The 67,867-nt window shown below is 39.3% G+C and overlaps 1 protein-coding gene and 1 pseudogene across 2 annotated transcripts; one reads left to right on the forward strand and one right to left on the reverse strand.

Moving 5' to 3' along the window:
- Nucleotides 1-31,684: 31,684 nt before the first annotated feature.
- Nucleotides 31,685-34,275, reverse strand: LOC116889720 (transmembrane protein 225). Of its 2 annotated transcripts, XM_032890601.1 has the most exons (4): nucleotides 33,977-34,275; nucleotides 33,148-33,294; nucleotides 32,744-32,878; nucleotides 31,685-32,051 (listed from the first exon to the last, which is right to left on the reverse strand). In XM_032890601.1, the coding sequence occupies exons 1-4, from the start codon at nucleotides 34,155-34,157 to the stop codon at nucleotides 31,819-31,821; spliced, it is 696 nt and encodes a 231-aa protein (XP_032746492.1). In that variant the 5' UTR covers nucleotides 34,158-34,275; the 3' UTR covers nucleotides 31,685-31,818. The 2 variants fall into 2 exon arrangements, with proteins under 2 accessions (XP_032746492.1, XP_032746497.1); XM_032890606.1 differs by lacking the exon at nucleotides 32,744-32,878 and having other exon boundaries at nucleotides 33,977-34,157.
- Nucleotides 34,276-59,151: 24,876 nt separating this feature from the next.
- LOC116890260 lies at nucleotides 59,152-60,083 on the forward strand (annotated as a pseudogene).
- The last annotated feature ends 7,784 nt before the right edge of the window (nucleotides 60,084-67,867 follow it).

Raw genomic sequence — 67,867 nt, forward strand, 5'->3', positions numbered from 1 at the left:
TGCCACTGGGTCGGAGTGGGGCCTAGGAAGGGCTGAGAGAATGGGTTTCTGTGGGTAGGTCCTTTTGTTTTGTTTTTGTACAGACTAGTTTGACAATTGCTTCCTTCTTTGGGTTTTATCTAGGGGCAAAATAATCCTCCGGAAAAATGAAGGGTAGCTTGACCTCTCATTTATCTCTCTGTCCAGAGTCCACTGCCACCAGGCTGATGAAAAGGAAGGAGTCAGCCATCAGCAGAGCCTGCTAATTCAAAGCATGCCGGCTGACTCAATTTGTTTGGGGAGTATAGACTTTCTGCTAAGTGAACAAATTATTTTTGTTCTGTCCAGTTTGGACTGTGGGAGGGTTTGGACCCTAGAAGAATAAATTAGCTTCCAATGCCTGTGGTGAGTGAGAAGTTGGAGAGTCAAAAGCAGTGAGAATATCAGAGTTTTTGCTCAGTGTCACTGTAAACATGAAAGCCAATGCTATGACAGTGCTGAGAAGCAGGGCTGGGTGCATAAGGCTCCATGGAGAATTATCCAAATAAGGGAAAGCCAAGCGAGGTTTGCACAAATCCCACAGCCTAGATCTGCAGGGGCGACATCAATCTTTGATTAAGCATTGGCCAAAACTTTCAATTATCTTTCTGAAGCCCACTTTGCATTTCTCCTTAGGCATTTTATGTGTTAAGAACTTCCATCATTTTTTGGTATTTTTCCTATTAAACACTGAGTCCCTTGGAATTCCAAGATAATTAAATGTGTGTTTTAAAATATGTTCACAGGAACAAGGCAAGATTATTAGCAGCAAATATTCCACTGACCTGACCTGGAGAAGAATTTGGTGCTTTATGTTAGCTTACTTAGCTAGTGTAGGAGTCCTGGGCAGTGGGGTAAGGGCATTCAGTAACAGTTCACTCTAAAATGCTAATAAAGAATCCTAATAATAGAAACAATGGGGGAAATGCAGCCATGTGTTAGACTGTGATGAGGAAGTTCAAACACAGATACAAACTCAATTTAAGACATAAACACATCCACACACATATATACAATTAAATTTCAATTGAATGAAATTTCTTTTATATATAATATAAGTATATACCATGTTTCCATAGCAATTGTCAACACTAGCCATTTCTGAATGGTGAGATTACAGTCAGTTTTTGTTTTTATTTGTTTTTTTTTTTTCATTTTTATAACATATTAAATGTGGCTGGCCCAAATTCATTTGCATACAATGATTTTGGAAACAAATCACCACACAATTCTCAATGTGTTAAGTGGTAAAGAGAGGCATCATTGAATTGCTGTGAGGAATGAGTAAGACTAATTTCATGCTGATTTGAAAATCACCCTCTAGCATTCTAGTAAGACTGCAGAAGGCAGAGTAAGAAAGGAACTAATTTAGAGATGATGAGCCACTGAAGAAAGGGGTTGGGGATATACTTAGAAATGAGTTAACAGAGGAGAAGGTGACAGATGGGTTGGCAGAACCATCTGAGTGGTTCTCAGGATAATGCTACCATAGATCCCTGAGAACCACAGAACCTTTTGGTTCATTATTATGGGTACCTGTGAGCTCAGTGACATGCCCAGGGTCACAGCTGTCAACACCCCTCTAACCAGTGAAGTCTACACATACATTACCTATTTCACATCAAGTTCATTGAAAAGTACAGCACCCAGCCTGTTCTCTGTTGATCCTTCAGACCCTGTATTTCTTATTCTCTGACTACATTTTCACTGTGTCTTCAACTCTGAGCTAGCTGTGCAGACTTTAGTGATCTCAGTCAACTGTAGTCTTAAATAAGGACATACCTGCCCAACTCCCACATGTACTCAAGTCATACACAAACATGGCTTATTTTCGCCCACTAATCTGGAGCATACTTTGTGTAATATTCAATATATTCAATAAACAGTTCATATTTTTCTAATTTGTTAATGTCTAAAATGTCTCTTGCCTCCTAAGTTCCCAATAGTACTTATAATAATGTTGCAACATCTCTTTATACTATTTCTAACAGATATTTGTTGATGCCTTTGCCTTCTCAAGAATATATTTTAAAATTTTTAGTTTTAATATGTGTTTAAGATGATTTTATACCTATGTGTAAAATTTACAAAAAAAATCTTTTTCACAAAGATTGCCACAGTAGATTAGTTAGTTGCCTTGCAATAATCAGGACCTGGGTTCAGATCCCCAGAGTCAATGTAAGCTTGGATGTGCCAGTCTTACACAGAGACAGCTCCATGAGTTCCATATACACAGTGTTCAGTCATGTCGAGAAGACATTGTTTTCCCCTGAGCCTCCCAACATCTGGTTCTTAACATCATTTTGTGATGTGAATTTCAGGACTACCGCAGTGATACTGGAGGTAGAAATAGGAGAGAACATCTGGAAGCTTGTGGACCAGCTAGCTTATGATCACAGCAGTCAACAACAGACACTGTCTCCAACAAGGTAGAAGACGGGACTAGCATCTAAAGTTGTACTATGATTCCGTATGCACGGCATGGAATGTATATATCTGTACTCACACATGTATTCACAGATACACACATATAACACACAGGCATGAAGATTATTTTTTGAGAAATTATCAATATTAACAATACAATTGTTAAAGAAATCTGAACTGTTATAAGCAATCAATATACAAATTACCATTTTTCTTAGCAAGAGGAATGAATTAGTTGGGGTGTTTTATCTTGGAGTTAATGTTCACAAGTCCTCTTAATTCCTCACAATTTATTCTGGCCCCTAAATATTGCTAGTTCTTTGTTATTTTCTGGATGAATTTTTTAATTCTTTGAGAACTTTACACATTCATAGTTATTTTTATAAGATTCCCCTCCTACTCCTCCTAAATTCAACCCCTCTCTCAACTTTATGCTCTCTCTCTCTGTCTCTCTCTGTCTCTCTCTGTCTCTGTCTCTCTCTCTTTCTCTCTGTCTCTGTGTGTGTGTGTGTGTGTGTGTGTTTGTGTCTCAAATAACCAAATAACCTATTAATTCTAATTTAAGCTATTCATACACTTGCACAAATGGGACCATCCAAGAAGAGCATGATAGACCTACCAGAAGTGACATACTGAGAGATACACATTTCTCCCTCCTCCAGCAGCCCCAACTGTCTACAGCTCTGTAGCAAACAGTAGACCCCTGAGACCCACCCTCCACACTGACTGGCTTGAGTTTGTGCCGCTCTTACACAGACCCAGCTCTATGAGTTCCATACATGCAGTGCTCAGTCACATCTAAAAGACATTGTTTTCCCCTGAGCCTCCCAACATCTGGTTCTTAACATCTTTTTGTCCCCTCTTCTGAGGTGGTTCCTGAATCTTGGAGAGAAAGAGTGATACACTAAGATTTTAAAAACTTTATATTAATTACAAATTTAAAATGAACTTTCCAAAGTCTTCGGATGATTTTCAAATATGGATTTTTCACCTTACATTTAAAGAAAAATAAATTCGGTTTATTTTCATATGAAAATAGGGACAAAAACAAATTACAGTAGCAGTTTCTGACTTTTAAACATAGCTCTGTGAGTCCATGTTTCCAAAAGCCAGCTTTCTCTTTAATGACCACTGTGAAAGAACAAAATTTGAACATAAAAATATTGCACTATGTGTATCCCTTGAGCAATTAGTTGAGTCACTGCTCTAAGAAAGAGAACTCCAGAACGCCCATAAAAGTCCACTGTTGACTCACCAAAGGTTTATGACTGGGCTGATATTCTGTGTGCTTTTCTTACAGAAAAGGAACTCTTTATGTGCACATTTATATCATATCTACTGGACTGAAATTAGGCCATTTTATTATCTTCAAATCTCAGGGGGAAGCTTTTTAAAGTCTTGATGATTTTATATTCATTTTGAAATAGAAGGTTTTATTACAAAACAAGGTTTTTAATGTGTTTTTTCCAAAGCATAGTCTTGGGTATTTTGTCTGTTCTTCATATTTCAAATCAACCACTAAATTTTCATAGCAACATTTGTAAAAAACATACCTATCTATTAGATCTCTGGTTTCTACCATGACACTAGCTAATTAAACTCCACAGAGACTGAGGATGCCCATGAAAGGGATGCCAGCAAGGACAAGACTCCTAACAAGTGACAATTTCCTTCAGGAGCTTCTTATTGACTCAGACCTCCATCTGTCTTATTTTTCACAGCTAATTTATATACAAATTTTCAATAGGAAACGAAAGTAGCAGGATTATGTTTAGCGTTCTACATCTAGTCAAGCTAAGGAGACCTTTTCCACACCAGTCTGTTCAACTCTGCTATCAGTGTTAGCAAGACTAAGAAAATCCTGTCACTCAGCTTCAGGGCTGATGGGATCTCTCCTGCCTTTTCATGCAACATAATTATGACCAAGTCGTGTGGTCCCTGAACTTGAGGAAGATGATTGCTAACAGGGAGAGAGGGAGATAATACCATTTTATCTTTGTTTCTGCTTCTGTGGTAGAAGAAACTGACAAAAGCATCTTAGAGGAGATTCAGTGTATTTGAGCTTACAATCCCAAGTTACATTTCATCATTGTAGGGAAGTAAAAGCAAAAGGAGCTTGATGAAGTTGGTCATATCTTGTCCACCACTGGGAGAAGAGGAAGATGAGTGTATACATCCTTAGTACTTTAACAACCTTCCCTTCTCTTATACAGACTAGGCCCCAAATCCAGAATAGCACTACTTAATTTCAATATGGGTCTTCCCACATTATGAAGGCAATCAAGACAGTCCTCACAGACATGAACACAGGGTCAACCTGATTCAGAAAGTTCTTACATGAGAATCTCTCTTCACAGTGTGAGTTGACATTGTGTTAAATTGATAATTAAAACTGACCATCACAAAAAAAAAATATTAAATTAAGCAGACAACCTAACAACTAACTATGTGTAACTTCTGATAAACGTGCAGTGGTCCAGAAGAGAAAACATTCTTTGAGGGTTATAGCTGTATGTCTCTGTTTATGTTCTAACATGATCAAAAGGTTGACTTCACTGGTTGTGATTACTTACTAAAGTGGTATGCCTTATGAAATGAGAAAATACAGTGTTGTATGAGTCAATTTATTTTTTTTAATGCTGGTTAAATCTCTTGTATGTGAAGACAATGGGTATTCAGTAGTAAACAAAGCAGGGCTGTCCTTCATATGTAGAGGAATATGACAAACCTTCACTAATACAGTAACTTGAAGAAGAGGCTAAGACAAGGGCAGAGTTGTTCTGCTTTCTTCAGGAAGAGCTTCCTGGAAATAGGAAAGAACTAGAAGCCGACAAAAACACATGGGACATGTTTCCAGAATGGCAACAAAAAGGATATTAATTTACTAAATGTAGTTAACCACTGAACCATTACACCTCTTCAGCAAAACTGAGCAAAAGTAGAATACCTCAGCCAAAAATAATGGTGGCTACAGACATTGGACCATGCGGGTGGCTAGAGTCCATGGCACAGCACCCTGACAAAGGTCAGTTCACAAAGCAGTGATCCTCTAAACAAGTGCTCATAGGAAGGAGAAATTAGAGAACAGGAAGTCAAACAAGAATGCTAGGAAGAGACCTCAAACCAGGTGCTTTCCTGGGGGAGTTTATTTCTGCAGACTAAGTATCTATATTGTTGAAGAATTTCCTTAGCTTACGCCAAAACTATATTTTGCTAATGTTAACATGGGGCTTGAGCTGGCCAAAATTTTGATTTCTCTCTCTACTTTGAAACAGTGTGAGCCATTCTTTAATAAAAGGAAAGGAAAAGAAAAAAGAAAGGGAAAAAAGAAAGGAAGAAAAGTCCTAGTGTTTGTCTCTTGAGGAAAAATCCCAAGCATTGCTGACAATGATGTATGTGGGATAAATTATTTAACTCTTTCCACAAATCCCTCATTTATTTATTCATGTTGTCAGGTAGTGAGCCTGTCAGCATTTGTTAATTACTGTTGAGAAAGCACAGCATTAAGAGCTGTGTGAATACACCAACGTTGGGGAACCAGTCACTGCCCTCAAACAACGTATGATCACAGTCCATACAAGGTTGACATTTGCTTTTAGGGGAGAACCAACATATCTCTACTCACTTAGGAGGCAGGGTATCATTTTAAAATTCTCAAGGAGACACTCTGTCCAAATGAAAAATACAGGATTGTCATGAAACTCAAAATAAATATTAAGTTACTGCCCCTGGGTAGATGTAAGTTGAGCTGAAATCAACTGAAGATTTGGGGGTGAACTGGGTTTGTAGGGCTTGGCAAAATGTTTAATTTGATGAAAAGGAGGGATAGATCATGAGTATTCGCAGATGATAAAAGTTGGAAATGACTTTTTTCTGCATTTGGCAGCCGGAGCTGTGCAAGGCTATTGTCAGGTCCTGTTCCTACAGGAAGCCTCATGTTTAGGACCATGAGAAGCATTTTATGTTTTGCTAAAAATCAAAATCACTTATGACACAGCTTCAAGTCTCTCTTTCCCATAATTTTCTACAATTATAAAGATGAAAAACTCATGAAATTCTCTTCTTATCCTGTTTGTGTAGCCTGTTAATCCTTTCCTTCTTTCCAGACTGTATTTTTTACTTGCATTGTAGGAAAGGTAAAGGCTGGCTGACAATTTAATAGCAACATACTCAGGTGGTACCACATGCTGGTCAAAATGGCAAATGTTCTAGATCGTTCCAGGCCACTTGACTAAGTATCGTGAAGAAGAGTCCCACCATGTGTCTTGTATTGGTACTCTTAGGAAATGAGTTAAATCAATTATGATATCTCTCTCAAAGTAGTTCTATATGGGAATGCTGTGATTCCATCAAAGTCCTGCAATTCCACCACTCGAAATAAGAGCTATCATCATACTAGTGAAAATAAGTACTTAACACACATTGCATTGATTTGGCATTTTAAAAAAGAAACTAGGCTGAGATCTGAAAGCCAGTCACTAGGCGCGCCAACACATGTGAGAGCAGAGGTAAGACCAATTCTTCTGTTCCAAGCAATCCACCTGGTGGTCTCAAGACACACAAAGGCAGCAGCAGTCTGGGACAGGACATGTCCAGTTTCTGCCTGCACCTGGACCTGAACTGCTCCCACAGTTCTATACATCTAAGTCCTGTAGGGGAGAGAACTGGACTCACAGGAGTACAGACAATCCTGAGAGCTCAGAGGAGACAACTACTTCTGCTCACAATCCTGACCTATGAGGAATCTGCCTAGTGCCTTCTGTGCCCTCTTGGTGCAGGAACCTAGGAGCAGTTAGAGGCAGGACCCTTCCACTTTCTGCCTGATCCCAGAGCAGAAAGCGAATCACAAGGAACACCAACACACCTGAGAGCAGAGGTAAGATCAACTCTTATGTTCCAAGTGACTTGCCTGGAGTCTTCAGGACAGACAAACTGAGGAACAGCTCTCTGTTCCCAGATCCAGTTGAAAAAAAAAAAAACAGATCTACAGGAGTGCCGACACACAGGATTACATGAGAGTTAAGCCACTATCAAAGACAGGAAGACAAACTAATAACAGAGACAACCTGATGGCAAGAGGCAAGTAAAGGAACATAAGCAACAGAAACCAAGACCACTTGGCATCATCAAAGCCCAGTCCTCTCACCAAAGCAAATTCTGGATATCCAAACACACCGGAAAAGCAAGATTTGGATTTAAAATCACATCTCATGATGAAGATAGAGGACTTTAAGCAGGACATAATTAGCTCCTTTAAAGAAATACAAGGACAACACAGGTAAACAAGTAGAAGCCCTTAAAGAAGAAACACAAAAATCCCTTAGAGAATTACAGGAAAATACAACCAAAGAGGTGAAGGAATTGAACAAAGCCATCCTGGAATTAAAAGGGGAAACAGCAACAATAAAGAAATCACAAAGGGAGACAACCCTAGAAATAGAAAACTTAAGAAAGTGATCAGGAGTCACAGACCCAAGCATCAACAACAGAATACAAGAGATAGAAAAGAGAATCTCAGGATCAGAAGATACCATAAAAAATGTTAACACAAGCATCAAAGATAATGTAAAACACAAAAAAATCCTAACCAGGAAATCCAGGACACAATGAGAAGACCAAACCTAATAATAATAGGTATAGAAGAGAGCAAAGACTCCCAACTTAAAGGGTCAGTAAATATCTTCAACAAAACTGTAGAAGAAAACTTCCCTAACCCAAAGAAAGTGATGCCCATAAACATACAAGAAGCCTACAGAACTCCAAATAGATTGGACCAGAAAAGAAATTCCTCCCTTCACATAATAGTCAAAATACCAAACACACAAAACAAAGAAAGAATATTAAAAGCAATAAGGGCAAAATGTCAAGTAACATATAAAGGCAGACCTATCAGAATTATACCAGACTCCTCACCAAAGACTATGAAAGCCAGAAGATCCTGGGCAGATGTCATACAGACCCTAAGAGAACACAAATGCCATCCCAGGCTACTATATCCAGCAAAACTCTCAATTAACATAGAAGGACAAAACAAGATTTTTCATGACAAAACCAAATTTACACAATATCTTTCTATAAATCCAGTCCTACAAAGGATAATAGATGTAAAATTCCAACGCAAGGAGGGAAACTACATTCTAGAAAAAGCAAAAACGTAATATCCTTGCAAACAAACCAAAAGAAGAGAGCCACACAAACATAATTCCACCTCCAACAAAAATAACATGAAACAAAAATCATTATTCTTTAATATCTCTTAAAATCAATGGGCTCAATTCCCCACTAAAAAGACATAGACCATAGACTAACATACTAGATATGTAAAGAGGACCCAGCATTTTGCTGCATACAGGAAACACGCCTCAGTGACAAAGACAGACACTACCTCAGAGTAAACGGCTGGAAAACAATTTTCCAAGCAAATGATCTGAAGAAACAAGCTGGAGTAACTATTCTAATATTGAATAAAATCAACTTTCAACCAAAAGTTATCAAAACAGATAAGGAAGGATACGTCATGTTCATCAAAGGAAAAATCCATCAAGATAACCTCTTTATCCTGAATATCTATGCTCCAAATGCAAGGGTCGCTACATTCATACAATAAACCTCAATAAAGCTCATAGTACACATTTTACCTCATACAATAATAGTGGGATACATCAGCACCCCACTCTCATCAATGGACAGATTATGGAAACAGAAACTAAACAGAGACAGAGAGAGACTAACAGAAGTTATGAAACAAATGGATTTAACAAATATTTATAGAACTTTTCATCCTAAGACAAAAGAATATACCTTCTTCTCAGCACCTCATGGTACCTTCTCCAAAATTGACCATATAATTGCCCACAAAACAGGCCTAAACAGATGCAAGAAGATTATTATCCCATGCATCCTATGAGAGTACCACAGACCAAGGTTATACATGCAAAGTTGAACAACACTCATTTCACTACATATGTAAAGTTTACTTTTGCATTCTCCTTAGCTTCGGTACTTGATAAGCATATCTTACAGGAAATGTCCTTTTTATCTTGATGTATGTGGTTCTAACTTGCTGAGTTCTCTAACTTAAAGGTTCAACTCTGCTCATTTTCTTTACAAACATTTCCAGGCTGAAGCCTCTGTGTATGAGCCTTCGTGACTGATTAAACAGGTATTTGATGCCAAGTACTCTCCCTGATTGCAGTCCCAGAGAAACAGAATTACAGTCATGGTCTTTAGAAGAAATCACTGTTTGGTTCAGTGAACAAAGTGCGGGCACTTTGGATACTCCTCCAAATCCTATGCAGCAGCTTTTAGAAAAACAAAGATGTTGTACCACCATCCTTTTCAGGCGCCCAGGTAAGAAAGAAAAAAGTCAATTTTTATAGCGTACCTAGAATGAATTCAGAATATTCAGAGTTGTTTCAAAATGTTAATAATGAAATAAAGGTAAAATCTGCCAGAACAGCCTAGATCTATGACGATATGAACGCTTGAACACACATGGAACAGTGTTTCTCCTAGCCACGAGTGCTCTGTAACTTCCGCATACCTAGCTCTCCTGTCCCGCTGGGGCAGCATTTTATATAACCACCTCGCTCTTGTGCTTGATTAAAGCTTTGGCAAGTAGATAATGGAGTTATCTGTCTGCTTTCTGTGCCGACAATAAATGAAATTTAGAGCAACTTTAAAATGATTTCCTAAGTTTCAAAAACAGAATCGCTTTCCCCCTGACCTCTATACAGCTTCTGTGTTAATGTGTGTGATCACTTCGGTAGACATAACAATTCATTAGGAAAGTTGCCCATTGACTACTATGAAGAAATTAAACCATTAAATTGTAACCTTGGTCATTTTTTTCCTTGAAATGCCTGTTGTATTTTCATCTGCTGAAAATTTAGACTCAAACAAGCGATCACGACACAACACAAACGGGATAAATTCAAGTGTGTATGGAGATGCAGCAACAAGAGGAGAAATAACAACCCAGGGTTGCAGTAAGCCTAATGTTGACCAGTTCCGTTGTGTAGATAAGGAAACTGGTTTCTGGAGGAGAAGGTGATTTAATCATGGTCAAGCCATGAGGTAATGGGACACCTAGACAAAAATCTGGTTTCTTGGAGTCATCCAGGACTTTCTCTAAAAGGAGTGCTTCCTCTTTACTCAAAGGGATTGTGTGTGTGTGTGTGTGTGTGTGTGTGTGTGTGTTTGTGTGTGTGTGTGTGTGTGTGTGTGTGTGTGTTTGTGCATGTCTGCATGCATGTGTGTACAGATTTGTGTGCATGCATGTACCTGTACGTAAGGCCTAAAGTTAAGCAAGGGTGCTTTTCTCAGTTGCTCTCTATTTTATTACTGAGGGTGGGGGTCTTCTGGATATAGAACTCACTGACTCTGGTATCCTAGCTAGCCAGCCTGCCACGGATATCCCCTGTCTCTTTCTGCCACATGCTGGATGACTGGTAGACCACCATGCCTTTCCAACATAAAGAAAAAGATTTATCTGTTTTTTCTTTGTATATATATGAGTATTTGACTTCATATATGTCTATGTAGCACATACATCTATGGTGTCTATGGAGGCCAGAAGAGGGCTTTGGTTTCCCTGGAATTGAAGTTATACACTTGGCCATGAGGGTACTGGGATCTGAACCTGGATCCTCTGTAAGTGTAGTAAGTGTTCTTAACTACAGAGCCATTTTTCTAGCCCCACAACCCAGCATTTATATGGGGGTTGGAACCTAAACTTTAGTGCTCTTGTTTGAAGAGCAAATGCTTGATCTTTGAAGTCTCCCCAGCCTTTTAACTCCAGTTTTGACTGGATGGTTTAGTTACCCATGGTCAGTAGTGATCTGAGTATATTGAATGGAAAATTATAGCAATAAATAATTCAACAACTTTGAGCATTTATTTTGATTGTCATAATGAAACTTTATGTCACTCTGCCTAGTGTTTTTAGGCTCTGTGCATCCTTTTAGACTTTTTATCCAGATTGGGTTTGGTACCTATCTGCATTTTACTTATCAGATCCACAATTGTGATATCACACTGATTATGTGTAAGGGATTCTAATTTACTTTATAATAGTCCCAAATTAAAAAGGGCCATGATGCTGCAAATTAAAGATACTGAAGAGAATCTTAATAACATTTCCTTCAAATAAAAAAAATACATGAAAAATTTTGATTTAATAAGGAATGTAGAAAGCAATCATATGCCGATGTTGCTAGGATCTATGGTGAGCTATTGTTAATCTTTTTGCTGTGTCTCTTAGGGTTTTATTGCTGTGAAGGGTCAACATGGCCAAGGTAAGTTTTATAAAGGAAAACATTTCATTGGGGCTGGCTTAAAGTTTCAGAGATTAGGCCATTATCATCATGGTGGGAAACATGGCAGCATCCAGGCAGACATGGTATTAGAAGAGCCAAGAGTTCTATATCTTGATCCAAGGGCAGCCAGGAGGAAAATGTCTTCTGCATAAGACAGACAGAAGCCAGCAGGAGGGTTTAGATCACACTGGCTAGACTTGAGCATATATATGAGACCTCAAACCCTGCCTCCACAGTGATACACTTCCTCTAACAACGCTACTCCTCTTCTAATAAGGCCACACCTCCTAACAGTGCCACTTCCCATGGGCCACACATGTTCAAAACACCACACCATGCTTAATTTATTGTCACATTGTTTATGTGAGGGGAGAGTATATGCTTTTGCACTGACTATAGCTTCAGGAATCCATTGGTGGTTTTCAAGCATACTCACAAAGATGTGAGGTCACACCTTCCCAACCCTCATTCCTCTCATTGTGTATTCAGTACATGTTTTTGCACAGAGGGCACAAAGTCGTTGTTGTTGAGCTGGCTCCCCTCAAAGACGGACTGTAATGTCGAAGTGTAAGCCAAACAAATCCTTTCCTCTCTGAAGTTGCTTTCTGTCAGTGTTTTATCAAAGCAACAGAAAAGCAAACTAGGACATTGACCTCTTAACCCCATTCAATTATCAATGCTATATTTTCCAATGCATTTGAAACAAAAAAGAATTATTCATCAAAAAATTAAAATGAGATGTGTTTGGGCAAAAGGGGATAAGTGTTTATAAATACATATTTTCCATTTTGCAGTTATTTTATAAAAACTTTAAGTCAATTTTTCACTTAGAAAAAAGTTGGTAGTGGAAGAAAAGCAAATTTCATTTGAAATGGCTAAACAGTAAAAAAAAGAGGAATCTAGCAAATTCAAGGAAGGATAGGATAGTTGGTTTGAGGAAAATAGTTATGAGTAAAATCAGCAGGAGAGGATGTTTTTAGTGGACTTCTGTTCTGGCAGGAAAGGCATCACATCCTAGGAACTTGGCAGGAGGACGCTTCAATGCTAGAAACTTCTGGAAAAGGCCATCTTACAGCTGCCGGCAGGCGTGTCTTAGCCAACTGGCTTCCATCTTCTCTTCCTGCACATTGTGGGAAATGATGTTCCTGGAGCTGCATTGTTTCGTCTTATTATTCTTTTTTCAGATCCAAATCTTAAAGTAGCTTCAGATTTTGTCTTAAGAAATAAGATGTTATTGAATTCCTCAGGAGGTAAGGTTGAAAAATTACAGGCTTTGGAAAAGTCTTTTAAAACATAGAATGCAAGTATTGCCTCCAAAGCACAGCATAGACAACTAAGTAAGGAGAGAAGGTGCTAGGGGAGTTAGGAGGGAGGAGATCCTGAAATGTTTGCAGGAGAAATAAGAGACACTGGGAGAAGTAAGATATTGACCAATTACATGGTTTTACCAAGGATCTCTTCTCTTTGCTTTTGATGTTGTCCCGCCCTCCCTTCTTTTCTCCCCCCTCTCTCCAGGTGTGTAGTGTGTGTGTGTGTGTGTGTGTGTGTGTGTGTGTGTGTGTGTGTGTGTGTGTATGCAGAGAAACTACTAGGACATTCCAGAGGAAAGGTATTGACGGGGAAAAGAAGAGGTAGATTGGGGTGGAAGAAAAGACTTCTTTGGTAGGTTGTCACAGAGGGTACTAGTTGGCTTTTAGGTAGCAGTTAGGTTAAACTCTTCTTTGCCTCTCTTTGCCCACTGTAAACACATCATCATTTTGAACCCAACAGATTTACTGATTTTATATTCATTTATGTGAATCATAAAATTAGACAGGTATTTGTTTAATGGAGCAAAAGTGAAGAAAGAGGAGGAATTGGGAGGGAAGATAGGTCTGTAGAGAGTTTTCACATTTGGGTAGGAAAAATTTTGTATATACATACACACATTAACAAACAAACAAACATACACACACATACACACATTAACAAACAAACACACACACACACACACACACATAAGTCATTCATGACAAAGAATATGACATCCTCTTTGGAAGTGTTGTATCTTCTAGATCCTATGAAGAAAGACATACTTAACAATATGACCATCTAAATATTGTATCATGGCTAAAAAGTAGTTTGACTCTTTTGTAATGAATGTTCCTTTATACTGGTGTTCAAACAGAGTTGACAAATTTCTTACATGATGGTCTCTGCAGGTTTCATTTTCCTTCATAAAACATGAGTGTCATGAAGCATGGTCATAACACAGGCTTGGGCTCCAGGTCTCTGGTACTTCTCTCTAGTGTTCTATTCTCCTGTGAGGTCCAGCCAGCCAAATGCTCTCATTATTCAAGACTTGTTTGTGTTTCTTAATATTTGCTTTCATAGGCAATTGTCTCATCTTTCATCTGCCAAGACCACATGTATTTTTACTGTGTTAAAGTACCATGTTTGATATATATATATATACATATATATATGTATATATGTAGTGTCTGTTTTAAAGTTGTTGCTAACATCACCTCCCTGATTCAATTCTCTTTGGTAGTGTTCCTGCCGTATTTTGCATGAACTTTGTAAGGTGAATGGGTTGTCCTTATATTGCATGTTGGAAAATAAGTTAGAGTCTCTGGCTTCTGCACATAACCCTGAAAAGCATTTATTTTTGTTTCATTGTCAAGTTAAAATACTGTCTCCAGCTTTAGATAATGGAGATTAATTTCCATCATTTGTAAATTTTGACTTTGATTCTTACTGATATAAAACACAGCTTCCCATTTAAAGGGCACAAGGCATACCTTATTCTTGAGTCAAATTTGGGAACAGATATGGATATTGGTCACCCCAAATATCATGTTGCAGTATGTAAATGGCTTCATAGTATCACTTAGAAAGATGCATGCCTTGCATACATTGCTAATATCAGAGACAACTGATCACATAAAATAAAAATAAAAATATATAGATTAATCTATAATTTTTATACTATGAAATTGTTTGATCATGAAAACCAATTTTTTGTATATTCTGTGGTGAGTGTTATGCCCAAGCGCAGGTATTACAAGCATGAGAGCAAGGTCTCTCAGACTCTCAGATTTGCATCAGGTCAGAATGGAAACCCTGAGTTTAGGGGTTTAGGGTTTTTATTGTGGTTACAGAAAATTTGGAAATTTTTCATATGGGTCAGTATGTTAATATTTTAAAAACTGCATTTCTGGCACAGTCTGCAGGAACCAAACAAAAGTGCAGAACCACCTGACAAACAAGATGGCCAGGTTATCTCCTCTCTGCAGGATATCTTAGGTTATCTCAATGTACCTTGGTCCTGCTATTGTAGCCTGGCTATTCCTTAATGGGGGCGGGGGTGATAGGATGTTTGCTCAGGTGTGATTTTCTTCCTGGAATTGGAGTTTAGCTCCTGGTCTTGCACAAAACGGAGTTTCTTCAAAACGAGGTTGGTTGGGTTTTAGAGGAAGCAGAAGTTTCCGGAAGGAGCCATACCTATGCTGAATAGTGCGCAGGCTCACTGGAACTCGATGACTGCGGGGAGGTAGAATGTTGCAGCGCCAGAGCCAAAATTGTGATGTGTTCTGTACTAGTTACTTTTCTGTTGCTTTGATAAAATATCAGGACCAAAAGCAACTTAGAGAGAGAGAGAGAGAGAGAGAGAGAGAGAGAGAGAGAGAGAGAGAGAGAGAGAGAGAGAGAGAGAGAGAATAAATAGAGAGAGAGTTGTTAGGCGGGTCATCAAGGAGCCTGGAGTCCATGAAGGCAGGAAAACACAGATGGCAGCTGGAGCAGGAAATATTCTAATCCCATTTCTTTCATTCCGTGGGCAATAGTTTCTCAGCACTTCTAAGGCTGTGGCCCTTTATTACAGTTCCTCCATTGTTGGGACCTCCAAACATAGAATGGATTTGTTGCTACTTCATAACTGATGTTGTTTTCTGTTATAAATTATGTAATATAAACACCCTGATGTGCGGGATATCTGATATGCAATCCCCTAAAGAAAGTGTTGTTTTGAGTCCTAAGGACTTGAGACCCACAGGAGGTTGAAACCATAACATAAAGGAAGCAGAAGAGAGTGACAGGAAGTCAGGTGACTTCAAGTCTGCCTTCAATGACACACTTCGTTCAACAAACCCATCTTCCAAAGACTCCATAACCCCTAAACAGCACACGCCAACCACAAACAAGTGATTAAATATGAAGGACTATGGGGACATTTCTTCCTCAAATTGCACAGTTTACATTTGTCTCCTGAGCAGCAATTTTGTCGTCCATGTCTGCTTTGGATTCAACCTCCTTTTTGCCCCTGGGTAAAACTTTTTGAGATCCCTTAGGGACCCTTTGTCGAAGTGGTCAACCTCAAAACTAGGAATGCTTCTAGATAGCATGTGAAATCTAAAAATATTTTCCATTTTTCTGCCTGGTGTCTCCACTGAAATATTGCAAATGTATTGATTTCATGACTGTGTTTTTTCCCCCTGTGACTAAAAGCTTATGTATTCACCTTTATACAGGAAGATGTCCTTCAGGGCAGCCCGAATCTGTTTTCTTTGCTATAGGCACTCATATTTGATTCAAAATAAACACTTCTTCTTGGGCAAGAACCATGTTTATCCTCCATGCCACATATAATCATATATATTCACATAGCTTCATATAGATTCTCATAGATTCAGGTTGTACTTTTATTATCTTCACGTGTTTTTTTTTTTCTTTTACCACTTCATGGAGTTTTTCTGTCACATAGAAAATTTAATTTTTAAATTAAAACCTTCAATCTTAGATCACTCTTCCACAATGATATTGGAGCTAAGATACTGGAAACTATTCTAGTACAGATTATGAAAAGAAGCACAAAAACTTAAAAACAAATGTCAACCTTTTTACTATTATATAGTGAACCTTACAAACATAGGGGCAGCCATCAGGTGACAGGTCAGTTGCATTTGATGATGCCAGTTGTACTTGCAGAGAATGGACCAGGCTTGGGTCCTCCAAGGATGGAAGAGCAAAGTTTTATTTGAGTGAACCCGCAGTGGTATGAGAGTAAGATCCAACTTCAAAGGCTCCCAAGACCAATGCTATGCTCTCCAGGAGAACTGTTAACTGGCAAAAGGAAAGCCAATATCGCATTACATATCTAATCTCGGCTATAGATGAAGGGAACAATCTATTTGGGAATTGATGGGAAAACAATTTTTTGCTTTGAAAAAATTAAAAAGTGATGAATGTCAATTTAAGACATATATACCCAGGCAACTGGCAAAAGAGTTGCAAATCCTGAGTAGGGGAAGACACTGTCAACATGGGACAGAAAAAACTTTCTAGACACATATGAAAAACTATAGCCTGGTTGTGAAATGAAAGCACCAACCTCTCCTGCACATAAAAAGGTGTAATGAGCGAGGAAACAGAAGCAGTGATAACAGTTGAATCGAACCTACAGACACTTCCTTATTCAAATATTAAAACTGGGGCTAGAGATAGCTTAGGTGTTAAGAGTTCTTGCTGCTTTCCCAGAGGACCAGGGTCGCTTCTTAAGCTTTTACCCATATTAATGCCTCCCCAGCTGCCTGTCAATTCAGTCCCAGGAGATCAAATCCTCTTCTGGCCTTCATGGATACCGTGGTGTACAATGTAACTACTATCCAGACAAAAAATGCACACATGTTAAAAATAAAACTTAAAATACAAAATTATTAGATTCTGATAAGATTATATGCCAGGGAGGTTCTAGCAATTAGGGTTCCTCTAGAAATGCACACTAAGAATGATGATGGGCCACCCACAGTTACCCTGAGACTGAAGAAAAGACTATTTACATGGGAAAGTGTGTGCATACATATGTGTGTGTGTGTGTGTGTGTGTGTGTGTGTGTGTGTGTTTGTGTTTGTGAGTTTGCATGGGAACACAGAGGTCAGCCTATGGATGTTGTTCTCAGAAATCACATCCAACTTGGTTTTTTGAGACACAGTCTCCATTGGGCCTGCTACCACTGAAGAAGTCTGGCTGGCTGGCTAGTGAGACCCAGGTCTTTGCCTGTCTCTACCCCTCCCTCTTGCTATGATTGGAAGTATGCATAGATGTGTGGAAGTTTGGGGATGTGTGGGTATGGGGAATTGAACTGGAGAGGCTCCTCATGCTTGCACACCAAGCACATCAATGCTGAGCCATCTCCTCAGATCTATCTCGTGTTAATTTTCATCTCTTACATCCCCTGACACCTGTGGTAAACTGCCCAGACAGAGGTAGATTGGACAACCTTTCTGCAGTTTTTGGTCAAAAATTATAGGTGAATTCATCTTTTCCACTTTCCTGAATGTAACAACAACTAATGAATAAAAGAGAGGCCTTGAATTTGAAAGAGAGCAAGGAGACGCACCTGGGAGACATTCGGGGAAGAAAGGAAGTGGTCCTATTATAATCTCAAAACAGAAAAGCAATTATAAAATAAAAAGGTATTAAAATGAGGAAAGAGCTGAAGAACACAAATGAGAATAATGATTAAACTTGAAAAAGATATTTATAGATTTAAAAAATGTAACTATGTTAAATTTACAAATTTAATGTAATGGTTTACTTAAATAGATGTTATGCAGCCCTGAGTAGATGATATAGAGAAGACAGGGAGGAATTAAAATGATGTACACAAAGGAAAGAAACTTGATGTGCCAGGAGTGGGCTGGAACAGGTCAGGTGCTCCCCTTCTTAGGAGGAGAAGGGGTCAGGGATGGGGGGAGCTGATATGTGAGGGGGGGACTGGGAAGAGAAGGGCTGAGATCTGATGTAAAATGAATAAATAAATAAATTAATGGGAAAAATAAAAAAGTATAAGTCATAAACAAAAAAAGAAAAAACTCTGGAGACTGAGGTTTGAGATGACGGTGAGTCCAGAATCTGAAATTCTGGTAAATCCCAACTGAACAACAAAGAGAAACCAACGTATCACAGGTAGATGCTAGACATGGTAGCCAGAGGACACGTTATACACAAAGGAGCAGAAGCTCACAGCACAGTGGGGCCCAGAATATGAGGAAAAACACTGCCATCCTATAAGTTTGCAGCTAGAAGTCTTTGAAAAAATGGAAATATTTTCAAAGGAATAGAAATTAAGAAAATATTTTCCACAGGGTTCCATTAAAGAAGATTCTAAAAACTAACAACAAGTTTAAACCAAAGGGCTTAAACAACCACTGAACCATGGAGACAACAATGTTCCAGGAGAAGCTGGAGATAAAGCATTCCTGGGACTCTGTGTCCTTGTTAAGGTGAGGGGAAGGGGATTGGAGACATTTTAAACTGTGTTTCTCAAAACACCAGGAGACCCTATGAAGAAATAGAGAGCAGAGATAGCGACTTGGAAAGCAAATGGGAAAAATGAAAAACATGCCCAAGTAAAAATTCAGAACTCGTAAAGGAGAGGAAAAAGTAAAAAAGAAAGGTGGGGTAACAAAGGAAACTAAAAAGGTGTAAATGAAAAGAAGAAAAGGAAGAAGTAAAAAGGAGGAGGAGGAAGAAGAAGTAGGAGAAAGAGAAGGAGAAAAAGGAAGAAGAAAAAGAAGAGAAGGAGGAGTAGAGAGGAAGAAGAAGAAGAAGGAGAAGGAGAAGAGAAGAAGAAGGAAGAAGAAGGAAGAAGAAGAAGAAGAAGGAGAAGGAGAAGAAGAAGAAGAAGAAGAGAAGAGAGAAAAAGAGGAGGAAGAAGGAGAAAGAAAGAAAAAAAAGGAAGAGGAAGAGGAAGAGGAAGAGGAACAAGAAGGAAGAAGAAGAAGGAGAAGAGGAGGAAGAGGAGGAGGAGGAGGAGGAGGAGGAGGAGGAAGAAGGAGAAGAAGAAGGAGAAAAGGAGGGAAGAGAAGAAAAGGAAAAGAAAGAAAGAAAGGAAATCTGCGCCTGCCAATAGGTTAAAAGTAGAAATGTATGGAATTGTTCAGTGAAGAAGACGGACAATCAGAGAGGATTTGAAAAAGCAGACACCCACACTGTTGCCACTTCCAATAGTCATACCTGTACTATAAGGAAAAAGTGAAAACATGGACTGAGATGGAAATACAAGGAAAGCAGGTTCAGCATCATTTTTACTAAGACAGCAATGATAGAAGGCTCTGGCCATCTGCTTCTCCGCACCACCTGGGACATGTGAATATCAACATGTGGGCATCTGGCACAAATGGCATGTTCGGTGGTTTAGCAACACCCTTTTTAATGTAACCATTGGACCTTCCCATGTCTTGTCTGGACAGGATGAGGCCTCTTTGAGCAAAAGTTCCTAATATTAGAGATGGAGTTACAACCTGAAGACCCGTAAAGCCCAACCAACTCCATTTTTGAAGAAACTCCATTTTCTGTGAGACCAGGGGCTAAACTCAATTCCAGGAGGAAGGTCAGACTTCTCCTGAGCAAGCATCTATTGTAATTCACCCCCTCTCTCATTAACAAGAGCCAGTTGGAAATAGCAGGGTCAAGGTACATATATAGATAACCTTGACATCCTGCAGAGAGAAGGTAACTGCTATCCCCTGCTAGTCAGGTGGTTTTGTCCCCATGTTCAGTTCCTGCAGAGTACACCAGGAATGTAGTTCTAAAATGTTAATCTGCTGACCCATATGGAAATGCACCAAGCTTGCTGTAACCACAATAAATACCTTGTGCCCCTAGACTCTCACTCTGACCCATTACAACAGGGATGGTGAGAGACCTTGCTCTACAGCGCCTAATGAAGACTCTTACGTGTTTACATTAGAATTGGCTCCCTCAGCGGTCTTTGGGGGTACCTGCAACTTGAGCATGACAGATCTACCAACCCAAAATGTTCAAAGAAACCTGACATGTCTGCAGACTTTTTAATGAGCCAGCTCTTTCCCTGCCAGGCAATAGCTTCCAGACTTCTACTGCTGAGGAAGCAGCTTCTACTTCTACTTCTTCTTCTTCCAGCCTCCAATTTGCTTGAGGTAGAGGGCATAACTTTCCTTAGCCTCCTTATTTCTACTGCTTCGGTCCAGATGTTGGCAGAGACTGCAAGATTGTCTGTGCTGATATTCAGGATACTCCCTCACTCCCTGAGCCTACTTAACTGTCTTTTAATCTTTCTCTGAGTCCGTTAAAAAAGTCCTTTATTAAGGAGGCCAAGAACATGCATCATAGACTTTGTGTACTTGGTGACAGTAAGACAAAATTATAGCCAAATACATTCCTATTGGATGAAGATTGACACTGTATGATAACGTTATGTTGACTTCACCAGAAGTAAGCTCATTGGAATCAACTGTCTCCCACGGAATTGAAAGCTCAAACTATAAAACAAATTTGAAAAGTCCAGAGATGATGACAAGCTAATTTTGTTTGGGGACCTTAATAGGTCCCTTTCAATAATTTTAGGTCCCAAATGGGTTTTAACAATGTACTTAGTCTGGTGCACCAACCCTCACTTAAATATGTTTGCTACCCAATATCAAGGGTCACAGGAGATTTAGTAACATAAAGGTTCTATATATCCACTGAGTTTTCTTTTATGATATAACTTGATGTTTGAGTTTTATACCTATTTTATACGCATGTACCAGGGTCACACACAAATTCCAGGATAAAAAGTGCTTTGTGAGTGGAAGATGTTTAAGAAGCACTGATTAGTGGACATGAATTAAAGACTTCACTTCAAATCAGAACACATGTTCATCAGCATTTACACAGAGCACAAGCAAGAAGTAAGTAATATGAAGCCAGTAGGTTCTTGAACTGTAAGTAAAATTAAACTAGGGAGGAACACCTAAAAGAAACAGCTTATGATAGATGTACCTTACTTCTCAGAAATCTAAAAACATCTTGAATAAAATTCTTGATAAAATAAAATCATAAAGTATACTATTAGGAAACACTTGGAACTGAATGGAAAAGGTAGCAAATTGGGTGTTGTACAGTTAAGTACAGCTAAACTCAGTTTAAAACAATTCTTTTATATATAAAACATATAATTTTACAACTCAGTGATGATGAGAACAAGTGTGCATGTTAAGGTGGATGCGCTTCTATTTAGACAAAGAATTCAGTGTTGACAAAATATTCAACACTACATGCTATAGAGCACCTTCGATGGTTTTCATAGCTGATTACGGGTTTTAATTTTATAGCCATTTACATATGTATGTATATGTATATGTGTATACATGCATATATGTTTGTGCATATATATACAAATACAGATAATATATGAATATATGTGTGCAGATGCACATATGTATACATGTATACATATGTATGTATGTATATGCATATGTATATCTGCATGTATATATACATGTGCATATATATGTGTATACATGTATAGATATACATGTACACTTATAGATGCATGCATATATATATTATATATATACATGCATATATTTATGTATATATGTGTATGTTTAATGTATATATATACAAGTATGTATATATGTATAATATATATATATTTGTGCATCTATTGCTTTGTAAGGATTTCTTTTGCTTAAAGCATCCAATTTTATTACACACTTTAAAGATTAATCAAAGTTTAATTTTAAAAAATTAAAAAAGATTTATGAACTGATTCAGTTTTATCTCAATTTCCTCGAAATGAAATTGTAGAACAGTTTTATGCGTGTATTGTTTTAGATATTGTTCAGGGATGATAGAATGGTGGATGACACAGCTGAACTCAGGGTCATAAACATTCTGAACATCTTCATTGAAATAAATTTAAAATACAAGGATTATTTCTGTTAGAAATTTGGAACTTGCTGATTCAACTAAGTATCTTGATTCTCAGCCTTAGGGTGAAGGGTTTTCCATTCTGTATCCCCTTAATCTTTTCCTGGCTTTCTAACCGGTGTTTTTTCCCATAACCTTGTGGAGCTAGCCTTCAGTGTGTTCCCAACCCACTTTTCTTTTGTCCACATCAACACTACAACTACTGTACTTTCTAAATTGTTATTTGAACTCCTAATGAATCATGCTTTACAGGAGAATCACTTCCTACCATTTTCACAGTCCCCCATAGCTAATTTTAGCATTCTTATATGAAGCATCTCCATATGAAAAATATTTTTTTTATGTATTTGCTGAATTTACGAGTTTTTGTTAGTTGTTTCAAGGTGTTCTACTAAGCGTCTTTTTGAGACTTTAACTAGACTCTAGAGTAAAGGGTTCCTTTCCTTGTCCTCTTCACTTTGCCTATCTACCTTTTATCCTGCCTCAGAGAATGTTTCCTGAAACACTGTCATTGCTCTGAGTCACTGCTGTGTTGAGAAGAATGGTGAGCTGTCTTTAGTCAGAACTAAATAATAATATACATAATATAAGACCTCATATGATGCATTCTGCCTTTCAGAAGAGGCAAGGAAGGCATCATTAAAATTAGAGACATAAAAGGAGATTGAAATAGATGAGGATTTTAATACTGACATTTATATTGGCTTATGAGAAGGATTTACTTAATTTTTGTCAATCTAAATAATGATGTGGGAGAGAGAAAAGCGTGCGTCGTCGTGTGTGTTTGTGAGAGGAGGGGAGGGAGAGAGAGAGAGAGAGAGAGAGAGAGAGAGAGATCATTTAAAGACATTAAAAAACATTACGGGGTTAGGGGGATGTTGGCATGGAATTATTCCCTTTCCCGGGAAAGGGAATAACATTTGAAATGTAAATAAGAACTACCCAATTTAATAAAGATGGGAAAAAAAACCCATTACAATGTAGGCTATGTATACCGTGATGTAACTAAGGAGGTTGAGACAAGGGGAAACATTTAAATGTAAGAGATTTGAGTTCAGTTTGTTTTGAAATAAAAGAACGGTGGTGACAAAGTCCCAGAGCAGTTCATCATCTGTCCATTAACAGACTATTAACAGTGTGCTAGATAAGTATTTTTGTACATCTGGATAGCTATTCCGTGACTCATGGGAAAGCTCTGGTTTGCAAAGTGATAAGTTATTTCTCCACCAGTGAAATGAGCCTATCTAAGCAAGATTAGATTATATTAAAGGCAGTTTTTGGGGAAGCTTGGATCTTAGGTGAGTACACTGGCCCCAGAGGAGGTGGTCAAGGAAGTCACCATGGGAAGGGAGAGAGAGAGGGGAGAGAGAAAGCATACATGCAGAGAGAGAGAGAGAGAGAGAGAGAGAGAGAGAGAGAGAGAGAGAGAGAGAGAGAGAGAGGAGGTTATTATGAAAAGTTATTATTATGGTGTGTGCTTATAAAAGTCCTCCAGAAAGAGTTCATAATACTTCCTATATGCATGGGTGCTCAAAGCCATGCTTCCTTCATGGTCTCAAGTTCTCCACAGGAGCATGCTTTTGTAAAGTCTGACTTGTGTGACTCCATTTTGCCTCAGACAATGTTCACAATTATCTCTGATGTGGGAAGAAAGCAAGAAAGACGAGAAGGAGAGAGAAAAGGGGGAACTTAGAGTTTCCTTCTCTCAACTTGGAGGATTTGAAGGACGCCTCTTATCTGTCTGATCTTCTGGGCTTTTATGTAATCTCAAGCACTTGGGCAGTACATCCATTTTACAAATGAAGTCTCCTGCAACTGCTACACGACTGGCTCAGATCTTTCTGTTCTCTGCTACCCAACAACACAGTCACTTTATTTTATAATCAAGGCAACTGAGAAAACAGAAATACATTGACTTGCTGGAGTCTGTTGTAGTTTGTGGGATAACTGTAAAATCCAACCTACCCTGATTTTGAAGACACTCCATTTTATGTGAGACCAGGGGCTAAACTCCAATTCCAGGAAGAAAATCACACCTGAGCAACCCCCCCACCCCCCACCTTAGCAATGGTCAGGCTACAATAGCAGGACCAAGGGACATAGAGATAACCTAAGATATCCTGCAGAGAATAGATAACCTGACCATCCTGTTTGTCAGGTGGCTTTGTCCTTGTGTTCAGTTCCTGCTGAGTATGCCAGAAATGAAGTTTTAAAAAATGTTAACTTGGTCACATGTATGGAAATTCCCCAAGTTTGCTGTAACCACAATAAAAACCTCTAAACTCCTAGACTTGGGGTTCTCACTCTGACCTGCTGCGAAGTCGAGAGACCTTGCTCTAGAGCCCCAAATAAAGACCCTTATGTGTTTAACTTCAGAATTGGCTCCTTGGTGGTCTTTAGGGTACCTGCGACTTGGCCATAACATAACATGACTGGTAGAAGTGAAGATATTCTAAAAAGATACTTAGTCTCTCAATCTGACTATCAGATTATTGAAACAATTGGCCCCAAAGAAGTGGAAATTCCCCCTCAGGAATCTCTTGCTGGGAAAAAGAAAAAACACCTTTTTTTCAGAGACTGAATTTGTCTCTCAGAAAGAGATTTCCCACAGCTCTAACAACTTGACGGATTACCTCACAGGTTGAGACCAGATGCCCACACAGTGGGGTCAAAGATGGTCTGGGGGTGGGTAAGGGTATCTGAGGTGAGGGGAAAGTTGGGGAAATTCATTGGATTTCCTTATCCTCCTTCCCAATGTAGCCTTATCAAATCAATCTTCATTTTCTGCTTTCCTTTTTTAATTTGGCTCTTTTCATTGGCTGACTGAGGACTGCTGGTTGGTACTGAGTTTGACAACAGGAAGTGGAGCAGGACTGGCTCCAAGGTATTTGGTTTTTGCACAAGGACTTGGTCTCACCTGTGACAGGTCCCCTGATTCCCAGGTTTTAGGAAGAGTCATTGTCTCTGTTTTAGGAAGAGCCATTGTCTCTGTTTTAGTTCTGTGTTGATTCAGATTATCCCAGCTGTTCCACCAGCTGCTTTAATTTCTATCAAAGGTTGTGTGACCAGTGTAGGAAACAGCTGTGGGCTCCCCCTGCCAGAGTCTCTTTCTGGCTTTGTGTTCTGTAGTATGTTTCCATGCATAAAATGAGTAAGTCCAACAGTGCATTCCCTCCAGCATGCCACAGGACTCAAATGCTAACTACAAATTTATGCCATTCATGCTATATTAATATCTATGGATACAAGAATACGTGCATATGCTTTAGAGAACTGTATGGGGGATTTTTTTTGCCCCCATTTTCTTCTTTATTAGATGAACTTTTGGTTTTTTGTTGTGTGAGTTTGAGGCTGCTCGACAGTTGATGCCTTTCAGTTTATAAGTTGACAATAAATTACTACTGAACTCTTGAAATTTGCAAACGCCAACTTCTCTCTGAAGACCTCTCAACAAGTTTAGTTTATGAAGGAGATAACCTCCTAAAAAGCTAAAAGTGTAATTGGTAATTTATGCAATCCATTTCTCTCAACCTTTTCAAATATTGTCCTTAAGGCAGAAGCTGACAGAGCTGACTGGGACCCATGAAGCCAAAGTCTTAGTTTTGTGACCAGTTGGCTACAGCAGCAGCAGTCTGTCTTTTGAGTCTCTGGAGGACAGGGACAGAGAAATGATATTTCTTGTTATTGAACTTGAGGTCCAACCTCAGTGTACTCCTTTGATGAGTTGGGTGATTTGAGTCATACCAACACTCCTGCTTCTTGGGGGAAACACTTCCACACTGGAGGCAACTCAGAGTGACATTTGCTTCATGACTCCTCGAAATCTTACTATTTTGATGGGATAAAGAAGCAAAGGAGAAGACTCTTTATGAAAGAGCATTTGCTCCCTAAACCAAGATCCTCTAGCCTATAACAAGGACTTTCTGTCATTGATGTCTTCCTTATGTTTCTCTTATATGTTTTTCTTATGTTTCTGACTATAAAAAAGATGATTTAAACATTTATTTCTTTTTTTTAGTCTCCTCCTCCTCTTTCCTCCTCCTCTTCTTCCTCCTCCTCCTTTCCTCCTCCCTCCTCTTCCTCCTCCTCCTCTGCCTCTTCCTCCTTTTCCTCCCTCCCTCTTCCTCCTCTCCTCCTTTCCTCCTCCCTCTTCCTTTTCCTCCTCCTCCTCTTCCTCCTTCCTCCTCCTCCTTTCCTCCTCCTCCTCTTCCTTTTCCTCCTCCTCCTTTCCTCCTCCCTCTTCCTCCTCCTCCTCCTCCTCCTCCTCCTTCTTTCCTCTCCTTTTCCCCTTTCTCCCTCTCCTCCTCCCTCCTCCTTGTCCCACTTCCCCCTGCTCCTCCCCTCCCCTCCCTCCACCCCATGTTGTATGCCACACCCTCCTGAGGACACTGAGAAGACTTGCTGGAGTCAGTTCTCATCTCACACCACATGGGGACTGGGAGTTGAAATCAGGTCATCGAGCTTGGTAGTAACCAGCGCCTCTATTTGCTGAGCCTTCTTGCAGGCCCTCCCAAGTTCCAACTACTATTTTTTTTTTTTACATAAAAAGCACCAAAACAAACAAATACCAAACATTTCTTAAATTTTTAAGAATGTGACATAAATTGTAAATATTTACCAATATGTCTAACATAATACTTTGAAGTAATTCATATGTGCAATGAACATATTGGAAAATTACTAAATCTAGCTAATTAACATATATATTAACTCACATAGAACACTAGTTTTTGGCATAAGGAGGGTCGGAATACTTTCATTATCTTAACATTTTTTAAGAGTATAGTAGATTCATTGCTAATTCTATTATGTTATTATTATTATTTTTTTAATTGGGCAGTTTTATTTTCCTTTGCAATTTAATAAATACTTCTTGATGACTGCCCATGGGGTAAGGCTGATTGGTAGTTCAGAAAGATCACAACAATTGTGTTTTCCTGACAGTGTTTAGTCTTCCATAGTGAGTGGAATGACCTGTATGACGCCATTGTCAAACCAGCAAGACTGCATTTATGTACCCATTGTTTTCAGGATTGTTGGTACTTTGGGCACACTTTCCCCGAATCACCTTGCCTCCTTGTGTCAAAGGCCCAGCTCTGTTCACATTCACTTAATGACTGTCCTTTGGTGATCACACCCAGGGGTTGTATATAATGGGTGAGGGATTCTTTTTTCACACCGAGCATAGGCAGGCAAAAGGTAGCTTTCAGCTCAAAGTGTGTGACATGGGCTTTTTTGAAATGTAGGCCCATTGGCCTAATGAATCTTTCATATTTAGGTGTTTTCTTGTAAAACCATCACCAACAAAGCAGCCTTTTGTAACCATTCTCTTCCATGACTTCTTTTTTCTTTTTCCTGTTCTATTAACTTTTAATACTTGTGTTTCTCCTTGGGCATGAACTTTGGGTAGAGGGACCTCCCATTTTCCTGCCTTTTCTTTTTGTTTCTGCTTAATCGTGTTGGAAAGTCCTGAGACACCACATCAAATTATGTTTATAATTTTTTCCATATTCCTCATTTGGTCTAAATCCCATGTTTTGTTTTTGAGTCCCTGATATTCTCTCTTCTGCTTGATGCATGGGACCTGCCAGGCTTCCTTTGGAGTTTTCTAGTTGAATCATCAGGCTTTTCAATTCCATCTTCATTCAGCTTAATTTCGCATTAGTGCTTTTATCACTTTATTGAATTCCATGTTCCCATCCTGGGCTGTTTTACCATATCCATCATCCTATGTGTGTAACTTCTTGGCTATTACTAAAGTGTTTTTCTTTATCTCTTTTTCTCTAATTTTGTTTTTCTTCCTGGCTTCTTAAATTCCTTGGATTTTTTTAATGAAGCTTGTGACTGATCTTTTAAATTATGTGTTCTGTAGTTCATCTATGTAATTCTCACTTCTGAACATTTCTACACTGCTGTGTTTTGGAAGGGAGATACTGCCTTGATCTTTAAATTGTAGTTTTAGGATAAGATATGGACCTTTGGACTTTGTTAGTTCTGCGTTTGATGTGGACAGAACTGTCTGCACTAGAAGACAGGATATTTTGTTGGGTTGGACTTAGATATTGGAGTCCAGTCAGGTGGACAGAGAGGAGAGAGCTGCTGTGAAGAGTGTGCATCCTGGTTCAAACCAGAGTATGGGGATAAACCTGGCTGGGTGACGAGGTTGGATGTGGAGGAGGAGAGGCCTGTAGATTGTGATTCAGGCATGGGTGGCCAGCCTGGGCTGGGGTACTGAATATGGGGTCTTGACTGGATCTTGGGGCTTGGAGACAGTATGTGAAAGAGAAAGTAAGACAGACTCATAGGGCTAGACCCTACAGAAGGATGTTCAGGATCTGACTGGGTGGAGAGGTTTGATGCGGTGTTTCAGGTTTTTGAAGTGTACATTGAAGTTATCCATAGTCAATTTACTCTAAAAACGTACCCCAGCACTTATCTAACTATGTTAGTATCCATTGATCAACTACTTCCTGCCCCGCTGACCTCCTAATCTGGCCTCTGGTAACTACTACGTGCAAGTTCTATGAGGTTGACTTTGCGATAGTCCACATATGAGTGACAATGTGGTACCTTATTACAGTTTATGCAAGTATATCTGGTTCTATCCAGTTTGTAGAAAAATCTCTTAATTTTGAGTTCTGCTATTACATCAGTCAGTCAGTTATGAATGTGGGTGTGTGGTTACCTGTTCATACTCTGTATAAGAGGAAACAAAAGACTTTAAAATGAGCCTCATTTTTAAGCTTTACATGTCCCCTCTGTATATGGTATTCCCAAGTCTTTAGCCTTTTCTGATCAGATATTACAAGGATTAAATGTCTGGTCTCCCACCATAGTAGACAAAGTCAGAAGAGTGCAGCTATTGGGAGATGTGGGTGAGATGAGGACCAGTTCCAGCTGCCCCATGAACACTTTTCCCTGGTCTCCAGCTTGTTCACTAGACTGTCACATTCACTCATGCTTCCTAGCTTGTATATGGAGCCTTTAATTCATCAGGGCACTGGGTGTTTCCCATAAGGATTGACCTTTGTAGGTATTAAGGTCTGCCTTACAGGGAAAACAGTCTTCTAACCTTGGGATGCTGTTAGGTCATCTCATTTAAGAAGGGCTTTCTTTAGGTTTTGATCTCTAGGATTTCTGGAAAGAAATCGTGCATTTGAATTGTGTTTCCTTGCTTATGTTAAAATTTTCTTTTTATATTTAGATTTCAGCAATTTGGTCATGGAAAAACAAGTGGAACAGTTTTTCTTCTTTTAACAAGGAGGACAAAGTTTAGGACAACTGAGGAATTTACAGTAACGTGATGCATTGTTTCATTTTCCCTGGCAATCTTCAAAAGTGTTAAAAACTGGGTTACTCAGAACAAAGTAACCAGAAAACCCAAAGGGTGTTAACTATTGAAATAAGGTTTATGTGCTAATAAAAAATCTTTTATCACAAATATTTGAATATTGTCTTCCTTTCCAATGTTTCTATGCCCAAATAGTAAACTTCCAAACTATTTAGTTCTGCACAAACAGCATACTCTACAGTATAGATGGGACAACTGCTTTAGAATTCACATCCATCTCTTCCTTCTTCCAAGCCCTCTAACCCTAAGCCTGACAGGTGGAGTAATGTGTTCATATTCAGCTGCCTGCTATGCATCCACTTGTTATCTGCCTGTTACTGTTTCACCTGTGATCTTGCTGACTTCAAATCCACTTTCCTTTGTGTCTGTGCGATCTTCCATGGCACTGCAAGTGACACTCTACTGATGTCACCTTATTCTCGTCAGGTTTGTAACATTTGGTTTTCCAGTGATGAAAGCTCCAGCACCAGAAGCTTGGTGTGACGTCGAGCATATACTTAAAAAAGAACACAGGCAGTGTCGCACATGATAATTATATTAAATAATACAGATAATGAAAACGGCTGCTAGAAAATTACTTCCTAGAGAGCAAGCCTGCGGAAAATGACCTCGAAGAGAAACGGAGTGAGTAGAGTTGAAGACAAAAATAGCCCTAGTTCAAGTTTCACAAATTGGTTATCTTAAGTATAAGTCATAAGAGACCAGCGGCAAAACGGTCCGCCAAGGAGCAGTCATAAAATGCACTATGAGTAGATAAACGGTAGAAAATGACGAAGAGTGAACAGTGCTTAGAGGTTAAAGTAACTTGTTTCAATCATGCCTGACAGTATACACTGTTTTCCACTACTGTTGATCATCTGTGTTTCAAATGGCTAGATAGAGTATTCAAGTGTGAGATTGATTTGAGAGACCCGGTAAGAACTTGCTGAGTGATGAGGGTAGAGGAGGGGGTGCTTAAGTCATTTGGTTGCTGCCACAGATGTAACATTGTGGGGTACAAGGAGAAGCACACTGGTACTTTCCCTTTCCCCACAAAATTTCTCAAGAAATTTAAAATTACACATATAAATATGTAATAATATATATGTGTAGAATATTAGGCTTGATACAAACACTGATGTAAACAGTGATTAATGGGGTGTAAAATAACCCCAAATAGTTTAGTGCACGTCTCGGAACATTCTGTGTCTCCACAAACAATAATGCGATTCTCTCGTTACCTGGATGAAGCCTGCCTTTAACACGGGTGAAGCGTCAGAAGTGTTTAGTTCATGTTTACCTGCTGACGCTAACAGTCAATGCTGCCATGGTTGACCAATGATGTGGATTTGCCACATTGGGATAGGGAAGTTGAACAGAGACACTTGTTTCACAGAGGTGATAAACTTTGCCTTGTTTTCCCGGTGGTCCTGTCCTAGCTTATGCTTGTTGCCACTGAGCCCGACACATATACCATTTTGCTAAATACTTAGGAAGTTTGTTGGAAATCATTTATACAGCAGTATTAAAGTAGAAATGAGAACATGATGTAAAATCACCATCCATCCATCCATCCTGAAAAGTATTTTATTATGGGAAATGAAGGTAAAATTAGGAAAATGTCTAGAGGGAAATAATTTTTAATTAAAAAATCTTGCAATAGAAATGTAGAAGTAATAAAAAGGACATAATCTTAAAAATTAATAATGATGTGTCCACAGGTGTTTATCGTAATGGTTAGTCTTCCATTCAATATGATCAAAACATTACACAGTAAAATTAGAAAAAGTATTCCATATGGTTAGAGTTAACAGTGCAGCAAATACTATTCATTTAAACCTTTTATATTAATGGAATAGAACAACTATAGGGGAAATCATTTATCAGGCCAAGGTTTAAAAACAGACATTTTTCTGAATCTTTCCATTGCCATACAGATGAACGATTGGAAACATACAGCTAATTCCATAGCAATGACAGGTAGTATGAAAGGTGCAGACCATCAAGTCACAGAGCCCAGGTCACACGACGTGATTGGAGATGTGGTTTGGATACGGAACCCTCCTTGGATGGCATATCAGAGTGCATATGGACGATACTTCGAGGCATTTCCGATCGTGGAGGAAGTGAAATAACTTGGATTGTATTCTGAGTCATTGCTTTGCTGCTACTTTCTGTGTGGGGTACACAGAATTTCATGCATGCACATCTGTTTGTGCACTGTATGAAACTGAAGATACCTAGGGACAGAGAAGCAAGGGATCAGGATTAGTGTACCATGGAGAGATGTAAGATCACTTCCTTCCATATTTAGAAGACCCTGACCCCTAAGCTTTATGAACACTTCCCAGCTTTACTCAGAGGAAGAGGAATATAGCCACAGTAACTTCAGTGTTTCTCAGCTCCCTTGGGAGGTGTGTTTCTGCCTGGGTTCCTTGGGGGAAGTGCAATTCTTATAAAATTCTATGGCTTCCCAGGAGAAGGGGACCTCCTGTCTTGTTGGGTCTCTTTGGCATTACTACAACTATATCTAGCTACTATCGCTAGCTGTCTTGTAATTACATGGGCACCAAACTCTATTCCTTGAATCCCTGTCCTCTCGTACCATGATTGAATACCTGTTCTCACCCATTGTCATTGGTGGCGTCTTTCGTGGTTTTAAATCTGCATTTAAGTTGGAAAGGTATTAAAAGGAGAAGACAAGGAATGTCCCTGGAGGCAGGCATAGCCTACCATGTCCAATTTCAGCTTTCTGCTCCTAAGAACCCTATTTAGAGAGTTAGTCCAGGTGATTTTTTTTTTCATCCTTTAAAGTACAGACTTTGGTATCTTCTCTGATTCTCCATTTTTGTCATTTCATATTTCTCTCCCTGGCTGTGGACTGACTCTCATCTCTCTTTAAGGGCCCCAGGGCTGAAGGGAGGACACTTACCACAGGTAAGAAAGAGGGCGATGGTTAAGTAGATGGTGAAAACTATCCATTTGGTCTTGTAATTAACGAAGTACACATACTGACCTTTATTTAGCTTGTGATGATACACAATGATTGCATAGAACAAAAGGCAACCTAGTGTTCAAAAGGAAAAGTCTTATTCTCAGGAAGTTTAAACCCATTAGTCAAGTCTTCACTCCCATTCACCCTATGGTGATAGGAACAACATCCCGCCCCAGCACGGCTGTTCCACAGAGTTATCCTAAGTCAGTGATAGATCTAATTCAGAAACAATATGTACCCTTGAATCAGAGAATTGGAAAGCTTAGCTATTTAAAGATTGCAGATTGGAACCCATAAGCCCATTGCAACTTCCATCAATAGCAATGAAGCCAGGAAGCTACCTGTGAAGAAACTCAGGAAGCCAATAAGGAGATGCACACACTTATTTTGAGAAATCATGTAGGTGAACTGCAGACCTATGATCAAGTTTAGATAGATGGAAATGTTGAGACTCATCATCATCATCCGTCTGATTGCCTCCAGGCTCTCTGTTGGGAAGCAGAAGCTATATTGAGAGAAGGATATATATTTCTTCTAGATTCATTTCCACGATTGCCCAGGTCAAACTTTCATGAGGGTCAAAAAAATCAGAATACAGAGGAGAGAAAAGGAATAAAGAATAAAGAGGCAATATATTCGGGACAGAAAAATTGAACCAGCAGAAGTTTAATGTCTTTATGAAAGTCTTTATAACTCATAGGTCATTAAGTATTATACCATCCCATTTGCTCCCAGAGTGTTAAAATCTATATTCCTTTAGGCCAGTCATTTTCTTCATACCCACATGTGACTACTTGTACTGACTATTCTACTGCTACTGAATAGGTTTTTCAAAAGTTCAGTGCTTAAGCTGAGGTGGTGGCTCATGCCTTTAATCCCAGTACTTGGGAGGCAGAGGCAAATGAACATCTGTGAATTTGAGGCCAGCCTGGTCTAGAGTGAGTTCCAGGACATCTAGGGCTACACAGAGAAAATGTGTCTTGAAAAGACAAAAACAAACAAATAAACAATCAGTGCTTAAATCACTGAGACCCCAATCTTTTCTTCCAAGCATCTACATGATGACATTTTACAGCAAATGGCTTACAGTGGCCTGAGAAAGTTGCACCCAGGAATAAAGGGTAAGTTGATTTCTCTTCCACCCACCACTTTCCATATTATAGTTCTGACCTTCAGGCCAAAAAGGAGGACAGCATCCCAGCCATGGACTGTGGGTAACTTTATCTTTTCTCACTTTGGGAATCAATTCCACCCAGTTTTCCATGATGAGTCCTGCTATCAACAGAAGTATGGCCCCAGAGGAGAAGAATATGTTGGCAGCCTGGATACTTCTGTTTGGAATGCGCATCATTGTGGATAAAAGTTTCTACCAGAGACTACCACCAACGTTTTATATGTCCTTGATTTGATTAGTCAGAAGATGCAGGATGAACTCGGGATGTTCACTGACTGCAGAGATGTTGACAGAGACGTCAGTAGAGGTAGATAGAAGCTGAAGTAATCTGAAGAACAAAAAAGATAACTTCCTCCCTTTACCACTCATATGAAGGGCAGACTGTTGTCAGAGCAACAAACTGCCATGGAATCCTCTGTCTGTTGGTTTGACCCTTGACCTTGGTACCTAGGGCATTGGAACAACCAAGGTTCTTTGAGAGAGCTTTAATGTGGTGAGGTCTGATTTCTTGCGCATGCGCGTGCACACACACACACACACACACACACACACACACACGCACACACACACACACACACACAGAGAGAGAGAGAGAGAGAGAGAGAGAGAGAGAGAGAGAGAGAGAGAGAGAGAGAGAGAGAGAGAGATCAGGAATAGACTTCAAAGACTTGAAGGGCTTCACTAAAGAGGTCCTAGTTCTATACTGCAGTCAGAATATTTGTGTAGGTGTTAGTGATACTCAGTGGAGTCTGTGAAAAGGAGAATCCTAAGGTCTTTTGAATGAGTGCTCAGTTAGTTGGCACCATAAGAGGAAATACCCATTAGACATTTTGGATGTGTTGTAGGACCTTGGGTCTTCAATATGGTTTCTCAAAGAAGCCTATTTAATTAGGCTTTGAGGGAGACTCAAGCTCTGAAACTCAATTTGTCCTGCTACACTGGGCCATTTCATTCCACTGTCTTCAATAAGGCATAAGAATCACTTTTTCTCAGAACTGCCTTTTTAACTTGGCAGAGAACACGTTCTATGTAGTCTTTAAGGAGACATCATGGTATGCACTAGGTTTGTATCCAGAGGGATGCTCTAAAGCTCCTTAAATGCTTTTTGCTGAGCTAAAAGTGAAACTGTCTTGACATGCTTCTTTCCCTCCAATTAAAAAAATTTTTCCTTTTATTGAAAATACTCATTTCTCATTCAGAGGATCCTGATTATAGTTCTCTCCCTCCCAGTTTCTCCCTTCCACCTGCCCTTCAGAATCTACTTCCTTTTTGTCTTACTAGAAAAGAAAAAGACTTCTAAGTGATAGCAACCAAACATGACAAAATAAAATACTATTAGATGAATTAAAATTTTTATTGGATATTTATTTATTTACATTTCAAATGTCATTATCCCCTTTCCTGGTTTCCCGTCCGTAATTGTCCTATCCATCACCCCTCCCCTGGCTTCTTGGGGTGTTTCCAGACCCACCCACCCACAACCCTGCCCTGACATTCCCTATATGGGGCATCAACCTTAGCAGGACCAAGAGCTTCTTCTTCAATTGATGCCCAACAAGGCCATCCTCTGCTATATATGCAGATGGAGCCATGAGTCTGTCCATGTATACTCTATGCATGGTGGTTTAGTACCTGGGAGATCTGATAAGTGGATATTGTTAGCATCTGCCTCTGTATTTGTCATGCTTTGGCAGAGCTTCTCAGGAGACAGGCTCTTGTCAGCATGCACTTCTCAGCATCAGCAATATTGTCTGAGTCTGGTGGCTGTATGTATATGAGCTAGATCCCCAGGTGGGGCAGTCTCTGGATGACCTTTCCTTCAGTCTCAGCTCCAAACTTTGTCTCCATATTTCCTTCTATGAATATTTTTCTTCCCCTTTCTAAGCAGGACTGCGGCATCCTCACTTTGGTTGTCCTTCTTGACCTTCATGTGGATTATATCTTGGGTAATCTGAGCTTTTGGGGTAATATCCACTTATCAGTGAGTGCATAGCATGTGTATTTTTCTGTGATTGGGTTACCTCACTCAGGATGATATTTTCTAGTTCAATCCATTTGCCTATGAATTTCATGAAACCATTGTTTTTAATAGCTGAGTAGTACTCCACTGTGTAGATGTATCATAATTTCTGTATCCATTCCTCTGTTGGAGGGCATCTGAGTTCTTTTCAGCTTCTGGCTACTATCAATAAGGTTGCTATGAAGATAGTGGAACATGTGTCCTTGTTATACGTTGGAGCATCTTTTGGATATATATATATATATATATACCTGAGTGGTATAGCTGGGTTCTCAGGTAGTACTATGTCCAATTTCCTGAGAAAACTCCAGACTGATTTCCAAAGTGGTTGTTTTAGCTTGCAATCCCACCAACAATGGAGGAGTGTTCCTCTTTCTTTATATCTTCTAGAACATCTGTTGTCACCTGAGTTTTTGATCTTAGCCATTCTGACTGGTGTGAGGTCCAATCTCAGGGTTGTTTGATTTGCATTTCCCTGATGACTAAGGATGTTGAACATTTCTTTAGGTGCTTCTCAATCATTTGATATTCCTCAGCTGAGAATTCTTTGATTAGCTACGCACCCCATTTTTAATAGGGTTATTTGATTCTCTAGAGTCTAACTTCTCGAGTTCTTTGTACATATTGGATATTAACCCTCTATCAGATGTAGTATTGGTAAAGATATTTTCCCAATGTGTTGGTTGCTGTTTTGTCCTAATGACAGTGTCCTTCGCCTTACAGAAGCTTTGTAATTTTATGAGGTCCAATTTGTTGATTCTTGATCTTAGAACATAAGCCATTGGTGTTCTGTTCAGGAAATTTTCCCCAGTGCCCCTCTGTTTGAGGCTCTTCCCCACTTTTTCTTCTATTAGTTTGAGTGTATCAGGTTTTATGTGGAAGTCCTTGATCCACCTGGACTTAAGTTTTGTACAGGGCAATAAGAATTGGTCAATTTGCATTCTTCTACATGCTGACCACCAGTTGAACCAGCACCATTTGTTGAAAATGCTATCTTTTTTCTACTGGATGGTTTTAGCTTCTTTGTCAAAGATCAAGTGACCATAGTTGTGTGGGTTCATTTCTGGGTCTTCAATTCTATTCCTTTCATCCCTTGCCTGTCTCTGTACCAATACCATACAGATTTTATCACTATTGCTCTGTAATACAGTTTGAGGTCAGAGATGGTGATTCTCCCAGAAGTTCTTTTATTGTTGAGGAGTTTTCACTATCCTGTGTTTTTTGTTATTCCAAATGAATTTGCAAATTGTTCTTTCTAACTCTATGAAGAATTGAGTTGGAATTTTGATGGGGTTTGCATTGGATCTGTAGATTGCTTTTGACAAGATGGCTATTTTTACAATATTAATTCTGCCAATCCTTGAGCATGGGAGATCTTTCTATCTTCTGAGATCTTCAGTTTCTTTCTTCAGAGACTTGAAGTTCTTGTCATACAGATCTTTCACTTGCTTTGTTAGAGTCACACTGAGGTATTTTATATTATTTGTGACTACTGTAAAGGGTGTTGTTTTCCTAATTTCTTTCTCAGCCTGTTTATTCTTTGAGTAGAGGAAGGCTATTGATTTGTTTGAGTTAATTTTATATCCAGCCAGTTTGCTGAAGTTGTTTATCACATTTAGGAGTTCTCTGGTGGAATTATTGAACTCACTTAATATAGTATCATATTATCTGCACATAGTGATATTTTGACTTCTTCCTTTCCAATTTGTATCCTGTTGCCCTCCTTTTGTTGTTTGATTGCTCTGGGTAGGACTTCAAGTACTATATTTAATAGGTAGGGAGAGATTGGGCAGTCTTGCCTAGTCCCTGATTTTAGTGGGATTGCTTCAAATTTCTCTCCATTTTAATGTTGGCTACTGGTTTGCTGTATATTGCTTTTGATATGTTTTGGTATGGGCCTTGAATTCCTGATCTTTCCAAGACTTTTAACATGAAAGGGTGTTGAATTTTTGTCAAATGCTTTCTCAGTATCTAATGAGATGATCATGTGTTTTTTTTTCCTTTGAGTTTGTTTCTATAGTGGATTATGTTGATGGATTTCCATACATTGAACCATCCCTGCATCCCTGTCTACTTGATCATGATAGATGATTGTTTTGATGTGTTCTTGGATTTGATTTGTGAGAATTTTATTGAGTATTTTTGAAAAGATATTCATAAAGGGAATTGGTCTGAATTTCTCTTTCCTTGTTGGGTCTTTGTGTGATTTAGGTATAACTGAAATTGTGGCTTCATAGAAGGAATTGGATAGTGTTACTTCTGTTTCTATTTTGTGGAATAGTTTGGAGAGTATTGGTATTAGGTCTTCTATGAATGTCTAATAAAATTCTGTACTACTCCCATCTGGTCCTGGGCTTTTTTTGGTTGGAAGACTTTTAATAACTGCTTCTATTTCTTTAGGAGTTATGGGACTGTTTAGATGGTTTATCTGATCCTGATTTAACTTTGGTACTTGGTGTCTGTCTAGACAATTGTCCATCTCATCCAGATTTCCAGTTTTGTTCAGTATAGGTTTTTGTAGTAGGATCTGATGATTTTTTTTAATTACCTCAGTTTCTGTTGTTTGTTTCCTTTTCATTTCTGAGTTTGTTAATTTGGATACTCTCTCTGTGCACTCTGATTAGTCTAGCTATCTTGTTGTTTTTCTCAAAGAAGCAGCTCCTGTTTTTTGTTTTTGGTTTTGTTTTTTGTTTTTGCTTCTTTGTATAGTTCTTTTTGTTTCCACTTGGTTGATTTTAGCCCTGAGTTTGATTATTTCTTGCTGTCCACACTCCTTGTGTGTTATTTGCTTCTTTTTGGTCTAGAGCTTTCAGGTGTGTTGTTAAGCTGTTAGTATAAGCTCTCTCCAGTTTATTTTTGGAGACTCTCAGAACTATGAGATTTCCTCTTAGTACTGCTTTCATTGTCACATAAGTTTGGGTATTCTTTGCCTTCCTTTTCATTCAATTCTAAAAAGTCTTTAATTTCTTTCTTTATTTCTTCCTTGACCAAGTTATCATTGAGTAGAGCATTGTTCAGCTTCCACGTGTATGTGGGCTTTCTGTTGTTTTTGTTTTTATTGAAGACCTGTCTTAGTCCATGGATAGGATGTATGAGATTATTTCAATCTTCTTGTATCTGTTGAGGCCTGTTTTGTGACTGAATATATAGTCAATTTTGGAGAAGGTACCGTGAGGTGCTGCAAAGATGGTATATTATTTTGTTTTAGGATGTTAAATATCTGTTAATTCCATTTGGTTCATAACTTCTGTTAGTCTATCTATGTCTCTGTTCAATTTCTGTTTCCATGATCTGTCCATTGATGAGAGTGGGGTGTTGAAATCTCCTACTATTATTGTGTGAGGTACAATGTGTGCTTTGAGCTTTAGTAAGGTTTCTTTTATGAATGTAGGTGCCCTTGCATTTGGAGCATAGATATTCAGAATTGAGAGTTCATCTTGGTGGAAGTTTCCTTTGATGAATATGAAGTGTCCTTCCTTATATTTTTTGATTACTTTTGGTTGAAAGTCGACTTTATTTGATATTAAAATGGCTACTCCAGCTTGTTTCTTAGGACCATTCCCTTGGAAAGTTGTTTTCCATTCTTTTACTCTGAGGTAGTGTTTGTCTTTGTTGCTGTGGTGTGTTTCCTGTATGCAGCAAAATGCTGGGTCCCCCTTATGTATCCAGTCTGTTAGTCTATGTCTTTTTATTTGGGAATTGAGACCATTAATGTTGAGAGATATTAGGGACCAATGATTGTTGTTTCATGTTATTTTTTTGTTAGAGGTAGAATTTTGTTTGTGTGACTATCTTCTTTGGGTTAGTTGAAACAAGATTACTTTCTTGCTTTTTCTAGGGTGTAATTTCCTTCCTTTTCTTGGCGTTTTCCATCTATTATCTTTTGTGGGGCTGGATTTGCAGAAAAATATTGTATAAATTTGGTTTTGTCATGGAATATCTTGGATTCTCCATCTATGTTAATTGAGAGTATTTCTGGATATAGGAGCCCGGGCTGGCATTTGTATTCTCTTAAGGTCTGTACGTCATCTTCCAGGATCTAGCAACAGTCTCTGTTGAGAAGTCTGGTGTAATTCTGATAGGTCTGCCTTTGTATGTTACTTGACCTTTTTCCCTTACTGCTTTTAATATTCTTTCTTTATTTTGTGCATTTGGTGTTTTGAATATTATGTGACAGGAGGAGTTTCTTTTCTGGTCCAATCTATTTGGAGTTCTGTCGGTTTCTTAAATGTTTATGGGCAACTCTTTCTTTAGGTTAAGGAAGTTTTCTTCTATAATTTTGTTGAAGAAGTTTACTGGTCTTTTAAGTTGGGAATCTTTGCTCTCTTCTATACCTATTATCCTTAGGTTTGAACTTCTCATTGTGTCCTAGATTTCCTGGATGTTTGGTTAGGAACTTTGTGTGTGTGTGTGTGTGTGTGTGTGTGTGTGTGTGTGTGTGTGTTTTTTTTGACGGGTGGTTGTTTCAATGTTTTCTATGGTATCTTCTGCCTCTGAGATTCTCTGTTCTATCTCTCGCATTCTGTTGGTAACTCTTGCATGTATGATTCCTGATATCTTTCTTAGATTTTGTATCTCCAGGGTTGTCTCCCTTTGTGATTTCTTTACTGTTTCTCTTCCCTTTTTAGATCCTGGATGTTTTTTATTTAATTCCTTCACCTCTTTTGGTGATTTTTTTTGTTTCCTCTTTAAGGGCTTGCATCTGTTTACCTGTGCTGTCTTGTATTTCTTTAAGGGAGTTATTTATGTCTGTTTTAAAGTCCTCTAACATCATCATGAGTTGTGATTTTAAATCAAAATATTTTTTCCAGTGTTTTGGGGGTATCCAAGGCTTGCTGTGGTGAGAGAACTGGGCTCTGAAGGTGCCAAGTGGCCTTGGTTTCTGTTGCTTAGGTTCTTCGCATTGCCTCTCGACATCTGCTTATCTCTGGTGTTAGCTGGTCTTGCGTTCTCTGACATTGGCTTTACCCTCCTGTAAGTCTGTGTGTCAGCACTACTGGGAGACCAGCTCTCTCCCTGCGGGATCTGGCACAGGGTCATCTCAGGGCATAGGCAGTAACTGGAAGGTTGCTGCCCCGGATTGCTTGGTTCCTGTGCACTGAGGGCTCCATGAGGGTTCCTCTTGAGCTAGGAATGTGAGGAGAAATCAACAAAAACTTTCATATTGAAGCTGAACATGGCAACCCAACAGAAGGAAAAGTGTTCCAAGAGCAGGCGCAAGAGAAAAATACTTGACTTTATTTACAGAAAGGAATCCCATAAAAATACAAAGCTAATAGCTACAACATATGTGCAGATGACCTGGTGCAAACCCATGTAGGCCTACCTATAGAATTTCCTTCTATGTTTTTAAAATTTCATCACATAGTGCTTTCTTTGTGTCTGAAAGGGTTTCTTTAATTGCCTCAAATACATTCTCTTCAATCCTATGTATTATTTGATAGTAATATATTTTCCTTATAGTTTTAGTTTTGAAAAGACAATGTTCCACATTAAATTCAGTCTTTGAGGTAAGACTTTATGGTTAAGAGAAAAGACTTATCATCTTGAGTTTAAATCTTGGCTCTTCTACCCTTCAGTAATGATCTAGTCTTAGAGGTAATGATTTTTATTATATAAGGGTTTTATTAAAAAAAACCACTGTATGTCAGCAAAGACTTCAGATGCACAGCACTTGAGTAGAGTCTAGCAAATGGTCAATAGTATCTGAGCAATAGCTGCTAGGTTCCTTTGGGCTCTTTACGAGGGGACTACTGTGTAAATCTGCACGAAGGCAGTTTACTGGAAAGTACTCCAGGGAATCACCTATATTGGTATGTCATGGTAGTGGATCAGAGCAGAAATTGATGGAGATGGAGAAACTTAAGACTCCAGAACTCTGTGAACACAGTTTAGTTGGCCATTCCAGTGGAAGCCTAGAGGCTAGCACTTCTGGGTTATGGAGACCTGGCCCAAGAGATTTCAAAGAGAAATAAGATCTATTAGCACCTGGGATAGAGATAGTATTTTATCTTAGAACCTGGAAACTTTCTGCCTGTGACCTGATCATTTACTTTAGTCTAAATTAAAAGGCAATGTACCAATTTCTTTGGTGGAGGACTTTTCTTATTCATTAATTACTTAAGTAAGTAAGTAAGTAAGTAAGTAAGTAAGTAAGTAAGTAAGTAAGTAAGTAAGTAAGTAATTTACATCCCAAACAGCTCCTTCTGGTCCCCACCTCACACTGTCTCTCCCCATCCCCTCCCCTTCTTCTCTGAGAGAGTGAGGCTTTCCTGGGTACCTCCCCACTCTGGCACATCAAATCTCAGTCTAATTGGGTACATTCTCTCCCACTGAGGCCAGGTCAAACAGTCATGAAGACTGAGCTACCTGTCTACTACATATGTGCTATGGGCATTGTTCTGTCCTATATATGTCCTTTGGTTGGTGGCTCAGACTCTGAGAGTTCCCAGGGACCTTGGCTTGTTGATGATTTTGGTCTTCCTATGAGGTTCCCATCTATGTCAGGGCTTAATCCTTCCCCCATATCTACAAGAAGTGCCCCTCCTCCATCTAATGTTTGGTTATGAGTATCTGCATCTGTTTCAGTCCTCTGCTGGGTAGAGTCTTTCAGAGGACATTTATCCTAGGCTCCTGTTTGAAAGCATAATAAAGCATCCTTAATAATGTCAGGGATTGGCACTTGTCCATGGGATGGTTTTTGAGGTGGGCCATATTTTGGTTGGCCTTTTCTTCGGTCTCTGGTCCATCCCTGTGTTTCTTGTAGACAGGATAAGTTTTGGGTTGAAAGTTTTGCGGGTGGGTTGTTATCCTTTTCCTCCCACTAGGAGTCCTGCCTGGCTACAGGCGGTGGCCTCTTCAAGTTTCATGTCCCCAGAGCCTCCCCTATAACAGGTCTCTGGAACTTCCTAGAGATCCACCCACTACTCAGCTGCAGATTTCTATTCATTCTCCTTGCCTTCTGGGCCTCTCTCCTGCCTCTTCTGTAACTTATTCTGCCTCCCCATTCCCCTCTTCTTCCCCTCTCCCACCCATTTTCCTCACTCCCTCTGTCTCCTATGACTATTTTGTTAAATGTGATTTAAGCTTCCTTGATTGGGCCTTCCTTCTTGTTTAACTTTTTTTGGGTCTGTGGGAATATGTCATGGGTGTTCTGTACTTTATGGCTAATATCCACTTATCAGTCAGTACATACCATGCATGTCCTTTGGGTTCTGGGTTACTTCACTTGGATGATATTTTCTAGTTCCATCCATTTGCCTGCAAAATTCATGATGTCTTTGTTTTTTTCCCCCACCCTGATGTCTTTGTTTTTAATAGCTGAGTAGTATTTTGTTGTGAAAATATACCACATTTTCTGTATCCATTCTTTGGTTGATGGACATCTGAGTTGTTTCCTGTTTTGGGCTATTATGAGTAAGGCTGCTATGACCATAGTGAAGTACATATCTTTGGGGTATGGTGGATTATCTTTTGGGTATATGCCCAGGAGTGATATAGCTGGGTCTTCAGGTAGAGCTATTTCCAATTTTCTAAGAAATGACCAGATTGATTTCCAGAGTGGTTGTACAAGTTTTCAATCCCACCAGCAATGGGGGAGTGTTCCCCTTTCTGGTGGAATACATTTGGTTAAAAGAAATTCCTCTGGAAGTTTTCATACTGAGGAATTGTTATTATAGTGTCTGAAGGTATTAATCAAACTGCCAAGAGGGTAAAACAATCAACAGTTCTGCATCACTATAAAACCACAGCAAGGAGCAGCAATGGCGAGATAGTCCCCAAGGTGCAGTAGTGGCACATCTACCTTGAGGGTGACCAATAACTATCTAATTGACTTCAAAGCCCACTCAATAGAAGGAAATTCATGGTGGATACTATTAACCTAGCCAACTGTCTGTGTCTAGTGAGGTCAAGGACTCTAAAGAGAACCCACTATGGTCACTTTTCTAAACCAGTATGTGTTCAATCACATTCTAAATACTTATTCTTCGGCTCATAGATGCATGTAGCTCTTTCTCCTCACCAAAGAAGCTTCTTGTTTTTAGCAGATGGAGACCATTACACAAATTACAACTGACCAAGATGCAGAGAACAACTGATCTAGGAATACTCATCCAGCGCTGATCCATCTACAACACAATTACTACACCCAAGGCTCAGGGAATACCATGGGAAATGTGGAGTAAGGTAATAAGAGTTTCAGGACTAGGATGTTTGCCATGAGATAGTATCTTCTATATATGACAGAGAAACTGTACTCGTGAACTCTCAATATTATGGTGACCTAAAATAAGACCTTCCTAAATAATGACATCATCATTTGACATCCTAGTGTACACTGGGAAAAAATCCCATAAGGCATAATTCTAAATCCGGCTCTCAACTTTCTTTCTTTCTTCCTTCCTTTCTTTCTTTCTTTCTTTCTTTTTTTTCCCGGAGCTGGGGACCGAACCCAGGGCCTTGCGCTTGCTAGGCAAGCGCTCTACCACTGAGTCAAATCCCCAACCCCGGCTCTCAACTTTCTTAATGATGTGGCCCTTTAATGCAGTTCCTTATGTTGTGGTTACCAATGGTTATAAAATTATTTTTGTCGATACCATATAACTGTAATTTTACTATTATGAATTATAATTTTAATATTTTGGAGACCCCAAACGGGGTCTCAACTCACAGGTTGAGAACCATTGTTCAGGTTAAGAGCTACAGTTAATTAATGTCATCTGAGAGAGAAATACCTCATCTTCTCTAGGCCTGACCTCTCTGATATATTATCCAATCTTAAGTAATCAGCTCTCAACACATACACATATGATCAATGCCAAATGGTCTCATTAGGCTGTATTTATATATATACATTTTTTTTATTTTTTAAAAATTTTAATTTTATTAATCATTGTGTTCATTTACATCTCAAATGATATCCTGCTTCCTAGTTACATCTCTACAAACTCTCCATCCCACAACCTCTCTCTCCTCCCTCCACTTTGCTTCTGTGAGGGTGCTCCCCACCAACCCACCCTCTCCGGCCCCACCCATCCAGCACCCTCCTATGCTGGGGCATCAAACCTCCACAGGACCAAGGGCCTCCCCTCGCACTGATGTCAAACAAGGCCATCCTCTGCTACAATATATATACATTTTTAAAATATGTATGTGAACAGTAATTATAGAAGAAGAGGTAATGAATTTGAGAGGAAGAGGGGCATAGGAGAAGTTGGAGGGGGGATGGGTAAAAATTGATGTAAATACAGTACTTACTTTTGAAATCCTTAAACAATAAATTAAACTCTAACTGACAAACATCTACAAAACCCATTTTACAAAACAGCACAGAGCTCTAGATATTGAGAAGTGAAAAACCATTAAAATCTCTATTAAAAAAGTCTATCCCAAAATGACAGGATATGAAAAATTTCAAAAAATTATAAATAATACTGTTTGATGTAGAGACTCACAAGCAAACATTAGGTGAAGCTTGGGGAAGCCTGAGGAAGGTAGGGGGCAAGGATTGTCAGAATAAGAGGGGGTCAAGGACTCCAAAGAAAGTCTGCAGACTCAACCTACAATCAGGAAACCTGCATGGGTCTGACATCGGCCCTCTGCATATATATTATGGTTGTGTACCTTGTGAGACTACCAGTGGAAGCATAGGCTGTCTTTGACTCCTTTAATTGCTTTTGGGACCCCCTTTTCTCCTACTTGTTGTGTCCTCCAGCCTTAGTATAAATGGTGGTACCTGCAACTTGATATACCATGTTTGGTTGATATCCATGGGAGGCCTACCCTTTTCTGAAGAGAAATGGAGGAGGAATGGATGGGGGTGGTGTGGGATGGGGGAGGGACCAGATGGGGAGAATGGAGGGGAAATCACATTCAGGATATAATGCATGGGAACAAATAAAAAAATACTGTCTAACTGAAACAACCAATTTGCTTTTGCATATTATTTTCTCCTTTCTGTTTGTATGAATACATATCAAAATATGGATGGAATAAAAATTTTCATATTACATGTAATTGGTAGTATGGGCAGTTAGATGCAATTTTAATAGATCTACAGTTCATTGTGTCAAGTGTGTTTTAACATGTTCCTGTGATATACAGGTCATGTTCACATATATGTCAATGCATCCTGGAATGAGATGGAGTCTGAGGAACAAGACAGTTTCACTCTCTCATTGTTTTCTTCTCTAGAGAAGACCTCTGCTAACAGCAGCATCTTTATGTGAATCTCTTCATATTTTATAAAATAACTCTGCACATTTCTTGTGTGGCCTTCAAAAATATGAGAACTTTAAATAGAACAGCTTCATTTTACATCAATATTGCTGATAAAGAAACCTTGGCTTAGAGAAGTGAGATAACCTGACCACAGAACACAAAAATTAACAAAATGGAGGAAATGGGACCTGAAGAAGTTGCAGTGTGTCACACAATATACCCTTTGGCCCAAGCATACTCACTTGAAAATGTTTGCTGCTGTGAGTCATTGGTTTGAGGCCTATGGCTTCTGCTGCACTATCCAGACTGGACACTCACTGAGACTCCCCTTGGATATCCTGCTTTTGCTTTAAGGCATGGAGGTCCTGCAGCTTTGGTTCTGCAGACCCAGCCCATTTACATGCTCCAACAGCTTACAGATAGGGTCAATGTTTGATGACCAATGTTGATGACCAGTGTTGGATCAGTGCCTGATTAGTGGCTTGAGTAGGTTCAGCTCTCCACAGCTAATGCCACGAGGACAAAGTCTGATGTCACCAGAGCTAGCTCTACTGTGTCACCCAGGCTACGGGTGGGGCCAGCTCCCTCGAGTGCTGTATGCAGAAAGGCTTGCTTCATTTCTTGTTTCTAAGTCCCTGCCCTGGCTTAGCTTACTGATGGGCTGTTACGTGGAAGTGTAAAATTAAATACTTCTTTTTTTTCTCCCCAAGCTTCTCTCACCCATGGTATTTTGTTACAGTAGTAGAAACTTTGACTAAGTTATCCACAAAAGATTGGAGGCTAAGTTGTTTGTTTGTTGTTGTTGTTTTTGTTGTTATATTTATATTCCAAATGTTGTCCCCTTCCCAGTCCTGCCTCCAAGAGTTCTTCATCCCATTCTTTTCTCCATTTTTCCTCTGAGAGGGTGTTCTCCCCCCACCTCAATCCCCCACCTCTTTCCCTGGGGCATCAAGTCTCTATAGGATTAGGTGTATCCTCTCCCACTGAGGCCAGAAAAGGCGGTCCTCTGGCTAGTTTTAAAAATGGGACTCCATCTCTAATTATACCCACACATAAAAGTGTTTTCCCTCAATAGCAGTCTTAGGACATAGAAATGATAACATCATGGTATTAATGACTGCAAGATTCACCTTGAAATAATTGGATGTGCTCCCATTGAGACAATTAAGACAATTAATACTAGCTCTAGAGACTGTAAGAAAAACAAAATGATCACTAACGCCATTAGTTTCTCTCTGTTTTACTGAATTGTGTAGGTGCCTCCATGATCCAGTGGTAATGGAGAGAATCCTAAGACCTAGGAAATTCCAATGAACTTCTGAACTTCTGTAACCCGGGAATCTGGTGGGTGAGTTTGTACTTGTACTGTTTCTGGGATTCTCACCCAGGTATTATTTTCCTTCACCTTAAAGTGAAAGGGTGTGTCTGTCTTCATTGGCTCAATGCGAGATGCATGTTGACATTTCTGGTGACATGAAACCCCACAGCAGCAGCCCTCTCTATCTCATGTCTGGGTACTTTGACTCCAGCTTGAAGAAAATACATCCAAGGCTATTTATACAGGGTCCCCTGTAGCTGGAAATCCTAACATATGAAAATAATGCCACGAAGAATCAACCTCAATCATGGGGAACTCACATGAAGGACCCTGTCTCTGCCTGCTGGGCGTAAGGGAAGAAAATGTTATCCACATAACACATGTCTATGGAGCATCTGTACACCTGCAGTCAGATGCCTTCCATAATACTTGGTCTCAGACTTCTTTTCTTTCTTATTCAGGAATCTTCCTGAGATGGGAACGAAGTTCTTTAGAATAGGATTTCCTCATGTGCAGAAGTAGGTGATGACTTTGCTATACTGTAAGATTGTCTGACTCTACAATTCAGTGAATATTTATGCCTTTAATTAGGCTTATTCTTCCCAATCAGCTAGCTTCTACATGATATTGTATAGCAAATGTTTATCTCACAAATCAACTACTGCATAATGAAAGAGCACATATGCATATTGTCATGATAGGCTGATATAAAATTTCTTTTATTAAACACTATTTATAGCATGTGTAATTCATTCATTCATAGTCTAGGACAGATCTCTATGCATCATGCTGGGAGGACAAATGGAAGTAGAACAGATGGTTACTTAGGGTATTTCATTTTAAAGATAAAATGACCACTTCTTAGTCTCATACCATAAACTGTGGTGACTCCCCAGCAGGCCTTACAGTAGGCAGGGAATAAAAATGAGTAGGCTGAAGTAAAAATGAAACTCCGTTTAGCCTGATTTTATTGTGACCTGTGCTGGACCAGGACTTCTAGCATCTGGTCCAGATCATTTTATTTTAGCCATATCTAAGCACAGCACAATGTTCAGAAAAACGTGTTCAGATGACAATTAACTTAGCCCCAAGTGCACAACAATTTAAGACATGTTTACATTGAGATCCTTTACAAAGTACATCTGGCTTCTTTCAAAAGAATGGAGATAGTGCCCAAAATGTAGGGTCTGGGGAGCTTGACTGAGGTGAACATGATGGGTGTGGGTATCAGCACTGGTCTGACCCTAAGATAACATAGAAGTCACTTAGGCTGTTGTAAAGTACAAGAGAAATTATTCATAAGAATAGATTTTGTGGTCTAAAAGCAATGCTCAAGATTTAGGGGGAAAGGTTCTAGGATAAGTAAAAATACAAATTCTGGGAGATAGGGGCAGAGCCTGTCTTATCAGACAGCGGAGATCACCAGGTTGTAAAACCATATCATTCCTGGAATTCCAGGAAGAGTCACTGCTTGTCTCATCCCACAGAAAAGGTCAGTTCAATGTTTAACTCTTGGATTCTCTAGGGCTTATCTGTGTGCACAAGGTCTTTTCGTCCTCCACAATAAACCTAACCATACATATCCAATTTCATTTTGTTAAGTACAGATATCGATTTTTCCCTGCTGTTTCCCAGCATTGGTATTTACCAGTTGAACCCATGGACTAACCAAGTATCTGTGTTTGCCCTTTCTTTGACTTCCTTAGGATCTCCAGGACTCTCAAGGTCACTTTCCCTTGCATTCCCACACGACTGGCTTGTGCATGTGAGAAGGTGCCCATGGGAGCTTGGGTCATCTTGATATGGGTGTAGACAATTTACAGCATACGTTTTGCGTTTTTACTTTCTGGGATCTCGCTTTTGGAGGTCACAGAGATGACTCCAAGCTGAACAGGAATGTGGAGGCTTTCACATTTACCCAAGCATTACACATGCTGCCAGGAATCTGAGCTTGTATTTGATGCTCTTACAATAATTGACTTACCATATTTATAACTGTATTTTATATATGTACACAATTCTATGGATATATTTAAGTATGTTTGTTTACAAAGACAGGATTGACTTCTTGAAATCTTCCTTGACACAGGAAAGAATGTTTTGTTTAAACAGCTATTAACACCAACAATTGGTAAATGGGACCTTATGAAACTAAAAAGCTTCTGTACAGCAAAGGGATACAATTATTAAAGAATTACAGCTGCTTACAGAATAGGAAAATGTTTAGAAATTGTACATCTGGTAGAGGGTTAGTATCTAGAATATATAAAGAATCAACAAACAAACAAACACAAACCATACCGCTTTAGTTAGGGTTTTATTGCTAAGAACAGGCACCATGACCAAGGTAAATCTTATATGGACAACATTTAATTGAGGCTGGCTTACAGGTTCAGAGGTTCAGTGCATTATAATCAAGGCAGGAACATGGCAATATCCAGGCAGGTATGGTGCAGGAGGAGCTGAGGGTTCTACATCTTCATCTGAAGGCTGCTAGCAGAAGACTGGCTTCCAGACAGCTATGAGTAGGATCTGAAAGCCCATACACACGGTGACACACTTTCTCCAACAAAGCCATATTTCCAAATAGTACTACTCCCTGGACCAGGCATATACAAATCATCAAACAAACAATAACCATAAAACTAAACAAAACCACAAAAATCCAACCCCCAAACCCTAAATATCAAGATAGCAAAGGACCTAATAAAAATGGGGTATAGAACTGAACAGAGAGTTCTCAAAAGGTGAACCATAAATGACGGAGAAACACTTTTAAATGTTCAACATCCATAGCTATGAGGGAAATGTACATTAAAACTACTTTGAGATTTCATTCTATCCCAGTAGGAGTGGCCATGATCAAGAAAACAAATGACATCTTGTTTTAATGTAAGAATGAGAGTGGTGTGAACTCCAGGGAACTGCCTTCCACATACAGTAGGACTGATTCATAAATGAGCTCATGGAGACATTGTAGGTATGTACAGGACCTGCACAGTTTCCCACAGACCAGACAAAATCCCAGCACTTAGAAGGGGACATGGAGACAAGATCCTGTCTCTGGCCAAGAAGCTAGCTGCAGTTTATATCTGCTGGGGAAGGGAAAACCAATTTGCTCCAATGGAGTGTCACTTGGGGCAAGATTTTGGTTTAATTTTTTATTTGTCTTAGGCTGCTTTATAATGTTTTGTTTACATTTTTACTTTTTAGAGAGAGAGAGAGAACGAGAACATGAAGTTTGGTGATTTGGAAGTGGAGAGAATGTGGGAGGAGTCATGGGAAGGGAAGTTATGCGACTGTGGTGGCTGTTCTTGATTGTCAACTTGATTAAACCTGGAACTAATGAAAACCTAATGTCTGGGTACACCTGTGAGGGATATTTCTCTTTCTTGATTAAATCATTTGAAGCAGGGATACCCACATTCAATCCAGATCTTTTTGAGGTGGGAAGATCTGCCTTTAATCTAAGTCACACCTTCTGCCGAAAGCCCATATAAAGGATGTGGAAAAAGGAAGCTTGCTCTCTTTGCCTGCTTGTTCTTACTCTCACTAGCAAGTTCATTCCTTCATTGGCATTAGAGCCTACTTCTTTGGGATTCTGGTGTATACTGAAGACCAGCTGCCGACATGCAGCCTTGTGAACTGAACTATTATTGGATTGGTGGACCTTTCATTGGTCGGCAGCCATTGTTAGCTTAGTCAAATCACAGCCTATAAGCAAATCCCGTGTGTGTGTGTGTGTGTGTGTGTGTGTGTGTGTGTGTGTGTGTATCTCCTATATATTCTGTACATGTATGTATGGTTCTTCTCTTCTAGAGAACCCCAACAAATACAGTGATAAAAATATGTTGTATGAAAACCACTTGAAATAAATGATGACAAGGCTAGAGATTTCCTCTATGTACCCGGTTAAGGAGAAGAGTAGCATGAGAAACAATAGACTCTATTGCAAAGAGTGAGCAAGGAGGAGCTTCAGACATTCAGAAAAGCAGTGATGCAGAACTGCGATGGTTGAGAAAAAGACGAGTGACTCGTCAGAAGGAAGAAGCTGAGCTGTGCAGCCCCACAGTCAGGGAGCGGAAGCACATGCTTCAGGCAAACAGCCAGGTGTCCTGGTGAAGAGGGACTGGCAGTCCTCTGTGTAGAGCAAGCTCACCGCCCTCACAAACCTCAGATCAAGTGGATAGAATGGTGCTTCCTTTAGAGGGCGAGCCAGTGCAGAGAGATTCAATAATCTCACTATGGGAGACAGCACTGTAGGTGGGTGCCATTAAGAGAGGGACTCTTTTGTTAAAACTCAGTTCATTGGAACAAGGAACGGTTGTGAGGCAGGCAGCTAGAATTGAATCTGCCAGAGTTCCTGGGTGAGAGGCATCCTTAGGAGGCAAGTGTAGGAGAAGGAGGGCTGGTCACCGACATGCTGAAGCAGGGAGACACGAAGAGGCTCGCTCAGTGCATAGTGAAGTGCACAACCCTGCCCTCAGAGGCAGGAGCAGATCTCATTGTCTGGGAATAACATTGTAGTTTGGTAGCCAGCCCCAATGTAGAACCCAGGAATACTGAAGTTGCATTGCTCCGGCAGGGTGATAAATACTTCAACACTTCAGAAATCTTGAGGTTGTGAAGAAAGGTGCTCTGCGTGTGCAGACCTCCGTGCTCTGGTGGCTCCCATGCTCCCACCTGCGAGATACTCCCCAGCTAGATCCAGAGACTCCAGGGAGTCTGCGCTGGAGAAGCTCTGACTGGTGTGCTCAGCTCCCAGACTGCAGAGCCAAGTACAGCCTGGTGTACAAAGAACGGGAGTGACTAATGTGACTAAACTCAAAATGTCACTAAAAGCATAGCAGAGAGAAACTGGAGGCATGGAGGAAAAAAAAGAAAAAGAATATTCTGGAGAACATCGGACACTTGTTCAGTGAAGGCACAGATGCTGCAGACGCTACGGGAAAGACATGGGTTCATGACACCTTCCTTGTCCTATGCACGCAACTGATACCATTCTCCAGGTTCCAAAGACCCAAAAGGAAACAGCACCAATACAACTTCCCTTTCTTCCTGCTTCTGTTCCTTCCTCCCCTCTCTCCTCCCTCCCTCCCTCCCTTTTGTTTTTTGCTACTCCGTTCTCTTTTCACTATACCTTCAGTGGTAACTTTCCTTTATCGCTCCTTTTCTTTCCTCATTGTCCTTCACACACTTGTTCAGTTTTGTTTACACATTGTTTCCAATATTTGGTCAATGGTTTTCTTCATATTTCCCTCTTTTCTTTTCTTTTTGCTCCACGCATCCCATTTCTCTCCGCTAAGCTTTTAGTGACATTTTGAGTTTATCGTTTTGATTATTTTAAAAGTTTGCTATATTTTTTAAGGCCCCTATTATCTTTATTGAATTTCATTTTTGAACACTTTCATTATTGAGAAATTATTTCCCCCTCATTTTTGTTCTTTTCTTCCTTCCTTCCTTCCTTCCTTCCTTCCTTCCTTCCTTCCTTTTTCTTTCTTTGTAATTTCTTTTCTTTCTTTTCTTCTTTCTCTTTTCCAGACCTCCTTTCTTTCTTTCTCTTCTTTTCTCAATCATTTTCTTTCTCTTTTTTCATTTTTTTATTTTTATAAAGAAGAAAAGAAGAAAAGCAACAACAAAATTAAAGGAATTTATAAAAATTCTCAATAATATGTTTAAATACAATGACCCCACATAATCAATAAAGAAATGCAGAGTAGCTTAGAAGATAACCTCACAGACAGAGTCACCCATAGTCAGACACTCAAGACTAGAGAGATGGCTCTGCAGTTAGGAGCCATTATTGTTCCTGCAGAAGACCTGGGTTTGGTTGCCAGCACCCACATGAGGTAGCTTTCAACATTCTGGCACAAATGCTTAAGTGGTGTACAAAACCTATGTGGGAGCACATACATACACATAAATAAAAGTGAAAATCATGTCAGAGGCTGATAGTGAATCTAAGCGCTGGAAATGCTAATGGAAGCCAATGGAAGCTAGCAGTACAGAAGTAAAGCTGTCATGATATCTGACAAGATTGTCTTCTAACTAAATCGAGAAGAGACAAAAACAAACAAGCAAACAAAAAACCCAAAACAACCCACCAGTACATCATAATACAGAAAGCAATTCCTCAACAATTGAAAATATGTATTTCAAATGTTAGAGCATCCAATTTCATAAAACAAACACCAAGGCCATAACAGTGAGTTCAGTACCCCACTATGACCTTTTAGATAGGTCATCAAAACTAAATGTCAACATAGGATCCACCAAGAAAAAGTAGCTAGAGAAAAGAGAAAAAAGACATACATTCATAAATTAGAGGTTAAAAAAAGAAGACATATTACAGATTACATGTAACTCTAGAAAATCATTAGGTAATTAAAAAAGAAAACTTGAAAACATACAATAAAGTGTTCATTTACCATCATACTAGATGGAGACAGACACACACTTCCTGTAAAACCAAGACTGAAGCAGTGGTGCCCATGCTTCCTGCTCTTGTTCGCCAGAGCTAGTCTTAGCTAGAGCATGAGAGAAGAGAAAGAAGTAAAAGGGGTATAAATAAAAAAAGGAAGAAGTAAAAAGATAGATCTTTTCAGATAACATGATTTTGTACTTAGAAGACCCTGAAGACATGACCAAATGATATTCAGACCCGATAAAAGTTACATTAAACTAGCAGGATGCAAAATCAACATACAAAATCAGGGGGTTTTTGAAAAAATATAAAACAATCCTGACTTGCTGAAAAAAAAATCCCATTTACTGCAGCTTAGAAATCATCCACAAATAAACCTGAGGCAGGGCAGTGAAAGATCTACCTGTAGAAGGCAAAATTGAAGATACTGAAACAAATGAGAGAGAGAGAGAGAGAGAGAGAGAGAGAGAGAGAGAGAGAGAGAGAGAAAGAGAGAGAGAGAGAGAGAGAGAGAGAGAGAGAGAGAGAGAGAGAGAGAGAGGAGAGACTGTAGAGGACATTTGAAGATGACGAGACTGTCCTTCCTTATGGATCTACTAAGACTATACAAATGACTATAACACTGAAAACATTCAACGCAATGACTCAACACAGTCCTCATCCAAATTCCTACCACTTTATTCACAGAACTAGAAGAACAATTCTAAAGTTCATATAGACCTTAATAACTAAAACAACCTAAAGCAAAAACCATGATTTTGGAAGTAGCATAATATCTGATCTCAAATTATGTCACAGAGCCATAGTAATGAACACAAAGACAGCCATGTAGACCAAGAGAGTAGAATAGAGGACCAGGAATAAGTCCTCCCAAGTACAGACACCTAAAGTTTGATAAAAATCATCAGAAATATAGTATGGAATTAGAGCTTCCTTAACGCATGGTGATAAGAAAATTAGGTATATTCACTAAGAAGAAAAATTCTAGCCCAATGTCATTCTCTTTGTATAAAAATTAATTCAAATTGGGCCAAGATTCTGGTATAAAACTGAAAACACCAAAACAGCTAGAGAGAAGCATTTTAAGATAAATGCAGAGGCAAGAACTTTCTGAAATTCTCAAAAAAAAAAATCAAGAATTGATGAGATCCTAAAGATTGTTGAATGAATAAAAAAACCACTTTTGCATAGTGAAGAAGAACATCAGTGGAATGGAATGACAGCCTACAAAATGGAAAGACAAACTCTTATCCAATTATACATTAGTCAAGGGAATGGGAGCATATCAATAAATGCAAAGACTGAACACCAAAAATCCCATATCCTCCCTCCAGTCAACAAGTATCACAGTAAGCTGACAGTTCCAGATGATGATTAGCAAATCTGCACTTTTCAAATGAAAATACACAAAGGGCAAACAAATGTTTGAAAAATGACCTTTAGTTACCAAGAAAACACAGGTTAAAACTGATTTTTAGAGACCATTTCTCCTTCTTGTCCCAAGGGCTATGACTAAAAAAGCAAATAGCAAATGCTGGCAAGCCTTTGGGGAGAGAGCAACAGTTATGCACTTCTTAGGGGAACGTGAACTGGTGTGGTCACTGTTAATATTATGGTGGAGGTCCATGAGGGAACAAAAGTTGGCATACAATGATTCTACTGTCTAACTCCTGAGCGTATTTTATACAGTACAAAGAGCATGTGTATCACTGTTTGTTGTAGCACTTCTTATAATAGTTAAGAACTAGAACCAGCCTACATCAAGATATACATGAGTGAAAAAATATAGTACATATAAAAAATGGGGTTTTTCTCAGCTGTAAAAATATGAAAGAGTATTTGTAGGAAAATTGATAGAACAGGAGATTATTGTTAAGAAAAATGAGCCAGACTCAGAAATAAGTACTTCATGTTTTCTTTCATATGTAGAATTTAGATGAGTGTGTGTGTGTGTGTGTGTGTGTGTGTGTGTGTGTGTGTGTGTGTGTATTGGAAGAAGTTTTACAGGTATGATACTTCAAAAGATAGACAGTTAAGGAGATATGGATGAACCCAAAGGCATGTTTTCTAAGAATATAGGTTTATTTCAGGGTATAGTTTAACACCAAAATAACAAAAAGAAAGTCCACAACATATTTATTTATTTTTCCCTAGGTTCTAGAGATTCTGATTTTAATGTAGTAGACACTTCATAATGAATTAAAAAGTCATAAATATCTCCAAAGCCAGATTTAGTTATTTTTCCCTGAAATTTTAGAAGCTTCACGTACATGTACTGGTTAAGGTCACCAAAATAACGTTCCTTTAAAGATCATGAAGCATTCTGCCAGATATCTCAGAGATCCATGATCAGGAACCAGAGATCTGTCACCCTTGGGGCATGTTGCTTTTGTGGTTATTAGATCTGGAAACATGGAATCAGTTCCTTTATCCAGGAACCACTCAACTGTCCTGGTGTCCTTTATACATTCTTGTGTTTTCTGTGTCTTATTTTCATATCCTTATCTATATCTCAAATATATCATACCCCTCCAGCTTAATTAAATTCATTCTACCTTTAATGGTATAACCTGTAATCTAACATACTCTACAGTAATGGTTTTTCCATTTGAGGTCAAACAATGCCTATAAACACATGGATGCTTCCTTTGGGATGCTTCATTGAACAAAGGGATCCCAGCAGGGTATGTGTTGGGTAGCCTGTAGACCAGTGGGTTGCAAAAGCTCTAAGGGAGTGTTTAAAGCCTTGCACAGTGTGCCTAATCTATGATGGATGCATGAAATGATGTGTAGTGCAGCTTGGGACCAGATCTTTACAAATGCACAGGCAGGCTAACCCCAGGAGGAAAAAAGAAACCCAAGGGATGATTTTCTTTATATTTCTGCATTTAAAACCTGCTTTTACTAAGAACCCTCAGCATCCTGTTATCTGTTGTTGTTTAGAAAGCTAAGGAAGAAGGTATAATTAGTCCGTATTTACTTCTTAGAGGAGCAGGGAAAAAGAAGAGATTCTCACCTAAAGCCACCAGGAGGAAGAAGGTGAGTTTCAGAATTATGATGCTCATATCATCTGACTATTATACATGGCCTACAATTCACTCACAATTGCCTCCACGAGCTCTAGAGTCTTAGCATATTTGTGCCCCACTGAGTAAGTGGCAAGAGTGGAGAAAAGAGAGATGATGCCATTAGATTGAGCTCCAAAACATACTTTTCAGAATTTATAACGTTAGAATCTGTTCATATTTTTGATTTTATTTAGTTTATATAACAATGCTTGGCAGCATAAAAACTTCACTTAAGACTACCTTTTGGATCAGTAACTTCCCTGTAAGTCTCTGAGACGTGGAAAGAACTATTATTAGTGTTCCTTTTTTACCCTCTGTATTCATAATACGACTTCAGCTTTAGAAAAAAAATATGTATTTGCAATAGAATAGCCTTTATCTATAAGTGGCTACTGAGTACTTTAAATTTGGCTACTTTTATTCAATATGCTTCATAAGTGTGAAATATACTATTTCAAGGATTGTCCTAACAGGTTTCCAAGTGATGCTGATGTTGATGGGCAAAGGATCATTTTGAGTACAAAGGACATAACTGTGGGATTTCCACGGGAATTAGGAAAAATACGAAAGAGAACAAACTGTCTTGAACAGAAGACAGAAATACGTAGGACACTGGAACAAAAGAGGAGATGGAATATGAGAGATATTTCACTTTGATAGCAAGACTAGCAAGAGCAGGGGCTTGTGGGGGAGAGTTAGATATGTATTGAGGATTGTTAATGTGTTTGAGATAGGTATGTTAAAAACAGGTATGAAAACATCCATGTGACAGGAAAACATCCAAGAGTTAAAACCTAAGAATATGAAATTTATCTTTCTGTTCAGTCAGCATTAACCAAACCCAAGAATATGAACCTTGTTGAATGCCCTGTCTATTGTCTTTGTTACAGTCAGCATTAGTTCTCTGCACAAGTATAACCTAGCTGTTAAGGGATAATGGGAAAGGAACAGGCTAAGGGCAATTGATTACTCCTCCCCCCATTTGCTCATGATACAAAAGAAGTGTGCTTCATAGAGTTGAATCTCACTAAGAGAACACCCGTTGAGTATCATTAAGTCCCTTCTGAAAGAGAGAAGGTTCAGGGAAGTAAGAATTTCTTGCATCTTTGGAAGTTTAGGTAGCCCAAGAAAGTGTCTTTAGTATTAGAAAACTGATTAGAAATCAAAAGAGAACAGTTTCTTGAAGGGCCATGGTGCCACAAGGTTGAAAGAATGATAGAGTGAAAGCCAAGAATTCCAAATGTACTGAGAGTCCACAGAGAGATCTGTGGTCAGCACAAAAACAAACGAAAAAGTAATCAGATCTCAGAGGTAAGGCCTTACTTGACCTGAGGGCAGGCCACTCCAGAATTGTCCCATCTTATCTCTTCACAAGAGGACAGGAATGGGTAAGAAATGCTGTTTGGAAGCTTCTAGGCAGAGATTCAGATCTTTGGGGTTGCCGATGTTCCAATAGTGGAAGCAGTAGTGAGGAAGGAAGTCTTAGACCAGATCATAATTGACATCAAGAAAAGCTGAAATGGCTTTGTGTGGTCAACATTCTCCCATCACCCATTAAGTATGAGAAGAATAAACTTCCCATTGGGAAAACCTTTTAAAGTCATCTTTAAAGTACTGCCAAACACATGCAGGAGAACTTGTTTCCTGAGTATGTATGTATGTATGTATGTATGTATGTATGTATGTATGTATGTATGTATCTATCTATCTATCTATCTATCTATCTATCTATCTATCTATCTATCTATCTATCTATCTATCTATCATGTCCAAGTGGTCTATAATTAAATACATTTGGAAATTTTTTTATGCTATATAGTCTTTAAGGAGAATGCCTTCATATTCCCTAGAATCACCCCTGGCCCAAATTCTGGGGTGGAATGTTTTGTTCTTTACCAGGAGGAAGACTAGGAGGAATGGTGAATTTTATTGGAGGTTTATAAAACTGATGGTAGGCGGGTGTGTACCAATTTCCCAATGTACACTTACTCTTTGAATTTTATGACAGATGCCTTTGTTTTCACAGCTAGAAACCTTTGGGCTCTGGAAGACTGGAGACCACCTAGAATTCTCCTTGATTTGACAATTTTTCCCCATCTTTACAAATTTCTCAGAGAAGAATGAGCATAGGGAATCACTCCACGGTGACTGAGTTTCTGCTCTTGGGATTAACTGAGAGCCAGCATTTCAGCTGCCCTTTTCTGCCTCTTCTTGAGGGATCTACACAGTCACTGTGGTGGGGAAATCTTGGCATGATTGCAGTCATCAAGCTGAACTCTCAACTTCATACCCCCTATGTATTATTTCCTCAGCAGTTTGTCTCTTTTAGATTTCTGCTACTCTTCTGTTATTACTCCAAAATGCTGGTGGGGTTTGTAAGCAGTAAAGCTATCTCTTATTAGGATTGTATGGCTCAGCTGTTCTTTTCTGTATTTTTGTCATCTCTGAGTGCTACATGTTGGCAGCCATAGGCTATGATCGCTATGTGGCCATCTGCAGCCCACTCTATGCTGTCATCATGTACCTCGGTCTGTTTTTCTCTACTGGTGGTACGGCTGTCTTTCAGTGGGCTTTTACCGATGCTATGATTCATGGGGATGTGTATATTAAGGTTATCTTTCTGCAAATCCAACATCATCAAGCATTATTTCTGCACGACATTGTCCCTCTTATTCAACTCTCCTGCTCCAGCACGCACATTGGGATTTTTGATTTTGTCATTGGTGGATTCAACATGATGCCACCAGCCCGACAATAGTCATTTTAAACATGGGTTCATCCTGACCAGTATCCTCCGATCCACTCTAAAGAGGGCAGGTCCAAAGCCTTCAGCACCTGCAGCTCCCATCTGACAGCTGTTCTTATATTTTATGGGTCCCTCATGTCCATGTATCTGAAACCCACTTCTAATGGTTCGCTCGTCCATGAAAAAGTGACCTCGGTGTTTTATACCACAGTGATTCCCATGTTAAATCCACTGATCTACAGTCTGAGGAACAAGGAGGTAAAAAACGCGCTGGTGAAGCTTGTAAGAAGAAAAATATCTTCATAATAAAGTGCTTTTTACCAACATGTATTTATGTATTAGTATGTATTTATATGCATGTGTTTATATGATCTGACTCTTTCAAAGCAATCTGAGCTGTATTCAGATGACTGAATTATGTACAGCTAATGTTAACATAATGTAATATAGTAAGTATGGAAACAAGCAGTAACACATGTTTTAAATGTGAAGTTTCATATCATTTCCTGAATTAAAAAATACTTTATTTTTTATCTTTGTTTTCCTAAATCTAGTTCCAAGAGAAAACTAAATACACAAAGCAGCAGCAGCAGCAACAACAACCACCACAGGGCACTGCATGATAATGTAAAGAAAACAAAACCAAACAAAAACGTGTAGTGCGACAGAATTCACTGCAAAACTATATAGCAAATGTGCAGGAAGTTCGGCTGTGTGTTTACTGCAAAGTGTCCGTTAAAATCTAGTATTTTGTTCTAGTGCATTCAACGAGTAAGCAAAGGATCAAGCTAATCTGACCGCAGTGAGGGTAGTTGGCATCTGGCTGTCCAGGCAGAAGATGAAGCATATCCAGATATGTTATCAGAATGTCATGGTTTTTCCATCTTACCAGTGTGTGTGTGTGTGTGTGTGTGTGTGTGTGTGTGTCTGTGTGTGTGTGTGGTGTGTGGGGTGTCTGTGTGTGTCTGTGTGCATGTGTGTGTGTGTGTGTGTGTGTGTGTGTGTGTGTGTGTCTGTGTATGTGTGTGTGCATGTGTGTGTATGTGTGTGTGTGTGCATGTGTGTGTGTATGTGTGTGTGTGTGTGTGTGTGTGTATGAGTATGTGTGTGTGTGCGTGTGGTGTGTGTCATTGTATGTGTGTGTGTGTGGCGTGTGTGTGTGTATGTGTATGTGTATGTGTGTGTGTGTATGCATGTGTGCACATGCAGTTTTTACTTACTACTTTCTGCTTGGTTTCTGAAAATGACTTTTCCCCTGTAAACTAAATTAGGTTGCCTTTTAATTTTAGCTCATAGTATGTTTTGGATAACACATTATATTAAACGATTTCAAGAGTGTGCTCCTGAATGTGAAAAGCAAACGAGGCTCAGTGATTGTAACCAGAGGTCATCTTAGGCAAAACGAGGCTGACCCGAGTAAGTGCACTGAAATGGCAATCCACATGTCTGGGAAAAGAAAACCAGACCAGACCAGACCAGACGGGACCAAACCAAACCAAACCAAGTCAGACCAAACCAAGCCAGACCAAAAACCAAGCCAACCAAATCAGACCAGACCAGACCAGACCAAACCAAACCAAAACCAAACCAAACCAAACCAAACCAAACCAAACCAAACCAAATCCAAACCAAACCAATTTGTTTTTTGATTCCTAAGTGAATGTGATGAGACTTACAAGTATCCTGGCCTTCTTTACATACACCTTCCAGAACTTAGAGAAGGGGGTCCCAAGTACAGAATAGACGTTTTGCTGCTTTGAGGAGGTAGATATCAGCTCTTTGAATATTTGGTGCCTAATATTAGAGAGGAATAGAAGAGAGAAAGAACTGCAGGCACCCAAGGTGTGACTGAACACCAGTGAGCAGGGTAAATTTCCACTCACAGCTGGGAAACTGGACAGGGAGATCTTGTTACTGTTTGCAGTGTTCTGCTAGTGGTGCCAGATCCATCCACCTAGGCAACAGGACAGAGATTATTTTGAACAATGGGCATAGTCAGAAGTCAGGAACAATAAGACAATAGTATGGCTGCATTTCCCTGGAGCCAATGCAGGACATTTTAAAGATGCTCTTGACCTCCCCATGGCTCAACATCATTAATACACAACTGCCAAAAAGAAAAAAATGGGGGGGTGGAAAACTGGTCTATGCCTTCCCCCTCTAGGATCATACTATTAAGCTTTAAGCTAGCTTTGAGCTTGTGATGCTCAACCCAAGCCTACTAAGTGCTGCAGTTACTCATGTGCACTAACAGGCATGGGCTTTAAAATAAATTTGGCAACAGTGAAGTAAGACAAGAAAGTCTGAAGCACTCAGGAGGACGTGGAAGTGTACCAGGAGATCGGCAGCACCTTCGCACATCATAGTGCATCTCTCTTGTGCTGTTAGGGTTCAGGTTTGCCTTTATTTGTGTCATCCTTTGACTGCTCCTCTCTCTAGTGAACCATAGGTTGGGTGACAGAAGAAGCTGGGCTTGCTAATTGTTACATGTTGGTACTGCCTGGCACTGGAATCGGCCCCCTATCCATATGGTATTTGTTTATTAAATAATCAACTGTTATCCAGACATTTGTATTTCACAAAATTATATACATTGCCTGTACCTTGAAAAAAAAACACTGGAAAGTCTGAATAAGTACCAGTGTAATGTTAGCAATTCACGGAGTTCAGGATGTCGTTCCATTACGTCTCCTATGTGTGAGTGAGGAAAACAGACAGAAACAACAGAGGCGATGGAGTAGAGGGAAAGGCCTTGAAATAGCTCTTATAAAAATGACGTAAGGTTTAAAAATAAGTTAGTAGACAATAAAATAAAACACATTACAAATATTGAAAAAGGAGCAACGTCAGCTAAACCAGTATGGAAAGACCCAGCCCTCCATAGGATCATGGAAGAGTTGTCCTAACTCTCACAATCAGCCTTGTTAGGTGTTGATCTGCAGTGGTCAAGTAAATGGCGGACCAAGAAAGAGGCAGACGTGGATGTAGCTCAAAAATTGAGCACCTGCCTTCTCTACACTAAGCCCTGGCTTACGTAACAATGCTCTGGGGGCTTCCTGGTACATGCAGAACCTCAGACATGGATGGAGAAATCCTATTCAGGCTTGAATTAGAAAGAATTATGCTGAATTGTGCTTGCTTGATATAACCTCTGCGGGAGACCTGAAATCAGATGACAGGAGATACAATATTTTCTTCCTCTTTGCCAAAAGTAACAGAAATGTCTCTATACATGGTACAAGAAAATTATATATATACTATATATATAATTCCACATATATAAAATTCCACATATATATATATGTATATAATTCCATATATATATATGGAAATTTTGCCTGGCCAAGGCAGGTTATCCTCTGACTTCTGACCTCCAGAGATGTGCCTTACTGAGAGTGCTAAACTGATGCACACATGTACATAAATCACATGTGTGCATACATATATGTGCACACACAGCTAGCTACACATATACACCTGCACACACACATACTTACACACACATACACACACACATACATATACATACATGCATGCATGCACACACGCATGCATGTTTGGGGAAATATTGGGACACTAAAGCCTAGCACTTAAATCTGAAAAAGAAAATCTCTTGGGAATTTAAAAAATAACTAATATGTATATATCAGAAATTTATTAAATTTATGTGTGAATATTTTATGTGCATGTATGTTGGTGCATCTTGTGTGTGCTTGGTTCTTGTGGAGATCAGAAAAGGGCCTACTGTGGAACTGGAGTTATACATGGCTGTGAGTCACTATGTGGGTGCTGGAACTAAACATATGTTCTCTGAAAGAACATCAAGTACTCTTAGCCACTGAGCCTTCTTACCTTATATCAAAGACTTTTGAGAGACATTCCACATCCCCCAAGGCAAATAAAAGACAAAAGAAGACTAAATTTCATCTCTGATCTCTAGGATCAGTGCCAGCAGGAAGTGTGGCTGAGGAAGAGTGGCAATGCCAACCTCAGGACTAATCTACAACAACACATTAGATTTCCACTGTTTTAGAAACACATTTTCTCTCTTCTCAGCCATCCTTCAACTTCCCCTCCTCCTCCTCCTCCTCCTCCTCCTCCTCCTCCTCCTCCTTCTCTTCTTCTCTGTTCTCTCTCTCTCCCTTCTTTCCTCCCTCCCATAACACTACTTCATTTAATCAACTAAACACACAGAGAGAGAAGCAGTAATTATGGGAATGAGAGGCATTCCCAGAACTACAAAACTTACTCAAATAGAGTGGAGGGATTGCCGAGGGCCTTTCATAGCAGTAATCACTGTACATGTAAATGAGCTAAATTGCCAAATGAAAAGGCAGTGCTAGTGTAGTGGATGAAGACTATCATCCAACCACATGATTTCAATGAAGTCGATCTTACTAGGTTGAAAGTGGAAGACTAGAAAAGTAAATGATTAAAAATGGAAGAGATAGCAGGAGTGGCTACAGTTGTGTGAGACAACATCAACCTTAAATCAAAACTCTTTTAGCACACTCAGACGACTATCTTATGTTGACCAGCAGGTATATTTGTCAAGCACCTATAACAACTACAGACAGACACCTACCAGGAACAGAGTCCCAGAACACATAAAGTAAGAGAGGCATAGTTTTGTAATAGTAGCCAGAGACTGTAAGCCACAATTTAAATAATGGATACAACATGGCAGATCATGCTATCTATAAATAGCATCCAATTACAGACAAATATATTTTTCAAAATATATATTTATATATAAATATATATAGACTGTTTTTCAGGGAGATCACATGATAAGTCACCAGCAAATCTTAATAAAAATAATTCAAATTAATATAAATTGTACTTATCAAATGTAATGGAATAAAACCAATAGTGAATAACAGAAAATTTGAGAATAAAAAACTGAAAGTAGACAAATGTGTGGAAATTAAACAGCATGTTTCTAAGAATCTGCTGTGTCAGGGGAAGATAAAGGAAATGAAATCATGATTAGGATAAACAGGAAAACAAAAATTAGGAGATTTTGACATTTATAGAATGAGGCAAAAGCTTAAATTTATAGCACACTTTAGAAAAGAGGAAAGTCATCTAGCCTTTTATTCAAAGAATTAAAGGCATACCAGAAGAGAAGAAACAATAAAGGCTTTGTGAATATATGAAATCTGGATAATTGAAAAACAACACAGTCTCCAGCCCCAGTTTGCTGGGAGGAAAAACCACAGAAAATGATAAGAAAGCAGCTATTATGCCTGAGAGAAACAGAAAAAAATGATATAAAAATAAGGAAGGAGGAGTAAGACATTGCATACGACACGGAAGCAGAAATAAGGCTTCTTGTGTGGTGTGGGCACAAGAGAGGGAAGGGGGATACATGAAAGGAAAGAGTAGGAAAAAACAACAAAAATGTTGTTTGTAAAGTGCAATAGTGAGACTTAGTTTTTGGAAACAAAGTTGCAAAAATGAACAAAATTTAAACATTATGCATTTATTTCACTTGACCAATTGTCATTCATTTATAAGAAAAACTATGTTGGGGAAGCACAAAATGAAGTATGGACAATCCAAAAATTTAGCAATATTACCAATACATAGATCCTGGTGATATCTAGAAAATTTGAGTCAAGTAGAATAATTTTAGAGACAGTGTATATCAACATCAATAATATTGACAGTCCATCGAGAGAGTACGAAGGGCTAAAGTAAGACAGCGAAGAGAGACAAAGTCCTAAAACAGAATCAGACCCATATCTACGTGATTATGGAGCTGTTGCTTCAATGAAAAATGTAGGCAGATCTATAGTTGTGTCTGTGCTGAACAGGGACAAATTCTTTTCTTCCCATTATTTCTTAAACTAATTAGAATAACAATTAATGAATACATGCTTGACTTTGATTTAACTGATTGTGGTATAAGCCATTTAGAGATGTCTGGCAATATGCAGGAGGATATGCATGTGCTATATTCAAATAAGATGTCATTTATATAAAGGTCTTGAGCATCCAATGCTTTTTATATCTAATGGGGTCCTGAAACGGAAGCCTTATAGATACAAAGAGAGTACATTAACATATTAACAATCCCAAAACAATAGCTTTTAAAAATCTAGTTCAAGGGGCTAGAGAGATGGGTCACTGGTTCAGAGTACTGACTGCTCTTCCATAGCATCCAGGTTCAGTTCCCAGAATGCACATGGTGGCTCACAACCATCTGTAATGAGTTCTGATGTCCTCGTCTGGTGTATCTGAAGACAGCTACAGTGTACTCGCAATATAATAATAAATAAATTAAAAAGAAAAGAAACAAAACAAAAGGAAACAAACAGCAATGTCACCCCCCCCCCAGCTCTTGTTAGATTTAACTGGGAAATAAAAACTCAAAAGACAAATTTGAGCCGACCTGAAATTTCCTTCTCACTGTTTAGCTTTCCTCGTCCTGGGAGGCGCTATGCTGGGGAGAAAAGTTAGCAGTTTTATCTCGTGCTGGATCCTGCACGCTACAAATATGATCCTTTAGGCAGGATGTATCCACTTGTGCAGCAGTGGCATGGCTGTTTGGGGATAACCAACAGCTTTCTTATTTGATTTCTAGTTTGCTTCCTAAAAGGGAATTCATCCTTGGTTTGGTAGACTTGGACAACAGCCTAAATAGCTCAAGAGCTCACAGGTCCCAAGCGGGCAAACTTCCACAGTTGTTTTGCTACATGGACACAATGCTGTCCAACTGCTTTCTAAATCTTTTTATGCTTACACCGTGGGTTAGTGTTGCCCTCAATCTTACAGAAACTTGTTCTTTTCAGTGGGCAGCTGTTAACGGACAGACTCATAACTGCCCAAAGTGCTGAGAAGTGACGGCTGAGTTCTTCTCATTCTATGGGACATCCGTTGTCCTCCGCTAAGGCTTTAGGAAACATGATGGAAGGCGCCGCAGAATGTAAAAGCCAGAGAATGGCAAGAGTGCCATAGCCACGTCCATTGAAACGGCGAGGTCCGTGAAGCCAGCGCAGCTGTTTGATGACAGTGCCAGGACAGCTGACTGATTGCTGCGTAACTGCTGTCCTTCTACCTCCAGCCAAAGGTTATGGTCTCTGCATGTGGCATTCCTGAGGACTCTGCATTATGATTTATTTTATGCTCTTTCCTGAGAAGAATTCTTTTTTTAATTGGATATTTTATTTATTATATTTCAAATATTATCCTCTTCCCAGTTTCCCCTCTGAAAACCCCTCTCCCATCCCTTCCCTCTGCTTCTCTGGGGGTGCTCCCCACTCACCTACTCACTACCCACCCTGCCCTGGCATTTTCCTATGCATTGAACCTTCCCAGGACCAAGGGTCTCTCCTTCCACTGATGCTAGACAAGGCCGTCCCTTCACTATATATGTATTGGAGCTATGGGTCCCCTCCATGTGTACTTTTGGTTGGTGGTTTAATCCTGGGAGCTCTGGGGACATGTTGGTTGGATATTGTTATTTTCCCATGGTTGCAAACCCCTTCAGCTTCTTCTAGTCTTTTTTTCTAACCTCCATGGGGACCCTGTGCTGTCCAATGGTTGGCTGCAAGCATCTGCTCTGTATTTGCTGGGAGCCTGGCAGAGCCTCTCAGGGAGACAATATATCAGGCTCCTGTCAGCATGCACTTTTTTACATCTGCAATAGTGTCTAGGTTTAGTATCTGTATATGGGATGGATCTCCAAGTGGGACAGTCTTTAGATGGCCTTTTTGTCTGAGTCTTTTTTTAGCAAAATCTAAAATTAACTTCATCCGCCACTTTGAAGTCTTCTTATGCCCTGGAGACCATTAAGCTCAGATAAGCAATAGCTAGATGAGGCCATTACTCCTGGAATCTTGCTTGGGGTATCTGCCTTGAGCAAACTCACACAGTATGTTAATACAGGGCAAACAGAGATGATTTTACAAACTCTGGTCAGGAGAATAGGTTATAGATTCAAGATCTCTTTTTATTATAGGTTTGGAGCTCTCTGAAATGTAGTTTTAAAGACAGGGGTGTGTGTGTTGGTGGGGCATAACCCTGGAGGGCCAGGAACTCAGTGGTCAAGATAAATTCAATAAACTTTTCCCATTTTATAGCAT

The sequence above is a fragment of the Rattus rattus genome, chromosome 1 (genome assembly GCF_011064425.1).
Source record: "Rattus rattus isolate New Zealand chromosome 1, Rrattus_CSIRO_v1, whole genome shotgun sequence".
In the NCBI taxonomy this organism is placed as follows: Eukaryota; Metazoa; Chordata; class Mammalia; order Rodentia; family Muridae; genus Rattus; species Rattus rattus.

Coding starts and splice junctions, on each gene's coding strand:
- LOC116889720 (XM_032890601.1), bottom strand. CDS start 34,157: ATGATGCGCATTCCAAACAGAAGTATCCAGGCTGCCAACATATTCTTC. Junction 32,879..33,147: donor CTTCCTGAGTTTCTTCACAG/GTAGCTTCCTGG, acceptor TTTGAACACTAG/GTTGCCTTTTGTTCTATGCA. Junction 32,052..32,743: donor CGCCCTCTTTCTTACCTGTG/GTAAGTGTCCTC, acceptor CTCTGTCCCTAG/GTATCTTCAGTTTCATACAG.